Source organism: Parasteatoda tepidariorum, chromosome 4 (assembly GCF_982258835.1).
Source record: "Parasteatoda tepidariorum strain Cologne lab strain chromosome 4, Ptep-v5.0, whole genome shotgun sequence".
NCBI classification, from domain to species: Eukaryota; Metazoa; Arthropoda; class Arachnida; order Araneae; family Theridiidae; genus Parasteatoda; species Parasteatoda tepidariorum.
The window spans coordinates 63,870,140-63,926,205 of NC_141758.1; the positions used below are offsets into that span (position 1 = coordinate 63,870,140).

At 31.7% G+C, this 56,066-nt stretch overlaps 1 protein-coding gene across 1 annotated transcript; it reads right to left on the minus strand.

The window, feature by feature from the left end:
* Window positions 1-3,654: 3,654 nt before the first annotated feature.
* Window positions 3,655-40,805, minus strand: LOC107438629 (acid-sensing ion channel 4-A-like). Its single transcript, XM_087161242.1, has 13 exons — window positions 40,653-40,805; window positions 39,449-39,721; window positions 34,684-34,804; window positions 32,288-32,421; window positions 31,230-31,354; window positions 28,431-28,591; window positions 21,284-21,382; window positions 18,358-18,463; window positions 17,715-17,784; window positions 13,731-13,779; window positions 13,593-13,621; window positions 10,060-10,132; window positions 3,655-4,458 (listed from the first exon to the last, which is right to left on the minus strand). The coding sequence occupies exons 1-13, from the start codon at window positions 40,676-40,678 to the stop codon at window positions 4,273-4,275; spliced, it is 1,452 nt and encodes a 483-aa protein (XP_087017368.1). The 5' UTR covers window positions 40,679-40,805; the 3' UTR covers window positions 3,655-4,272.
* Between the last annotated feature and the right edge of the window lie 15,261 nt (window positions 40,806-56,066).

Below are 56,066 nucleotides of genomic sequence, written 5' to 3' on the forward strand. Positions count from 1 at the left end.
TACTCCATTTTTTTGCCACTTTCCACAATTACGCGCGTTGTTTTTCACATTGTACTCCCTATATATATAGGATTACATTTCCGGTGAGTATTACATTTGATGAAGCATTTATTGACGAGTATTCTCATGTCTAGTCAATCTAATTTTTCTTTCACGTCTAGGCAGCAGCCATGTTTCCTTTGAAAAGTGTCTGAGTCTGACAAAGCGGGATACTTATGAGTTGGATAAAACGGGATAGAGTTTTTTTATATCCCGTTTTATCCACCTATTTATTTGTTGGCCTAATACTTTTACTATATTATTATTACTATATTGAAAGAAAGGTAAAAAAGGCTCATACAAACACATTGACCACTGGATTGGCAGCAGTGAAAAAGTTGGATAGATAAGAGACAGTATTCAATGCTGAACAAACAAAAAAAACGCGTGAGCATGTATTGGTTCTAGAAGAGAGATTATTTGGTATAATTCTAACGGGCATACGAATGCTAGCATTTGAGTTAGCTGAGAGAAACAATATTAAGCATAATTTAACCACAGGGTAAAAAATGGCCTTCTCCCCACATACAACTCATCGCCTTCAGTCCCTGGATATCAGTTTCATGGCTCCACTGAGCGCGTATTATGAACAAGAAGTTCGAAAGTGGCTGTTCAACCATCCAGGTAGGTGCGTTATAATTTACGAGGTTACAAAACTGTTTAACGCAGCCCACTCACGGGCAGCCGTTGCAGAAACTACCATTAAAGGGTTTAGTAAAACTGGTATAAGTCCTTACAATCCTGACGTCTTCCCAGATCACCTGTTTGCATTGTCTGTCACCACTGATTTAACAGCAAGAACTTCCAGGCATTGATCATCAGGCTGATGTGTGCAGTTTTGGAGTTATTACTCTCTTGTTATCGACCTAAGCTACCCTTTTCCATCATTCCAAAGTGTACCCCAAGTGTACCAATGTACCTCAAGTAAAAGGACCGCTCCCAGAAAAACTGACTGATAAGAGAAAAAAGAAAACTGTAGTAATTACATCATCTCCATTTAAAAGTAAATTATAAATGGAAGAAAAAAAAAGGATGATTAAACTACAAGAATGAACCAAGAGAATTGAAGAAGGGACTACTAAGAAATCCATCTTAAGGGCACCAGACACTTCCCGACAGTGAAAATTATGGAATAAGTGTTCATGGTTGAAAACTCATAAAATCTTTAAAAACTTATGTAGCATCAGAATTTTGGTGTACTTAATTATAAAACAACAGTTTATATAAAAATGTTAGAAGCATTAAAATCCCATAAATACAATTTTTAGAAATTTTGCTTTACAGTTTTCTGTCAATTAATTATGTTTTTAGCTAGTTTTACACAAAAAATTTTAAACATTGTAAACCCTATCCCGTTTTGTCCGACCCAGGTATGCTAAAACGGGATATGTAAGAGTTTGAAAAATGATTTTTTTTTCTATTTCACAGTCATTAAAATTAGTTTAAAATATGTTTTTTCTGTGCTTTAATAAGTGATGTAGCTATAAAAAAAATAATGTGTAGTTTTCTTTAACAGATGTTCTGTAGTAAATAAAAACAACAATGGTATCCCGTTTTGTCCAACTTTCCCCTATATATATACACTATCTGGCCATTAATGACCGGACACCCCTCATTTCGAATACATGAGGTGCTAGTATCAAGTCAGTAGAGCGTAGGGCCGCCAAGCGCCCGAATCACAGATTTAACCCTTCTAGGAAGGCTATCCACTAGGTGTTGGTACACGGCGGCAGGTATTGCCCGCCATTCCTCCTGTAACATAGCGAAGAGTTTAGTGGTGGTTTTGGGGCGTTGTGGTCTGGCCCTCAACCGGCTCTCCAGCTCATCCCAGAGATGCTCAATCGGATTGATGTCGGGACTTTGGGATGGCCAGTCAAGCTCTTGCACCCATTTCATCAAACCAGTCCGTGATGGCATGTGCTTTATGAATAGCTGCGTTATCGTGTTGAAACGCAAACGGGCCATTACCGAACTGTTGCCACATTGTGGGAAGCGCCGAATTGTCCAGGATGTCTCTATACCCTTCTGCGTTCAGGGTTCCACGCACTAACACCAAGGGTCCAAGGCCAAACCATGAGAAACAGGACCACACCATAATTTCTCCACCGCCGAGCTTCACAGTGGGGACAATGCACTCCGGTAGGTACCGTTCTCCGGGCATTCGCCAGGTCCACCCCCGTCCATCAGAAAGCCACAACATGTAGCGTGACTCATCACTCCACATAACGCTTTTCCATTGTTGTACTGTCCACTGGCGACGTGCTCTGCACCATTTGAAATCGGTGGCGGGCGTTTGATGAAAGATGTTAGGCTTATGTGCTGCTGCTCGTCCATGAAATTCTTGTGCAATCAGCTCCTGACGAATGGTACGTGTACTGGCAATACTGCCAGATGCAGCCCGGAAGTTGGTAGCGACAGTGTCCAACGAAATTTGTCGGTTTGCCTTCACTACACGTCGAAGAGATGATCGATCCCTGTCGGGCATTATTTTGGGCTTGCCGGGTCGGGACTACGGTTTTATCACTCCCTCTCGTTCCCATTTCAACACGACGTCATCAACTGTTGACCGTGGTATCTGAAACTTGTCGGAGATGGCCCGTATAGAATGACCAAATCGGTGGAAGCCTTTGATCATGCACCTTTCCGCCTCATTCAGCTCTCGCCGTCCACTCATTTTCACTATTAATGCTCGTATGACCGTCGCCTGCTTACGAATGGTCTTTCCCCCACCACAGGTTCCGTATTTATTCCGCCAGGACGATTCCACCTGCTGTTCAAGGGGTGTCCGGTCATTAATGGCTAGATAGTGTATATATATATATATATATATATATATATATATATATATATATATATATATATATATATATATATATATATATATATATATATATATATATATATATATATATATATATATATATATATAATAAATAAATAAATACAAGAAATCTTTTTCATCTTTTGTTTTCATATTTTGTAATCTGGCAATCTTTCTGCGAAAACATTTTTAAATCATTTTTGAAAAATATCCGTCCATGTAAGTTGTTATGATTTTGCTACTAGCTTTATAGTCCCCCCTTTTTAATGTTTTTTCTTTTTCTTTTATTTTATTATCTGTTTTTACATGTTATTTTTACTTTTTATGATCTATTTTTATGTAGTTATTTTATAAAAATTTTTTGAGTGCTCCTCACACTATTGTATTAATATAATTTGCTTTGGCTTTATTGATACAATATCAGAAAGCACTCTGTTTTGCGGATATAATCGTGTGGGCTGAAGAAAAGATTTTCTCTTTTTTTTTTCGGCTTTTTTTTCGGTTTTTTAATTAAAATTTCTTTTTTTTTTTTTTTTTTTTTTTTAAATAATATGTTGTTTGTTATTTTTTTACTTATTATTTCCCACCCCCTTTTTTTCATATGTCTATAATTTTTCTTTGTTTTATTCCTCATTTTGAACTTATGCTAATGAGCTCCGTTGTGCTAATGAGTTTTTCCTAAAGAAAAACATCCTGAAAAATGCAACAAATAAAAAAAAAAATTTTTAATGTTCAATCCTGCTTGCTTTGCTAGATTTTTTACTGGCTCTTAAGACAAAAAGAATAAACGAAAATCATTCAGTATAATTTTATTTATATTTTATTTCAACACATGTTACACATTAACGATCAAAGCTGCATTTAGAGGCACATATTACATCGGCACTACCTGAAATGAGGTGCATTTTGAACAGTTTCTACAGCAAAATTCTAGAATACTTCTTGAAAGTCTTTATATCTATTATTTTATTTTTAGTGTATCTTAAAACTCCACGTGCTTAGATTTTATGATGATTGATTTTACTCCACGTGCTTGATATATTTATTAAAAAATTACATGCGCGTAAATTTCTTGCTTGCTTTTTCTTCTTCGAAAAATATTTCTGTTGTTAAATTAAAATTTTGCCGTAAATTATTTATGAAGTCAAATAATGGTGTTTTCAATACAAAGGTAAACAAAAATAAATCTCGATCTCCTTACCTTCACGGCTTCCAATTTTCAGCTGCTTACTGCAGCCTATTATGCTAGGAGATATTTTCAAAGAAATAATTTTTATTTTGATACAATAAATAAATAATAATTTTTGAGTTCAAATCTGCTGTATTTCATAAGATATTAAAAGAAGTATAAGAGTGAACACTAAGCTACAATGTAGAAATAAAAAAATTCGTCCTTAAATTTCATTCTAAATTTATGTGTTTCGGTGTTTAACGCATATTTTTCTCATTCGCGTTGTCTTACTTCTTGATTCTGTGTAATTCCTTAACGGATACATCAACACTTGAAAAATTAACTCAAACAAGTTAAATATGCCCATCAGAGAAATTCCAAGCCACATTCCGATGTATCCACCAATGTAACTGAATATTTCAATACTCTGCAAAATAAAAAAATATTCAAATTAGAGGAATGCTCAGTAAATGCGGGGATCATTCAAAAAGTAAGTGTCCCATAGCTTATAAGGAGAAACAAAACATACTCAAGTGAAACAATTTATCGAAGGTAAACGACAATATTTCAGTTACTTCTCAACATAAAAACACCGGAATTATAACAGTTGCTATACTGTTGGATAAGTTTTTAGAGTCAAGTTTCGCAGAACGGAGCCAAAGTGTAACAACTGTGTTCGTCTGAGGGACAGTGATACAAGGACATGGATTTTTTCATAGAGTAATAAATAGGAGGAGACGGCATGCCCGTAAACTCGTGAAGCCTTAACCGCAACCGCGGCGCCATATTGGTACAACCAAAACAAATCGAACTTCCATAGATATAACCCAGCGAACTTCGTTGAACTAGAGCTGTACGTGTTTAAACATTTTTCAAACTGAGTAATAGATTTTATTTTAGCAATTAGTCTATTGCTGAAAATGATATTAAACCAAATAGAAATTTAAATAATACAGTCTGAAAAGATCAATTTTTCAAATATAGTTGCATGCTTTATATATTAATAAACAGGTTATAATAATTAATTCATATGTTTAAAAAAATTGAAAAGAAACAGTTTTTTTTTACTAAGTGATACACTAACAAATTTAAACAGTTTTATTTTCTGACTTTAAAAAAGTAAGCTGAAACTTTTTATAAAAGAATTTTTTAAATTTATTTATCTAAAAATGAAATCATTTTCTTTATCATTATCTTTCTTCATTTATTTGAAAAAAATGGGACAAGTACCTGATACTCTTTATAATTATACGTAATTTTAATTTCACTTTCTTTTCATCTTATTATAAAAACATGGAAGACCATTAAATATGTATTTCAGTTTTTTATTAAAGTCAAAAGTCAGATGAAATGTTAGTTTTTACTGATTATAAATATGTACAGATTATAATTTTATAATATATATATATATATATATATATATATATATATATATATATATATATATATATATATATATATATATATATATATATATATATATATATATATATATATATATATATATATATATATATATATATATATATATATATATATATATATATATATATATATATATATTAATAAATATAGTAAATAAATGTGTGTAAAAACAAAAAGATTAATAAACTTGTTCCTTTTATATTACTGCATTTATATTTTACAATGCTTGAGTTAAAAATTGTGAAACATTATGTACTTAACACTAAAGAAGATTCATACATATATTAGTGATAACGCGCTATTTAAACTTAACATAAAATGCATATAACAAAATTAAAATAACTTTTTGGATATATTTCTATTTTAAAGCTTATACAACACTTTTTAATAAATAAAAATATTTACACAGTAAAACTTAAAGCTTATGAGCACTAAATGAAAAAAAAAACAATTTCCCCCGGTTTTTTTTAATAAAATCCAGGCGGGTTGGGTTTTTTCAAACCCTGCTGAAAAGCAGCAAGTAATTATATATTTACTCTTTGTATTTTCAAAGTATTGACATTTAAATCTAGTACTTTCCAGGATTTCTATGTGCCTTAAAAAGGCTTTAGTATTCATTTTATCTTATAAAGTTCCTTAAAAGCCTTAAAATTTGTTTCATCTGAGCCTCCACCTTCCTCTACTAACGTTTCAATTGCTGCGTCAAAGCTATTATTTATTATAGAGCATTCATTATAGATAATAATGCCTGGGCATTTATTATAGAGCATTTATTTGCTCATACACTTCATGTATTTTGTGAATGAGATAGAGCATTTCATGAGTGGAGTTTAAACCTCAATTGGAAAATAAATATTCCTATATATTAAATACTCTGGGTATTTACTTAAAAAATAAATACACAGTTAATTTACGTTGCTATTTGTAAATTACAATTTTGTACACTTCATATGATCAAGTGCTTTGCAAAAAAAAAAAAAAAACAAGAAATTAAACTTCTATGCTTAGCAATAAAAGTATATTATGGACTAGTTTCATTACCCAAGTGTTTCCTCAAATGGCTTAATGTTGATTATTGCTGTTCTTTTAGCAAAAACCAATATTTTTCCCTTTAAATATTCTAACTTTAAAGAAAAGTGCGTTTCATATTATTTTGCTTATATTCAAAATAGTGTGGTTTTAATGTGATATTCTTTGAATAAATTTTTATTGGAAAGCTGCCCCCTTAAATAACAATAATATATTACTTTTAATGCCTAGATAAAATATAAAGGAACCTAAGTTCCCGAAAACTGCTGTAAAGTTCTTTTTTTAATTCAGTTGTAAAATCTTAAAACGTTATCTTTAACGTTTTGTTGTTAATACAAACTATTGTTTGTAACTTTTGTTTGTAACGTAACGTTTTGTTGTTAATACAAACTATCTTAAAACGTTATTTTTTGGGAAGAAGAAAAGAAACTAATGTTGAAAAATTGAATGAAAAAAGGTGTTATGTATTAACAACAAAACTATTTCAATCTCGCTTTCGAAATTTTCCAATCATAAGAGAAAAGATCAAAAACAACCTATCTCTTCCTCTTGAAACCTGAGCGGCTGCGCGAAGTTTCTGGTTATACCAACATGGCCGCCGCTACTTGACAGTTACTTCACTCGCTCCAATAGGGAAGGGGAGGAATGCCCACTCCTTCTTATTTATAACTCTATGGATTTTTTAGGCGCAAGAGCAAGTAGAAGGTTCAGAAAAAGTGGATGGTCAAGCAACTTCCAGATCTACTGCTGAAGTAGATTTTTTTGCGTGCATACAGCGTTGTCGTGGAGCAACCCAACATTAGCACATAAAAATCCCATGCCTCTCACTTTTCATAGTTCATTGCAAGTTATTTTGTTTTCCTAAATAAAATTTAACATTAACTACAGCATTCCTTGGTGTAAGAACAGGTGGGTCCCGCAATGGACCGATATTTCAGACACGGTTCCCATAGAACACCGATGTCAAGCATCACTGCTTGCGGTCAGTGTGCAGGTGGGTGACTACTTGGATCAGTCTACTAAAAGACAGAGGGTGGGCGGCATTGGTTCTCGTTAAACTGTTCTACCGCTCGACTTCGCATAGTTCGTCGGGCTACCGAAGCAAAATTGTGACTGTATGTATTCGGATCATCCGCAGGGATGCTTCCTAGATCGTCGTCAATTGCCCATTGTGTAGCTCTAGTGCGACATAACTAAGCTACAACAACAGCAAGAACAGGTACAAGGTTCTGGAATATTGGTTGATCAGACACCTTCCAGTTCTAATCATGTGGCATATATTGTTGTATGTATATGGCGTTGTCGTGAAGTAACATAAAATCAGCTCAGAAGAATCCCAGATCTCTCATTCTTTGTGGCTCATTGCAAAGAATTTCGCGTTTCTAAATAAAGTTCAACATTCACTGCAACATTCATTGTTAGGTATCTCCTTTTGTCTAAACTAGAATGCCATGCACATCAATTTTCCTGCAGGTATAACGTTCCAAAATTTAATTTTAAAAAAAGACCCTTAGTGATGCCAATGCATCGACTGATGCTTGCTTTTTAAAAAGAGAGTGAGTAACCAGCGTAGTATCAACATGCAAATAGCTGATTTACGCTGGCTCCATTCCCTGGATGTAGACTTCTATGACTGAGGTACATAAACTTATCCGCTGTATAAGAAGTTTTACAAATATGGTAGTCCTTAGGTTAAATAGAATCTGAAATACTGCCGTATAATACCGTATTTTTTGCTATAAATCCTTCAAGATAAGCATTTTTTTTTTCATTTTGTTCATAGCAAACTTACTTTTTAAATGACTCTCGTCATGAACGAAAACGGTATTGGTAATTGACAGCTAAATAGGTGTAAAATAAATGCAACATAATTAAATAATTTAAATTTTGCAATTTAATTATTTATTTAGTTCTCAATTTTACGAACATTTATTATCTTATATTCTTTAGAAACATAATATATTTACTTTGAACGAATAATACGATGCGAATTCGCTATGACCTAAATAAAGCGTTATGTTGAGATTTGCCTCCATTCTGGTTGTATCACATTATCATGTGATTAAGTATGAAATATGTTTCAACATAGATGTTATTGATATCTCCGTTAAATTTCGAAATTTCAATTACGAAATTTCTGACAGGGTATTGATTCAAAATACTGTTTAAGTTTTACAAACATGTGTGCGTTATTTCAAATATATTCGACGCCCATCATGATAAAAGCTAAATGAATGTTTAAAAAGTGTCATTATAGATGCAGGAAAGGGTTAGTATGTAAAACCATTTTCTGTCTCTTAGGATGAATATCTCTGTAAAACCTGAATTTTTTGTCAAAAATATTTTTTAAAAAGGTCAACTAAAACTTTAGAAATTACAAAGATGTGATCCATGCATATGGGATACTTTTGCACAAATTTAAAACTGCAATTTGTAATAACAGTTTACGCGATATACGACATGAGGTAAGAGGGCTAAATTTAGTATCATTAGAAAATATTTTCTTTCGCGCATATTTTTATGTTTTTTACCTGAAACATAAGTTTAAATATATTTAACATTTTTCCTATCTTTTGGGACATACTGTATATTAGAAATATATTATCAAGCCTGCGTGCATGCAAAATGTAACATCTCGACTTAAGTTAAAAAAATTTAAAAAAAAAAAAAGTTTTATCTAGTTTTCTTATCAATATACGCGTTTAGGCAATTATGATTCAAGTTTTTCCTATTTTGTTAATTTCAGCATGTGTAGATGATGTTAAAAATGACAAAAAATATGTTAAGGGAAAAATCATATTTCAAAATATTACGGTGTTTTTTTTTTTCTTTAACACAAGGAAAAAATCATTTTTGACTCTATCTCATATACATGATCTATCAGTTTTGTTTCTCATATCAAATATCGTCATATCCTCATCATATTAACTATAACTAGTGGGCTGCGCCCCCTTCTCTCTAACTCTCGCCAACCCCCGAAAATTGCTACGCAATCTTATATGGTTTGCTTCGCAAACCAAGCTTGCTTCGCTCGCTACTAACTTAGGTACATTGCAAATGCACTAAATTCCAAGAATTCAAAACAATCATACAAATCCATGTAATAACTTTTGTTTTAAAAAAAATTACATCTTTTTAGTAAATACTAAGTCATTAAAATAAATTTGAATTCAAATAAAGACTCATTGACTGAGACTCATTTTTCAATGAATAACTAATAACAATAATAAAACAAATAAATTCGTGATTTAAATCAAAATTCGTCAAATAAATTCGTCATATATAAATTCGTGAAAAAAGCGCTTTCGACAAAATACTAAAATAGATATCTATCGACAAAGACTACTCACTTCTACCTAGCTTAATAGTATGAGATTTGCCGCAAGTGAATTGTTATTTCAGTTTCCGTTTTTAAAAGCGCTATATGTTGAGCCACCTCAACTAGATTTGGCATGTGACATTTTTAGCGGCAATCATTGGTCGATTTTCTAGCGTTGCCATTCGAGGAGTTGTAATGAGGCTTTTTTTTGTCGCCGTGTAAGAGAAATATATATATAGATAAGCAATATCTTACATCATACTTGGGTCGATAAGTGTATTCAGTCACTTCCATTCCCTCCATTTCAATCAAAATCATTGTAAACTGACTGGAACAAAAAAAAAACAATTATTTAAAGGAAATTTTATGAGATATTGCAATTCTAATTTTTGAAAAATTAGTTTACATACGTATTTAACTGTTCGGATTGTTCCGAAAATTGTTCCTTTTGAGCTCATTAACTATGTGTAAAGTTTAAGTCGAAGAGAACGATAATAAGCAGTGCAGACTTGAAGCACAATTCGGCACGATTTTTTTGGTAATAGGGGAAGATGGACCGCCTAAGGGAACTTGGTTTAAAAAATAGTAAACTGGAGCAATTTTATATTGCAAACATATAGTGGGAACATTGTTCTTACATATCTCTTACAGAAAATAAATAAATAATGAAGTTCAATAATAATAACTTAACATAAACAAAAAGAGAACATTGTCCCATCTTGCGCGGGCTACCCGGGCAAGATGGGACACATAATTATATTTCGAAAATCTCAGAAATTAATGTCAGAATAAAAGAATAATCGACAGAAAAACGTTCCTAAAAATCACAGTTACTGCATAAGAAGCGGCCAAAACCGGAATAAGCACTGCACGCTTCATGAGCCCATTCTAAGCAATCTGAATATAGTCTGTCAATTAATTAATTATAAATTATTTTTAAAAAATTTTTAAATAATTTGTTATGTTATATGTGCTAGTTCATATTTTTTTTTTGTTAATGTTACCTTATTTTTTATGCTTTTTGCCAAATCCAGAGAGTTTAATTTTTATATTACACTTTTATTCTACTCTGGATGTCCCATCTTGCCCGGATAGTACATTTTTGAAAAAAAATTATCTGCAAATTTGTTTAAACAAATAAATTTTAATTATGCTTGTACAATAATAACACTAAAATGCCGCAAATTTGAAAAATGTATTGCAATGTATTAAACAAATAATAATAGCATACAAACCTGGAAAAATATTTTAACAAGTTAAAAGAAAAACAAAACAATGCTTGTATTTCGGTAACACCTTGTGAGCTGACGAAAAAACTTGTGCGTATTGAAAACAACAATATTTTCTTATCCAAAACGCACTTTAGATTTTGCTACCGTGATACGCATAAAAGAAAAAGCGATGTCCCGTCTTGCCCGGGTGTCCCGTTTCGCCCGATCTAGATTTAGAACAAAATCAAGAGCTGAGCATTATCGGCTAAACTTTACATTTACAAAATCACCAACTCATATAAACATTAATACTTCTATATGATTGACGTTGCTTGAAATTAGTGTGAATATTTCATTCAAAATGTTATTTTTGGGAAATGAGGATACAATTAGCGATTATCTCCCACACCGGGAAAAGTAAATTGTTTTTATTCTCCACAAACAATTACAAACCTGCCAAACCCGTCTTCACGGTATTAGTCCAATCTCTATTAGTCCTTTCATTATCAGTCCAGCGCTATTAGTTTAATGTAAGAACATTTTATGCCACAATCAAATACAACGCATTATTTTGCCAGGTTGAATTAGAGTTACTTCCATCTATCTTAGACATTTATGAAATGTGTGTAAAATTCTCTAATTGGTCGACAGCCAAAATTTACCGAAACAAAACGAAAGAAACTTTTTCATATAAACTTAACATGGAGTGATCATAGACTTATGGGAGTGATCGACAAGGTATTTTCCTCTAGCGGAATTTCATAATGTCGGGAACAATATTCTTTTCCTTTGCTTTTAAAATTATTCAAACTGTTTAAAGTATCTTTTATAGCAAATACAATGTAAAGCAAGTATTTATTTTGTGAGTTAATTAGATTTTAAAAATTATGATAGCTCTACTTGTTACTTTTATCAAGTTATTTATGTTATTATACGCCGAATAAATCGATAGTTTTTTTAGTAAAGGTTAGTTTTCTCCCTCTAAGAAATTACTCCTTGGAGAAAATTTTTCAAACTAAAAATAAATTATGTTTCTATATTCAAAGTGGTTAATTTGTACCTTAATTTGTTATACTTTGGCGTTGCATCTTGTCTTTTAGCTGGTAAAAGCATTTTTACTATTAGACATTTTCTATTACACACTAAACTATTACTAATTAAACTAGTACTAACGCAAGTAATGCACAGATTCACCTTCTCTATGGCTCAAGCAAGTAATGCGCTCTACGCCGTACGCTTTAAGACTTGCGCAAATAATAAGCTCTGCGCTCACCCAAGTAATGCGAACTAAATTTTTGTTTTAGGTCTAATAGAAATAAAATTATTTCCCTTTTTTGTGCAAAATTTTATCTTATTTCATTAAAACTCTTAATATAAGTTGCTAAAAATTGCTTTTCGCACAAAGTAAAGTTTTCACTTTTTTTCGCATTAAGTGCGATTATTATATAATTTTAATATGGTCAAGTGAATGAGCTCGTTAAAATATGCATGCAAATTGGTAGAAAATACTTGCAAGCCTTATTATGAGTCACTTAAAAAAATTGATAAAATTAAAGATCTATAAAATAAGTAATTACGTAACAATGGGCATTACATCACTGACCTGATCCTGTAGATTGGAACTTATTATAAATATGCTGTTTCTGATGCGTTTATCGAAACTGTAAGGCATAAGCTGTTGCCATTTTCTGTTTGATTTTAAGTAATTTAAATGAAGTTAAACGCAGGGAAGGGGGCCTAGCAGGTCTCTCGGTCTTCTTGGAACGCGTTTAATGTTCTAATATACCCTGAACGGGTGGAGTTGCAAAGCTATATTATGTAATATGTCACAGTAAAAAAGACGAAAAATAAGGCCCCATTGAAGCCATATTTAGAAAGTAAAAAAACGGAACTCTTGGAATAGGGTGTATCTATTCTTCAAAAGTATATTTTTGTGTGATTTTCTAACCTAAAATATTCCTTACAGAAATTTAAGGTATTTTTAAGGTTGTTTAAAGGTTAATTTAAGGTTTATTTGATGTTAATTTTAAAAACAACCATAAAAGATCAACCTCCAAATTTTTATAACCAAGGTGTATGAAGTTGTTTTATTCTTACTTGAGGTTATTTTGAGGTTGATGGAAAACTACTTTAAAGCAACCCAGTTTAAGGAAATTGTTTTTGAGGTGTACGGATTATTTTTTCTACACTGTAAGCAAATATGTTTATTTGAGGTGTGAATAATTTCACCCCATCTAAACTAAATTACTTCTGAGTTATACATGATGTTGATTTTGTGAGGTGTAAATAAGGTTGAAATTGAGGTTTATTAATGAGGTTATGTTTGGTGCAAAACATAATCTCTCTTTCTACCTGCAGTGTATTTTTTTACGTCTGTTAACCTCAAAACAACCTCAAAAGCACCTTTTTTTTGTAAGGGACCATCTGTGCTAATTAGTTAGTTCACTTAAATTTATCTTTCCGAACAATAAGTATTTCCTATTATCCAATCTATAGATATGTTTAAAATTATTTAAGTTTTTTCATTGTTATCATTCATTTACGTGCTTAATCTAAATATGTAATTTAAATACTTACAAAGCAGGCTTCTTGGTACTACATCCAAGCTGAAACAAAAATATATAAGTATATAATATTTTATCAAGCACATTTTATCAATTATGTTTTCATTTTTTGAAAAGTAATATGAATGTGTAAAGTAGTTTTAGAGTTTACCACTTGTATCGAAACGCCTGAATCTCTTGTTACTTCATAAGATTCCTCACTGAAAATGAACAAAAACCTTGTCAATAATAGACGAATACTGTAATTTTGATTCAGTAGAACAAGCATATCTGAATTGTTAAAGTGTGATTGAAGCTGTTGTCATACTCAAGACCTTTACTCTATAGATCAGGAGAAAATTTTCATCACAAATTCTGTTTTATGTCCATTGGTATTTTAAAGTTTAGAGAAAGTAAATTCTGGTAAGCCTAGATCAAGTCATAAAGTTTTTCAAATGCTATAAAAATATTTTTAAAATATCAAAATGCAACCAAATTATTCGAGAACTTTCCCTCAGTGTAATTCTAAGTAATCCTCACATAATTTGTTTGCACTTTAATATTTTGAAATTTTTGTTTACATCAACTATTCAAATTAAACTTAGCAAAGTTTACTCTAGTTTTACATGAATTCAATTTCTTTATACTTTAAACCCTAAATTACTAATTTAAATCCTAAATTCTAAATTACTGAAGTTGAAAAAGAATTTGCCGTGAAGGATATCTCACATGGTATCAGGGCTAAAGAGAATAGAAGGGCTAGTTCATTCCGCTCTTAGAGCTGAAGCTACGATTTCTCTCCTCATGACGTCACTGTATGCACAGATCTCGGAGATCGCTAGTAAAGATATTATGATAACTTTGCATCGTTCTCTCTCTAAAAATAAGTTAGACTTTTTCTGGCTATTAGATTTCAAACTTTACATAACTAACACATTATTTCCGTTCATAAACATAATCCAAAAAAATGGCCATTATATTAAAAAAATACCATTTCAAACTTATAAAAATGTTTTACTAGTTGGCGAAAATGACACTATCACTTTTTTATAAACATAATCTTTGATAACTATAAGTTGGGTTAAATTTAGAATCCTGATTTTAAAATATGCCGCTAATAGCAATTTGTTCATGCTTAATCATTAGGAAACATCAACCTTAAACGCTAATTACTGAAACAAAATAATAATTTAGGTTCATAATGATATTTGAAATTTTAGAATTGCTTATAGATATTTAAATTTAAGATTATATCATTTATAGATATTTAATTTTAAGAGAATATAATTGAAAAAAATCTTAAATATTTAGAATAACTACATTAAGAAATATATTATGAAATTAGGAGAATTTTAACTGTATACTATATATTTTATTTATACTTTTTATTTACGCTTTAATTTTCTTTGACTTTATCCATTTTTTATTTTTTCGCCTGCCTTTCTTTTTGAAGTAACGAGGCGGTTTCTATTTAGATGGCGAATTTTTATAAAAGTTCTTAACGATAGAATAAACGTATTGCTGTTTTATATTAACTGTGTAATTTTGTTTGCAATTAGTTGAATCCATTCTTTACATAGTTGTTCATTTACTTTAGGGAACACGTGGGAGATTATATTTTTTCCCTTTGTGTTTCTATCAGAATTTTTGCAAATTGCAATCGCGCAAACTGGCATTTCATTAATAGTTTTAAATTTTTTTAAATTCACTGCAATAAACTGAGGAAAATCATTTTATAAAACAATAAATGTCTTGGAATATGTCACAAAAAGGAATGCTCCAATATTAGTTAGAGCTAGTTAGACCGAAAGCTCCGTTCTTGAAGTAAAAGTGCAAGCTTCATGCCACAGAGACGTCACTGGAGAAAATCGGAGGTTTGGCGCGGCGAGAGCTACTTCAAAGGAGTGAGCCAGCCCTTCTATTCTCTTTAGCTATGACATGGTATATAGCTTCCTCTTAAAGATCGTTCAACCTGTACTAAAACAAAACAAGAACGGGTAAATTTTCTTTCACTTTTTTACATATGCAAGTGTTTAAATGTGAACTAATAAAACTTTTCAATTTAATTTTTGTTTTAAGTAAACTTTTATTTTTAATGGAAAATTTTGTTTAGCACTTTCCTATTTGTATTTTTTTGGTGGAATATTTTCATTCAAATGAAAATTCATATAAAATATGGACAGGGAAATTGGGAATCTGATTGTTACAATGTTCAGGGGATGGAGTGTTTGCATTCCAATGAGATGAAAAGAGTTCGAATCAAATCGATGGCTGGTCGATACGAATTCCACTTCCGGCTTGCACCGACCACAGTGCTGAGATAAAATATTCTCAGTGGTAGACGGATCATAGGTTAGAGACCCCTTGCCATCAGGCTAACTGTGGGAGTTTTACGTGGTTTTCCTCTCCATGTAGCGCAAATGCTTATTAGTTCCATTAAAAAATCCTTCACGAAGGCAAAATTTCTGAAAATATTTGATCCTGAACTTCCCTTGACTTCTGAATTGGGTTCAAAATTACAAGACTACGAAGGTCGGCTGTTCATGTATGGTTATAAAAAAAACTTATTTTATTTATAAATGTGTCATATAACTAGTAGAACAAGTCTGCTACATTTTACCACTCAGATTCTCAATTTTTTATGCATATTATAGTTGAATTTTTGCTTCAATATATAAGTTCCAACCTAAAATACAATCAGCAAAGTGTTAGAGAATTATTTTCTTTCAAAAGTTGCTCCTCATTTTTTTCCTTTTACGATTTATAAAAAAATGACCAACTATAAACATTGAAACTTTTATTTAATGCTACTTTCTTCCATTTTCATTTATTCGTTCGATCTAAACGATAAATACGCAAATACCTTACTGCGATTAATTTGAGATATGATGGGCCACCCCGAATAACTTTTGATCTAAAGATCGGATCGCCACGCTCTAGGACTCAATTTTAAGAACTCAAGTAGCGACTTGAAATATGCTGACTAATAAGTTCAGACGATATTATTCAAAAAGTCAGAAATTTAAAATTCGATTTCTCCCGAATTTGCTCAAGTTTTGCATTTTTCCATGCAAAATCATGTTCTTTAAGCAAATGCAAACAATTGTGCAACTTACCGTTCAAAATTTTTTCGACCATTATTAAGTAAAATAATAAAATAATAAAAAAAACATGTGCTAAAAGTTATTTTTTGCTTGGAATAATTTATTTTATAAACGAATTTTATAACCGTGATCGCAAATTTTTCAATTCACTTAAAATGTTCTTGAGATAAAACGAAATACGCAAAAAGTAAAATTGACATTAGGGGTTCAAACTTTGGAGTACTCTCCTGACCAAACTATTGGGATTATATTTCCAGATTGTGGCTATTCCTATATTTTGTGGGTCAGAAATCCGAATTCATCGGAAAAAATCCTGTTTATACGTAAAAAGTACCTTTTTGTTTCTTATTTCATAATTTAAAATATTGTCTGCACTTATTAATTAATATATTTGAGGTCACTCCTTCGAACTATTAAGATTGAGGCTTAGAACGCGAAGATCCGATCATTAAATCAAAAATTATTCAGCGTGGTCCATTTAATTTATTTTTTTCGCATGGTACTTAGAATCTATAAAATAAGTTAAAAATGCAACAACAAAAAAATTTTAAAAAAAAAAATTTAAAAAAAAAAACAAATTAATAATAATAATAATAATTTTTAAAGAGAAGGAGAGAAATTATTAACAAATAAAATGTTCTAAAAAATATTAAAAAATTTTAAAAAGTTTGAAAAATAAGAAAAAAAACTAAAAATTAAAAAGCCCGAAAGCAAATAAGGAAAAGATGTAATCTCGTCATCAACCTCCACTGATAATAATGATTCAGGATTTTAAATCTTTTTCTCATGGCGTTACTGACAAGCTCTCATTTGAAAATATTTGAAAGTGAAAACGTAGCTTAATTTAGGATTTGAAAACCCTGAGTGTCCCAAACAGACTCCGTCCTATCCAAAAAAATACTCTAATACGCTACAATTATACTATAATAACGCAAATGTACGGAACTTTACCATTTAGCTTTAAAAGCAGGTCTTGTCTATAAAAATATACGGTAAATGAACGTTAAATTACATATTTATGACAGTTTAAATTTTGTTTAAATTCTACTTACTAGCAAGCAGGTCTACAATTTTTCATTTTACAATCATTAATTTTTCTTGCCATTTCTGAGGTTACTATCTCTAAAAAAGATATTAGTTTAGAATTAATCCACACATAGAAAAAAATTTATTGACACTTAAGATTGCTAAAGAAAACTCTTATAAGAGCAATTTGTACTATGCTGGAAATTTTTTCAGGTCAATGGGTTCATAGATCTAGTCTGATTTCGTCAGGTCAGTTGAGGATAAGCAGCAACAACAATATATATGAAACTGAAAACAATGCTTTACATATTTACAAGTTCATGCATAAATTAATATGAATTGCTTAGATATCTGCAATTATATAATGTTCATAGCTCTATATTAAAGATTAACATTATAGATTTATATTCTGTTAATGAACTTATTTTAAAATTTTCTGAAACCACTATCTGATTTTTTAAACAAAAGCGCAGCAAATATATTTCTGTCTTCTTCCAATTTCCTTTAATTGATTTTTAAAGTCGTCAGTAATTTTTAAAATGCCCAGTAATTTTAATTGTTTGGAATATGATATCTTAAATTCTGCTCATAATATTCCAAACAATTTTACACATAATTTCTTGAGTGAAATTCGCATTTTCTCAATCTATCAAATAAAAGCAAACTCACTACTAGCGTCACATCTTCTTTCATTTCCAGATAACATGCTATACATTTGACATATACATCCATATTCATTCAAGCTGATGCTTTTTTGACATTCTTGAATGCATTCCTGCATAAAATATTTTAAACATACAATTACTCGAATTAAATTATAGTAATAAAAGTTTTTCTATATGATATCACAAAACTGAAGTGCTAACAATTTTTTACAATTTCAGAATTTAATCATGGACATTTAGGCTTCTTTTATTTATTAGCATAATTATCGCTAGATATAATGTATTTACTTATGTATAGCTTAGAATACATTAATTTAAATTTACTAAGAGACAAGCTGAATGCCTATAGTCTGTTTGGAATAAAAAGGAAAATAAATCATTAATAAACTACCACTACCTATATGTTCAAAAAACCGAGAGGCACATACTAACATAATATAAAATGTTACCTTTCTCTGAGACTATACGTTATTAGACTAATTAAAACGCGTTTTTAGAAATTCTACTCAAAAAAATAAAAATTAACTACACTTCGTATTTTTTTGGCACCGAAAGTGGTGTTGCTGAACATTGAAAGTAGTCAACGCATAATAATTTATATTTACCACAATCAGGCAATTTTTCGACGATTTTCAATTTTAGTAAAATTTTTTTATTTCAATTATCATTGACTTTAAATTATTATGCTCACAAAGACACATTCCGAAATCGTAACTATAAACAGAATAAACTTGTGGTTTCGGATAGTTTTTTAACTAACTTTGTGACGTCTGGTCGCATACATTTTGATTGAGCTTGCCTGCCTGATATATTGAATTAAAAAAATAAATAATCAGTGATATATGAGTTTTGAAAACGGTTTTGTAAAACTTGTTTTTGATGAAATAGAGCTATAAGCTAGCAAATAACATTCATGTTATCTTTAAAACAATTAATGAAACGGAATCACTAACAGTTTAACTTGGAACACTGCGCAATGCAAAACCATTGCAAGGAAATCGTTTTCATGATCCCTTTTAAAGAAAATTATTAAAAAAATCGATTATTAAGATCGCAGTCTTAAATTACCTATAGAGGATTCAGAATTCTTGCAGTAACTGTTCTATAGTTAAAAAAGAGACACACAGACATACTCACACACTTTTCCTATTAATATTATACACAAGGATATTCAAGTCATGGAGAAAACAAGCCAATTTAGTGGAGTTTTTTCAGCGAAACAGTAAAATAGATCAAAATTCGGGGAGCACTCTTTCATTGTACAACTTGTAAATTGTAAAAATTATTCATTCTAGAATAATGTTCTATTTAGTAAGAATTTTAACATTATTTTGCCACACACAAAATAAATGTGATATTAACCGAAGATTTTTGAAGAATATCTTCGAGGAAGAAAGAATCACTGAAAAAGAAGAATCTCTTAACAAGAAGAGTCTCTTAAGAGAAGAATCTCTTAACAAGGATCAGATGTCGTACAGAAATTGTTATAATTTCTGTATACTTGTATATTTGTTGACATAATTAATTTGCTTTTTTAACCGTACTCTACAAGTTTATGTTAAATCTAACCACCCCACCTATTAAGAAGACTTGTTACAAATTCTGATTTCAGTTTTTTTTATTAAATGACTATTTTAAACGTACGCTACAAGCTTCCAAAATTTTATTGATTAGTTACAGAGTGACAATTCTTCAACTGTATGAAATAAAACGTAAAATATTTAAAAACTGCTGAGTGCGAAAGTTTTATTCAACCTGTAAATGTCACTAAGATATGTTATTTTATGACCGTCATTGAAAAGCTGACCCAATTTTTATGAGTTACTACCAATTCTCAACTACGTAGTCATGTAATTTTGAATTCAATCCAGAAGACAAGGGAACTCCAGGATCAAGCATAGGGAGAAAATCGCCTTAGTGGAGAACTTATTGATGGAACTAACCCGCATTTGCGCTGCATGAAGAGGAAAAAAACGCAAACCTCCCACGGTTAGCCTGATGGTAAAGGGGCTCTAACCCATGATCTATCTACCACTGAAGGTATTTTAAATCAGCTGTGGTGGGTGCTAGCAGGGTGCGTAATAGGTATCGACCAACCATCCCTGGAATTTGAACCTGAGTCAACTCAGTAGGAGGCGAGTGCTCTATTCCCTGAGACGCCACTGCTCTCACTTAAGATATTCGAATTTAGGTTATGATATGTTCCATGTGCCTCATCATAGCCATCATTGGCTATGATGTAGCGCAGACGAATAGCAAAATTCTGCATGCTGTTGATGCTGTCGATGGCCTCCTGAATGACAGTTTTTAACTCAGCAATGTTTTTGTGGTTATTTCTGCACACATTGCTTTTAATATAGCCCCACAAAAATGAGTATCATGTGCTCAGATCAGGAGAATATGGCAGCCAAGTGAAACATTCCATGGGTCTTCCGCAACCCAGAGCCAGAATGCGGTCCCCAAAGTACTCCTGCAGGACATTTTCACTTGCAAATGGCTGACAACAACAAGTTGCGTGCACGTCCGCATACTAGTTCCCGTCTCACCTAACAACCAATCACGAAGTTTGAACTTCATCACACAAAACGTTTAAGAGTTATGATGGTTTCATTTCATATAGTTCAATAATTGTCACCCAGCATCAATTGCGTTTGTACTTATCTGTTATTTATGTCTTCATGACAAAAGATGTTTAGAGTGGATAATAAATGTACGGAAATATAAACTGGAATGCTTTGAATTTTTTTGGCGTCATTCTGCGATGTAAAACACTAAACTTAAGGGAAACATTTAATTTCTGAAGTTCTTTCCCAGTGAAAATTTTTTAGATATTATTTTTTAGATTATTGTTGGAAAAAGGTGGATATTGAATTTTCAGTATAATAAGAAAGGACATATATTTTCATATTGACTTAACGTCTGTTACTTGCCTTTTTATTTGTTGGTCCAAAACTTCCTCTAGATTTCCATTGTTGTAAATAATCTATGCAGTTCGTGTCATATGGATGAGGAAGAAGTTTTTTTATAACCTGAAAATTAAATTTTAAAACGATATATTCAAACACGAAAAATCCTAAATTATTAACATCAATATAATTTAACGAAAATGGGCAGATGCAAAGTCTCCAAAGATTGATTTATTTCACACAAGAAATCGTATCATTTTACTAAGAAAGTTAGTTCTTTTGAATCTTTCTTGGTTGAATCTTTCTTGAGGCATTTTTTATATCTAAATATGTCACTTGTTAACAGTGTTTACAATACACTATGCGGAGATGAAGTTGATATTTTATGTTATTTCATTTAATCAAATGTATGGAATATTTGTAGCTATTATTACAGGTTTAAGAGACCCTTTTTTATTAATAATTTTTTGTTTGACTATCTTTATATCGGACTTTATAAAAAAAACTTTATCCTTAGAAAAAACAATTAGAGCATGATTTTTAGTTAAAATATCAAAGATTTTTTTTAAAATTGCAAATAACGTTAAACAAAGTGTGTTTTGCGCAGCTCTTAATCATAGTATTTCGGAAAATGCCTTCTTTTAAGAAAGGGATATACGGCAAGTACGGCTTCCATCAGCATTTCCAGCCATATATTTTGAATAACATTTTTTAATTTGCTCAAATTTGTGACTTTATAATTATTGAATTGGGAGAGCATATACAAAAGGTCAAAGGGTCTCAGTTCGGGGGAATTGGAAGGCCACTCCTCCTTCGACAAAAAGTCAAATAAATATTTGCTGCACCTCTCCAGAACCACACGTCTGGTATGAAAAGGAGTATCATCTTGTTGGAAGCTGAAATATTCCACCCCATACATACTCTGGATACTTGGGAATATTTCCAAAACCTCAGTTTTACAATATTGGAAATTGTTTTTTTGCTCCCTTTGCAACGAAAACTAACGGAAGTTTGCCTCTTGATGAAATAGCTCTCCAAATCGTCCCAGGCGAAGAATTTTAATAAAGCATAACATAATGCTGGCCCTCAGATATGTTTTCTAAGAGATATAAACGATATTTTATTATTTTTGGGAGAGAGACTTTGTTGTAAAACAAATAGGTTCTCGTCTGAAGAGACAAACTCATCCTTAGCGAGCCCTGCAAGAATTTTTTCCATCCTCTGCTTCTTTTTCAGCTTAGCTGACTCTGAAAGTCTATGAATCTTGCTCTTTCTAAAAGCTTTGCACCCTAGGCTCTATCTCAGAATGCTTAACATTGATTCTTTCAATATTTTGAGCTCTCAGGCTAGCTTTCTAGTAGACTTTCGTCCGTTTCGTCGTATCTTTTCCCTGATCCTTATCAATGTATCTTTTGACCTTGTTCTGAGAGAATTTCTTTTGTCATCGACTAAGGACATCTCATTAAACCTTCTGATAATTCTGTAAATTAAATCTCTCTTCAGCCCCAGGATTTTCAAGTCTCTGAAAATTTTGTCCAGCTGCTCTGCTTTGATGAATTTATTCATCACAATTTCTCTAACTTTATTCATTCGTAGTAAGTTTAAAAAAAAACGTATAAGCTTGCAGTAGCATACATGTTTTTCTATCTAACATATAAGGAAGCTTACATTTGGACGGAATCTTACACTAAATTGTCTGAAAAGAATTGGAACTACAGTAATACTTAAGAATTTTTAAACGTGTTTTAAAAGTTATATAAGAACATTCTGGTCACGTCGTGTATATATATATATACACATAGTATTACCGCTTGTATATATATATATATATATATATATATATATATATATATATATATATATATATATATATATATATATATATATATATATATATATATATATATATATATATATATATATATATATATATATATATATATATATATATATATATATATATATATATATATATATATATATATATATATATATACAAGGTCCGGCTATTAATTTCCAGGACTGACGTAACTGTAGGAGAACGAAAAGCCGGAAGATGGCGCTAATGATTGCAGATTGAAGAGTGCTTTCTTGCGCATGTGCAGTGCATTCGGCGCCATACTGAAGTAAGTGGTTCTCGTAGAAAGGCGCATTAAAACGGAGCTCTTAAATTCCTGTTGTCGAAGTGAAAACGGAGCAAGAATAAACATTAAATGTTGCTTCAAATTGGGCAAGACAGCTTCGGAAACCTACAAATTGTTAAAACAAGTTTACGGCGAGGAAGCATTATGTCGCTCAAGAACTTTTGAATGGTTTAAAAGCTTTCGGGACTGCGCGAAAGCTTGGAAGATGATCCACACACAGGTTGGCCGCAGTCGTTACGCACGCCCGAAGCAATTGAAAAAGTTCGCTTCCACACATTGCGCTGCCTGTGAGGCTATTCTTAACCCAGCATGGTGTCGTTAAGATGCAGCATCCACCATACTCTCCAGACCTAGCACCCGCAGACTGTTTCCTAAGCTGAAAAATTCGCTGACAAGATTTCAAGATGTCGAAGCCATCAAGAAGACTGTAACGTCACTATTAAAGAGCATTCCGAAAGAGGACTTTAAAACTTCTTTCCGAAATTTGTACAGCCGAGCACAGACGTGCATTACGGCTGATGGGGATTACTTCGAATAATATTAAATGGCTATGCGTTTAATTTTATTTTCTTCTGAGTTATTCCATGAGTCCTGGAAATTAATAACCGGACCTTGTATATATATATATATATATATATATATATATATATATATATATATATATATATATATATATATATATATATATATATATATATATATATATATATATATATATATATATATATATATATATATATATATATATATGAAAGGGTAGCAGTCATGGTGAGTGTGTTAGGCCGCACAGATAGTAGTTGGAAGGCAAAAAATATTTTATTAGCTTCACATTGTATATTTAAGACATTTTCTAGCAAAGGCATTTTCACCAATTCACACTCAAACACTGTGTGCTTAAGTTTTTATCTTAGGGAAAGTAGCAAAGGAATTTCCCTCTATTTTGTTATATTTGAGGGGAAAAGGGAAGTCCCAAGGATTAGTATTGGTTTATGAAAGAGATCGCGCGTTTCCCACACAAAGCAAGGGAAATATGTCCTGCTCTTAATTAAATGCATAGTTGAGTCAAAAATAGATTTAAGAACAGGATGTGGCTTTTAAAAGTGTGAGAAAGTATTTCAAATAGAATAATTAATTAGGAATAAAGTAGGAGTTGTTTTATAGCAAAGAAACTAACATAAAAAGATTAATAGAAGCTTTTAATGTTACATCCCCCCTCGCCGAAAAATTTTATCTTACATCAATAAATTTTAAAAATTATCCCTTTGCAAAACTTTCCTAATGATGACACAATTAAAAAAATTAATACTAATATTTGTAATATCAACAAGATATAAAGTAACATGAATTATAAAAAAAAACACATTTGCACACTATGTAAAAAAAAGTTTCATACAGAGTTAGAAGAAGAAAAAAAAATTTGAAGTAGCGCTACTATCGAAATGAAGTGTTAGATCTCCATTTTCAAAAATTTTTCGTGATTAAGTTTTTCCAGTCCTTCTTTATAATCACAGTAAATAAAGTTATTCCTCATACTAACACAATTAAAATAAACTTTTCACTTAAGACAAGAAAATCTATAAAAATTTCCTAAAAGATGTAAATATTCATATTCAATAACAAGAAAGATACAAAAATATGAAAATGCAAGTGATATGAGATATAAAAATACAAATTGACACTTTTTATCAAAAAAATTTTCAATATAAAATGTAAAAAAATTTTGACACAATGGTCTTTAATCTGAAGTTTAAGACTTCAGTATTTTTATTTCAATGAGAGAATAAAAAGTTTAACACTTGGTCTTTAATCTGAAGTTTAAGACTTCAGTGTTATTAGGGGAAATTGTTTTGTTGGATTAGGGGTTGTATTCCCCAAAAGGAGGAAAACAGTCCCTATTCTCAACAATAATGTGCTGGAAGATCCTAGATTCAACAAGGTGCATAAATATTTATTTTTTGGTTTTCACCAGAGACAAAACTACCATCGCCTCATATCCTACTAGATTTGGGTAAACGTTGAACTTGAAGAAAATTTAAAAGTCGGATCTTCCAGAAAAAAGGGGACCACATGTTCCATTGAACCATGTGAATTAATGTCATATTTGGTATTTATAATTTTATTTTAACAAAGAAAAATTATTGAATTTAATATAAAGTATAGTCAATTCCATTTAAGTAATTACATGTTTTTTATTCGTGACATAATTTCAGTTTGTGAGGTGGGTGGTACCTTCGCAATTTTGATATATGAACTATTTCTGTATTTTCTTTATTATGACTATTCTTCTTATTTATTTTATAATTAACATCAGAAATTTTTTCAAGAATTATATATGGACCGGAAAAAGTTGGGGTAAGTTTCCTAGTATTGGGATATTTAAAATCTTCATACATTACAGTATCATTAGGGGAAAATTCAATATGAGTAAATCTTGCATCATAATAAATTTTATTTTTCTCATGATATTGTTTAGTTCTTTCAACTGCAATTTTTCTTGCTTCTTCTACTGGTGGAGATAAATTTCTTCGGATAAAGGATGATTAAATGAACTGTGCCAAACATTAAAAAAGCTGGTGGGAATTTAGTTACTGAATGTGGAGTTAAATTGTATTCTTCGGTTACTTCTTTTAATAATTTAGGCCAAGGAACTTTTTTAGAAGAATCATTAATTTTGCATTTTAATCGTGTTACAATGGTTTGTCCTAAAAGTTCAACTTTTCCATTAGTTTCGGGTCTATGGGCTGTAGTTAACAATTGTTTGATTTTGCTATGTTTAAGAAATTTTTTAAAGTGGGAAGAAGTAAACGCGGCATTTCTATCACTCAAAATACTTTTAGGGGTTTGAATTTGAAAAATTTGTTGCAAAAAATTTACATAGGTTTCCGTAGTTATTGATTTCGAAGCAAAAGACTACATATATCGAGTGTGATGATCAATTACTAAAGTTAAATATTTTTTGGTAGAATTATAATAATTAAAACCACCTACACTATCGATTGCAATTATTTCAAAAGGTTTGTCAACTGGGGGCATTTCCTGTAGTAATCCAAATCTTTTTTGTCTAGGTTTTTTATTAATTTGACACGTATGACAATGTTTGTTAAAATTTAAAATGTCCAAAGTAATATTTTCCCAATAGTAAACAGGAGTAAGCAAATTAATAGTTTTTTGAATTCCCGGATGGCCAAATTTTTTATGAGTAATTTCAAGTAATTTATGCCTTAAAGAAAATGGAACAACAATTTTGGTAAAACCCTTTTTACATAAACACAAAACATTATCTATTTTACTAAAATTTCCAGTTAAATTATCATTTTGTTGGGCTTCGCGAATTTCATCCAATTGCAAAAGATGAGAAAAATGGCTTACATTATTTAAATCAACATTTGTTTTTAAAATACTATTGTTTTCAATATTGTCAGGAATATCTCGGGATAGCATGTCAGCTTCAAAGTTCAAGGTGCCTTTTGTGTATTTTATATCATAATCATACATACTTAATAGTAAAGACCAGCGGAACAACCTACCCTTCAGATTTTTTACATTTTTTAGCCAAACTAAAGCCGCATGATCTGTATGTATGGTAAATTTATTTCCAAATAAATAGTGATAAAATTTGTTTAATGCATCAACAATAGCAAGACATTCCAGTTCTGTGATAGCATAATTTTTCTCATAGTCTCTAAGAGAACGAGAATGAAATGCTATTGGATGTAAGACACCTGAAACATCTGGCTGTTTCAAAATTGCTCCAACACCACTTTGACTTGCATCAACAAAAATATGGCATGGTAATTTAGGATTAAATATTTTCAAAATAGGTTTACAAACTAAAGCATTTTTTAAAATTTCGAATGCTTCTTGACATTTGGGAGTCCTACACCAGGGTGTATTTTTCTTCAAGAGATTATTTAAAGGTGCTCTAATTTTAGCATAATTGTTTATAAATTTATTATACACATTTATTGAACCTAAAAATTGTTGAAGAGATTTAACATTAGTTGGAGGTTTCAAGTTTTTAATTGCTTCAATGTTGTTGTTATCAGGAGTTACTACACCATGACATATTTCATAACCCAAAAATTGAATTTTAGTTTGCAAAGAAGAACATTTAGAAGCTTTTAATTTTAAATTTTCAAATCTACATATTTCAAAAATTTCCTTTAGATGATTTAAATGTTCTTCAAAACTATTAGAATAAATTATGATATCATCAAAATAATTAGCTGCAAATGAAACCTTATGTTTAGTGAGTATTCTACGTATTGTTCTTTGAAAAATACTAGGGGCGTTCTTCCACCTAAATGGCAATTTTAACCATTCGTATAACCCACTATTGGTGACAAAAGCAAGTTTTTCAGTGTCCTCAGGGTTGATTGGAATTTGCCAATAACCACTTACCATATCTAGCCTACTAAAATAAACACTATCGCCTAATTTATCTATAAGAGTTTCTATAAGAGGTAATGGTTCTGCATCCGATTTAGTGATTTGATTTAATTTTCTAAAGTCTATACACAATCTACTTTTTTTATTTTCATCTTTTTTATAAACTAAAGTTACTGGAGCAGAATAAGGAGAAGAGCTTTCTTTAATTATATTATGCTTTAACAATTCCTCAATTTGTTTATCTATTTCCTCTTGTTGTTTTGGGGAAGTTTTGTATGCTCGTAAGGATACTGGTAAGTCTGATGTTAATCTTACCCTTTGAGGTTCAATTCTTATTGTCTCTACATCATATTTATCTTTAGCAAAAATATCTGAAAAATCTTCTAAAATTTCCTGAAGTTGGGAATTTTTTTCATCATCTTGAATTTGCACAATTCCGTCAACATGATTATGACAATGTTGTACACCATTGCCACATTCAGTCTCGTGAACACTTGAAAATTCAAGATTATTTTCAGTTTTGCTATTTAAATCTTTATTTTTAAGTCTACTTTTTGTTTTATTTTTCTATTATATTATTCTATTCATATTTATCATATTTTTTCTATTCATATATATATGAAAGAAAATTACATTACCTTTTTCAAGCGGAGCGTCTCATGTGCACCATCTTGTACAGAGAAACCTTCGTAAAAAGGATTGACAATTTGTCGTGGATCATGAATTGCCATTTGGGCATATACAGGACTCAGAAAGTCTGGAGTCTCGACACTATTCGGCACATACATCATGACGTATTCTTAAAGTATTAATACATTTTTATATTTCACACATTTGCAAAGATTTCTATTTTAGTACCTTAATGAATATTTGTGTAAACTTTAGTTTGTAAGCTAACTATGTTTTATTCGGCATTGTAATACTTTAGTTATGTTTTATTCCTAATTTTTTTATTGAAAATAGGAGTTATCTTTTTTTTTAAAAAAATCCCTTTTTAAGTATTAATTTTAACCATTTTTATTACTAATTCTTCACCCTATATTTTCCAAAGAAATTTGCGAAAGCATATAATTATTTCAGTTCCAATATTTCAGTTCCAATATTTCAGTTCCATTATTTCAGTTCCAAATTACAAATAAATCACTTTCAACTGTTTCTGGCAAGTCGATCTTCATTTTAATCTTTATACTTAAATAATATTAAATGTTGAGTGATGCTATATTTGGCCACTCTTAGAACCACATATATTTCGCAAGTAAGACCTATTTTGAAATACGATTACCCAATTTACTTCTGCGCGTCTGAAACGAACCTTCAGAAATTGAAACGTGTACTACGAGGTGCCGCTCGAATTATTTTAGGATTTAGAAACAGCTGCCCTTCCACTATAGCCCTGTATAATTTAGTTTGTAGTTATTTACCCTTTGGCCAGACGGTCAAGCTATGTAAAATTAGCGTGGCATTCAACGTGTAAAAGATGTAGAAAATCATTTTTTTAAAAAGTAGCTATTTAATGTTTTTTAGTTAATTTATTAATGGTTGAAAACATTTCCAATTGGAAGGTAAATAAATTTTACACCAATTTAATCTACATAATTTCAAATAACAACATTTACATAGCTTTAAATCGGCAAGAGGTCGAATAGTTCCAGAGAAATGACTTACAACCACTATATATATATTAGAAGAAGAGCCAATCTATATAAGTACTTCAATAGGATCTACAGCTACGGTCCACAATATCGCACTTCTCTGTATTTGCACACTTAGCAAAACAATCGAAGACTAAAGAAATACGGCCCCTTTAGCTTGGCAGAAACTCAAAACCTAATCTCTCGTAAGGTTGAACTTGTATCTTTGAGATCTTGTATTGATCCCTCAGAGGGACTGCCAAGAGTTTTCGTTCACTTTGATTTGAATTCCTCTGCAAACAAGCAAACTCGCCTTGAAGACCATCTAAGACAGATGGCTCTGGAAATCATTTGTTGTATTCCTAAAAATGCTGTGCAGGTCTCTTCTGATGGTAGTCATATCGAAGATCGTACTGGAAGCGGTATTTACACTAGAACACCTCTCTTTGAGACTCACACTTAACCAACTCAAATCTGTCGTTAAGAATGAGCTTATTGCGATCAATGTATGGCTGGATGCCATATTGTCTTATGAAAGTGGTTCTAGTGACTTATGAATTTTATCGGATAGCCCTTGCTCTCTGCAACATCTAAATGGCTGGCTCTCTGCAAGTGATGAAGCCAGAGTTTCTATTCTACACAAGGTAAGAACAATCTCTAAGAATCCCGATGACCGCCTTCAAGGAATCCCCATTATAGATTTAAAAAAATTTTGAAAATTATATTTCGGATAAGCCGACCAGGTGGCCGAGTGATTAGCGTGCCTGACTTCGAGCCGGTGGCTGCGGGTTCGAATCCCGCTCAGGGCATGGATTTTTCTTTCTTTCTCTCTCTCTCTCTCTCTCTGTGTGTGTGTGTGTGTGTGTGTGTGTGTGTGTGTGTGTGTGTGTGTGTGTGTGTGTGTGTGTGTGCGTGTGTGTGCGTGTGCGCGTGTGCGTGTGCGTGTGCGTGTGTGTGTGTGTGTGTGTGTGTGTGTGTGTGTGTGTGTGTGTGTGTGTGTGTGTGTGTGTGTGTGTGTGTGTTCTATGTCCTTTCTTCTGTGTGATTGTGTGAATGTAACCCGCCCTATAAACGGGTTTGTGGTTGTATGACGTGGGCGACGCTACTCCACCACCGTGGCTCAGACATAGGTGCTCACTGGGTAACGATAAGAGAGTAGCAATTCAGGCATTTCTGAGGACAATGGGAAATACACCCAAGTGCCCTCCATTAACCAAAAAAAAAATTTTTTGGATAAAATTATGTCAGAAAAAACAGGTTTTATAATTAAAGGCAGAAACATTTTGGTTCTCTTAAATAGAACTGAAGCAATTGCAAAATGAAATTTGCTCTGTGAAGAGACATTTGCACTAACTGGAATGAAAAATGAAATTCGTCCCGACTAAACAGTTCGAACCATATTTTCAAGATCACTCGTAAAAATATGTGCTGTTGAGAGAAATCTTGCATGCTTATCTTCTTTCTGAACTCTAATATATCATCTGACCTAAATAATTAAGAATTTAGAGTTTATTCTCTCCAATCATCGAGATTTTATGCATCTTAGTGTGTAAAAATCCGATCATTTAACCAAAAGTTGCTGAGTTGCTGTGTCATTATAATTTTGAGCACTATATTGTACCGGAAAAAAATTTTACACATGGAATTAACATAACTATATCAAGATTTTTATGTCGAAATTGCTTAGTGCAGAAGATAAAGATATAAAACCTCGATAACTTTTGATCCTATGATCGGATTTTTAAAGGCGCTTTTTCATGCATTTAATGCAATACAACACAATTACTATATCTGACACTTATTTACGTGCATCTCCATTGTTGTTTATAGGCACTACATCGGCTTTCCCAATTAACGAATTCACAGTCCAACATAAGCTTATAGTTGGCGCATCGACGGCAGGGCGATTAATTGTTTGGCTTAAGTATTTCCTAAATCAAAAAAAAATTATTTAATTATTTTATTAGGAAATCATTCAAGCAAATTTTTAAATGCATACATAAACATAGCCCTAACACAATAATAGCTTTGGTGATTCGGGAAAAAACATATGTAGTTTTTTTTTTCTCTTAAATCATACATGTAGTAATATATGGCTTAAGGCAGTGTTTCCCAAAGTGTGGTACGCGTGCCCCCAGGGGTACGGGAACAGTTTAGCTGAGGTACGCGTTCTTATGTGAAATATCTTGCAGCAAGCGAAAATTTTATTTAAAAACAAAGCTAGCCATGAAAATTTAGAATTGCATATTTTTCTATTGGCTATTTTTTGCAGAGTTAACAGTTAATAATTAGTGGTGTTAACGGCCAGTTGTAATTTTTAACTTTTGTGCAATTTGTTTATAGTAAAAAATACATTCATTTTTTTTATTATTGGTACACAGCGTTACGAAAAATTTAGAAAGGGTACACAAAAGTCATAAGTTTGGGAAACACTGGCTTAAGGGAATAAAGTACATCTTGTTACATGAAAAAACTTATGAAAAAAAAGTTTTCTTCTTTTTCTTTGCATTCTACCTAATTAGCTGCTTCCCACAGAATTCCTAAGTAATTCCTAAGTCCCCCATAAAAAAATTTGACTCTAATAATTGTAGATTTACAAAATGCCCTGTAAATGTATAAGTTTTTAGAATGCACATGGAGTTTCAAAGCAATATCTTGGAAGGAAGGAGATAAAAATGTCATCTAAATCTGACAAATTGCAAGAAATGTAAACGGGGCTAACAACATCAAAACCTGTTTAATTGTTGAAGTTCAGATCATAGTTTCAAAGTCATTATCAGTTACACATCCAAGTTAAATCGGATTATATACTGGTTTTTACATTTAAAAAAAAGTTTTCATTAAAGTTAAACGAATGCACATACTTGCAATCAAAATATTTCGATTTGTTATTGGTGAAATGAGCAAGACATTCTATAATGCTATTTTCTTGCAGGAACATTTCGCATTCCTTATATTCCAAAAGACTTATTTCTTTATAAACTTCTCGATCTGGAAACTAAGAGAGAAAAGAATGAATACTTTAAATTAATAATCTTTTTATTACAAAAAATTTTGTTTTTAGACAGAAATTTAAATATTTCGGTTCAAATCTTTTATTAATTATTGGATAACGTTAGGAACTTGAAGGAGGGGCTCTACAGTGTGCAATGAAAATATCAGGATATCGAAAAATAATATAATTTAATTTAATATCATATATTTTTAACAAATACAGTTAAAATAATAATTGTACTGGTGTTTTAAAAATTGCAAAAAAATTATTTACTTCAAATAAAATTAATGAAAAGGATGTCAATGCATCGCTTTTTTTTCATTCTATTTTGCGTTTAGCTAAAGTTTCGTTTCGTCATCTTCTTTTTCCGATATATGTCCAAATATTGAAACCTTTATTAAAAAGGGGTCCAAAGGGTTCTTTGCAAACAATTTTTTGAAACATTATATATGTTATTTTATGACCGGTTTTAATTGACACCCAGTATGAACCGATATTCAAAGTTGATGCCAAAAATAATAAAGCCCACTCTAAATAACAAACACATTTTCTAACTTGGTATGTCATATATTTTGCTTAGAGTTTATTATTCAAAATTTTGTATCTAATGCTTCACCAGGCACAAGATTATTTGACTTCGAAAAAAGCTATTAAGTTAAAACTTTGATTTGACTATAGCATATTTCTTAAATTTATGCTGGCACTTTAATATTGGTATTATGTTTTAGTCAAAGTATGTATTTATGTATAAATTTGCATATTTTTGGGGCAAAATTACTTAATTTTCTTATAAAAATCTAAGAAAAATAAGTTTTTAATTTTTATTTAAAAAATACATATCGTTGTTTTTTTTTTTTTTTTTTTTTTGGTTTTTTGAGCTTGTATGGTTTTGAAAAGAACATTTTTGACTACCGATTAAAGTTGTTTCATGTCACTAACATGATTTTCATAACTAGTCATTAACATGATAGAATGACTTTTCTCGTGTACGAAAGACATCTTAGTATCTTTTTTTTTCTTTCTTAACTCTAAGAAATTCAATGATACAGTTCGTTTTGAGATTTAACAAAAGTCATTGCACTTAAATAATCTCTGTGTGTAGATTAAACTCCTGTACGAAATTCAGAATCCTAAGTTGAATTTTAGTTACGTTACCGAAAGTCAGAAAAATAGCTCAAGGAGGCTTTCTCGATGAAATCGAACTACGTTAATGCGAAATAGAATTTTAAAAAAAAGTCCTATGTTAAAAATTCGGTTTCATCGAGAGAGCCTCCGAGACAAAGACGAAACAAAACTTTAGCTAAACGTAAAATAGAATGAAAAAAATAGCGATGCATTGACATTGTTGACATTAATTTTATTTGAAGTAAATACATTTTTTACAATTTTAAAACACCTGTTCGATTATTATTTCAACTGTATTGTTAAAATATATGATATTAAATTAAATTATATGATTTTTCGATATCCTGATATTTTCATGTGCCCCTCCTTCAAGTTCGCCACGATATCTAATAATTAATAAAAGATTTAAACGAAAATCTCTTCGACTTGTGCTCAAAGAGTTCGAAGTACCGTCGAATACCACACTTTTTAGATTCCAATTTAAACATCGTTTGTACTAATTTTAAGACCGATTCCGAAGGGTATACAATTTAACTATCTATCCAGTTTTTCAAAATTCGCAGATTTAAATTCAAATTTCTTGTAGTTTTTTTCCCTGCAATCATTTGTAAATAAGTCACGTGTTATCTTTTTAAATAGGATTGCCATAATGATGGTTATCCTGCTCTCTTGTCTTCAAACTTAATAAAGCATTTCTATATAACGGATCCCACCACTGCCACCGATCAAAAAATATTAATAAGCTGAGTGCCTGATGAAAATGTACTGAAGAGAAAGTTTTCATAAAAAAAAACCTTTATTTGAAACATCTCAACCACACAAAAAGCAAAGCAGAAAGAGATAGCAATAGCCGAAAAGGGTTTGTATACACATTAAAATACAAAAGCCAATCTCAACAAACAAACAAACTAACTCTACGGTGTTCCAAAAATTATTTCATTCTTTTTATTGTTTTTTTCTTCTTGATCTCATTGTTTATCTCGTAGTACAGTTTTTCAATTCATGCTTGTATTAACTAGATATTTTAAGGACTCTACAGTACATTTGTAAAAATCATTCGTTCTAACAAAATATTTCCATGACTTAATATAGCCCTTTCTGACATTCACATTCATGCACAAAATATAAATATTTACTTACATAATTAGGTTTCAATTCATTTACTTCCTCATAAAGCCATCCATCTGAAACAATCTCTTTGGGTGATTCGTGACATCTGTCACGGAACACTTCCGTTTCGCATATTTTAGTCGCACTTAACCTAAAAATTATTCTATATTGAAAAACTTTTTTCTTCGAAATTTACAGTCAGCTGAAAAATTATCATTGTGGTCACACATTTACTAAAAACGGTGGCAGTAAAATCGAAAGATATTTAAACTAAACTCAGCGGTACGACAGCTGATAAAGGCCTACAGTGCCCATCTCAGTTTTCCTGATCTTGGGCTCTGGGGGTTCCAGGTTTTTGTCCCCAAGCATGCTTGGTACTCGTTTTATCAACCCAATGAAGGGATGAAAGGCAGAACCATCTTTACCCGGTCCAAGGATCGAACCCAGGACCTGTAGCACGAAACCATGAACCTCTCCCACTCAGCCACTGGTTTCGAAAGTTATTTACATCTCAAAGCCAATCATTCATATATATATATATATATATATATATACACTGGTTATCATAAATTAAGGAAAAATCACAAAAATAGCGATAACTCTTTCAAAAGTAAGCCAAACCGTGCAAAATTTGCATATGTTGTCCACTAAGAGTAGCTGAGTAAAATTGCAATATGCAAATTAGTGGCGCTGCACTCGGCTTACGTCATCTGCCTGGAGCATAAAAGTCCAAGTTTGAGAGAAAGCACACAAATTTTACTGTGATTGCGACATTGAAAATCTGAGATAGCCAATTCGTAATAATGACCTCTAGGCATCATTTGCCTGAAGAACTACGATGGAGAGCCATCGGGAGACTAGAGGCAGGGCAGAGTCAATCAGAAGTGGCCAGATGGCTAAATGTGAGTCCATCTGTGGTTCATAGACTTTGGAGGCAATTTCAAACCACAGATTCGGCATCTAGGAGGTTCAGTCAAGGACGGCCAACTGTTACGACCAGTGCCGATGACCGATATTTGACATTAAATGCACGCAGGAATAGAACCGCTACTCCGACACATCTTAGATCCTCTCTTGCTGCAGCCACCGGAAGGTTGGTGTCAACGTCAACTGTGCGCAGAAGGCTCCACGAAGGTGGTCTGTATGCGAGACGACCAGCCATTTGCGTGCCGCTCACATCACGCCATAGGAGAGACCGTTTGCAGTGGGCCCGACAACATGTCCACTGGACGTCAGATCAATGGAGGCCTGTTCTCTTTACGGATGAGTCCAGGTTTAGTCTAGAAAGTGACAGTAGACGTTATTTGATATGGAGAGAACCTGGGACCCGTTATCATCCATCAAACATCCGTGAAAGAGATGCATACGGAAGAGGCAGTGTCTGTGTTTGGGGAGGCATATCCTTAGGAGGGCGCACATACCTCCATGTCTTTCCAAGGGGAACCGTGAATGCTCAGGTTTATCGAGACAACATCCTTGATGCTTATGTGCGCCCATATGCCGGGGCAATTGGTGATTGCTTCCTGTTACAGGACGATAATGCAAGACCACACAGAGCTCGCATTGTTGATGATTATCTTCAACAGGAAACAATTACTCGCATGGAGTGGCCAGCTCGATCCCCGGACTTGAATCCTATCGAGCACGTTTGGGATGCTCTAGGGAGGCGTGTATCTGCCATCAATCCGCCCCCTCAGACCCTTGCCACGCTTGCAACTGCTTTACAAGAGCAATGGCTCTCACTTCCTATTGAACTGATAGACCGCATAATTGAAAGCATCACACATCGCTGTTTGTGCTGTATTGCTTCTAGAGGCAATCATATTCCATATTAAAGGTACTTTTTCTATTGCAAACCGATACTTCCAATTTGTTTATTTTATACATGTGCTAATTTCTATACTACTATTAATGTCTGATAATTTCTTTTTATGTTGTTTAATACCTTACTATGTGTTGTATATTGTGGGTAAGTTTCATAAAATTCCATGTGTAATTTCTTGAGTTATCGCGATTTTTGTGAATTTTCCTTAATTTATGATAACCAGTGTATATATATATATATATATATATATATATATATATATATATATATATATATAAAACTGCAATAGCTTTCGAATGAATGAGAATTTTTAAAAAAACACTCTAGGTAATTTTATAGTACAAAATCGTCCTATCAGCACTTCGAATTTAAACTCAATTGTCGCAATACAGAAGGATTAGATTTTCCAACGAGGTTTGTCTTAAACAAATGTTTTACAGTTCTCAAACTCGAAATCAAACTGTAAATTGCTTTTGTTCTATGGATAGTTGAACAATTTCCTACATACCTCTTAAATTCCATGCTTGTTAAAGTCTTAAAATATTTGTATGACAAAATAAAATATAACGTAAAGCAGAAAAGTGCAAGAAAATTCGGAAAAAAAGCTGTTAAATTCAAAAATCTTTCGAGAAAGTTACAATTTCGAATAAACTTTCGAAATACATAAACAAATGCAGCTCTTTCAGCATGCCAAATTTCAACTTTGTAATTGTATTAATTCGACCCGTTGAGCGGCTCATATGATATTTTTTCTTCTTAAAAGTTTAATAGTTAATAATTCTCAAACTAACGATTGAATGTTTAATTTTTTTTTTATTTCTTCGTAAACCATGTCAGTTTTTATATACAGTCAAAGAATGAAATTGATGTACACGAATTTAGAAAAGGACATAATTTCGAAAAGACATAAAGTAACTTTTAAAATAATATGTAAAATAATAAACCAAAATGGAAAAGCGCTAAAAACGGCTGAAACTAAAGTTGTCCTATTTTAATAATTTAAAAAGTTTGAAACACAAATGGTAAAAACGAAGAATTTTAAAGATTTATATGTTAGCAAAACAGCACTTCATCGGGAGATGAAGTACTGTTTTGCTGACAACACACAGGAGTCTTTATGTCGTCTGTGTTAATACCAAACACTGACTGTGACCCGAGGCCCCATAACAGCCCATCTTTAAACAGCTGACCTATTTTTGAGTTTGTGACTACCCATATTCAACTCCGTAGCCTTGAGATTTTGAATCCGATACAAAAGACAAGGGAACTGCTAGATCGAGTATTGGGAAAAATTTGCATTTGTGGAGGATTTTTTGATGGAACTAACCCGCCCTTGCACCTCATGGAGAGGAAAACCCTGAAGAAAGCTTCTCAAGGTTAGGTCGACAAGAAGGGGACTCTAACCCATAAACTGACCATTGACGATATTTTACGTCAGCACTGTGGTCGGTGCGAGTCGGATGTGGAATTCGTATCAACGATGGGATTCTAACTCGGGTCACTGCATTGGGAGGCGAGCGCTGTGTTCCCTAAGACACCACGGATGAGGAAAAATAATTGTCGAAATAACGAAATATATCTCCAAGCTTGTTGGACTGGGGTCACTGCATTGAGAGGTGAGCGCTGTGTTCCCTAAGACACCACGGATGAGGAAAAATAATTGTCGAAATAACGAAATATATCTCCAAGCTTGTTGGACTGGGGTCACTGCATTGGGAGGCGAGCGCTGTGTTCCCTAAGACACCACGGATGAGGAAAAATAATTGTCGAAATAACGAAATATATCTCCAAGCTTGTTGGACTGGGGTCACTGCATTGAGAGGCGAGCGCTGTGTTCCCTAAGACACCACGGATGAGGAAAAATAATTGTCGAAATAACGAAATATATCTCCAAGCTTGTTGGACTGGGGTCACTGCATTGGGAGGCGAGCGCTGTGTTCCCTAAGACACCACGGATGAGGAAAAATAATTGTCGAAATAACGAAATATATCTCCAAACTTGTTGGACTGGGGTCACTGCATTGGGAGGCGAGCGCTGTGTTCCCTAAGACACCACGGATGAGGAAAAATAATTGTCGAAATAACGAAATATATCTCCAAGCTTGTTGGACTGGGGTCACTGCATTGAGAGGCGAGCGCTGTGTTCCCTAAGACACCACGGATGAGGAAAAATAATTGTCGAAATAACGAAATATATCTCCAAGCTTGTTGGACTGGGGTCACTGCATTGGGAGGCGAGCGCTGTGTTCCCTAAGACACCACGGATGAGGAAAAATAATTGTCGAAATAACGAAATATATCTCCAAGCTTGTTGGACTGGGGTCACTGCATTGAGAGGCGAGCGCTGTGTTCCCTAAGACACCACGGATGAGGAAAAATAATTGTCGAAATAACGAAATATATCTCCAAGCTTGTTGGACTGGGGTCACTGCATTGAGAGGCGAGCGCTGTGTTCCCTAAGACACCACGGATGAGGAAAAATAATTGTCGAAATAACGAAATATATCTCCAAGCTTGTTGGACTGGGGTCACTGCATTGGGAGGCGAGCGCTGTGTTCCCTAAGACACCACGGATGAGGAAAAATAATTGTCGAAATAACGAAATATATCTCCAAGCTTGTTGGACTGGGGTCACTGCATTGGGAGGCGAGCGCTGTGTTCCCTAAGACACCACGGATGAGGAAAAATAATTGTCGAAATAACGAAATATATCTCCAAGCTTGTTGGACTGGGGTCACTGCATTGGGAGGCGAGCGCTGTGTTCCCTAAGACACCACGGATGAGGAAAAATAATTGTCAAAATAACGAAATATATCTCAAAGGTTGTTGAAACATCTAAATCAGATTTTTATATTTAAACGTGTGAATCAGAACAAATGCTAACATTTTTGAATAAATAATGAGTTGAGATAAATTTTAACACTGTTTAATATAACGGCAAGAAATGGAAATGAACAATTTTAGTATTACCCGTTGTAGTTGCATATAGTGAATGCTGGTAGTTCTGTATCAGGATCATTTGTCACTTTCAGGTCAACAACAGTTTCATGCCTCCAGTAAATGTCCATAAACTTCAGTGACTGGTATATGAAACCGCTCAAGCTCACTATAAACACAACACTACGTATTACTTTCTTCGAAAAGGTACCAGCAGTACATATCTCTGGAACTCCGGTAATCAAGGAACCCTTAAGAACATGGAGAAAGAAGTTAGCGAATTGACTTTTCTCCTTTACCTTCATTCTGAAAGAAAACAGTTAAAAAGTTGTAGTACTAAAGGATCAGAAGGACAAAAAAAGAAAACAAAATGTTCTTATGACTTAATTGAACCACACAAATAAATATTTCACAAATTTCCCCAAACTGTGCTGAATTACAACACAATGCTTGAAGAAACCTCATAGCTTACTCGAAACCGTGGAGATTTGCACCAAAAACGCAGCCTTAAGCGATTTAAAAATTTAGCTTATCTTATAAGCCCTTCGATCTTATTGCTTACACGTAAACTATATTTATTTTTTTCCATAAACGCTTTCTTAAACAAGTTGAAAATTCTGTTTATCTTAATATTTTCCAAACCCCTCCTTTTTGATTGCTCGTAAATTATCGTGTTTAACATCAAATGCTCTATTGAACAATGTGAAATTTTGAACTTATAGTTATTAATTAGTTTATCGTTATTGTTAGCTCATCGTTTATTTATTAGTTATATAGCCCCAAGCAATTCATTTTTATTGCTTACTTGAAAAATGTGATATTTTTTAAAATCAAAAAGGGTCTCTTGGACAATTTGAAAGTTCAGCTTGTCTTTATATTGTCCAGGTCTTTTAAAAAAAACTGTTTCACCAAAAAACCTGACTTGAACAATTTGAAAATTCAGCTTCACATTTTGTGAAAGCTCTTAAATCTTTATATTTATTCGGTAGTTAAGGTGTATTTCACCGACAAAAAAGCTTCTTGGATGGTTTGAAAAATTAGTTTATCACTATATAACTATGTTAGTTCAATTTTATTACTAACTCTGAAATTGTGACGTTTAACCTCAAAAACGCACTCATTACGGAAAATTAAAAATATAACTTTTTCTAATATTATCCCAATATAATAGAGAATAATTAAATAATTTGAAGTTTGAAATGATATTGAGAAAGTAATATTATTTGAACTAACTTACTTCCCTTGTTCTCCATTACCGCACATCTTCGCAAAATTTTCAGTGAATAATACACATAAATATAATATAGATGTGAAGATTCAAACTTTTGTTATCAAAAGTAAAAATGAAAAACAAATCAGAAATTTAGTAGCTAAGGCAAATAAATATAATACTGCTGAATAATAAAACCGAGATGAACAAATAGCATTGGTTGACGATCCATTTTTACACATTAAACTTTTTTGTAAATGAAAATCGAATAACTTAACATATGAATTGAATAGGATTCAATCTTCTCAAAGAAACGGAATTTAGAATTTAATTTATGAACCCCAATAATGCTGCTCTTTGAAATGAATAATCTCTGTCAACAATATAATACTAAATTGATCTTACTCACGAAGGCAATGAATACAACAATAACTCCCGCTTTTATATTATACAAGTCTGTTTTTTGCTACTTTTGCTTTTGTCTCTTATCTGTTTACGACATGGGTGACTAACACGCAGCACGCTAAGTTTTTTTTCTTTTTTTTTTTAATTTCAAAAAAATTTATTTAAGAACTTTTTAAAACTTCTTTCGTGAAAAATAACTATAACTTCTCAAGTGATATTCCATTTTAGAAATTTGTACCTCAATGTAATTTTTTAAACTGTTTTTTGGTACAAGTACTTGATTTCGTTAGCATTTACAAGAACTGAAAGTTTTTTTCCACGACGAACTTTCAAAAAATAATATTTCCAACAAGGTTGCGTTAAACGTTTAACGCTATATTTTTATTAGCCGGGAAATCACGTGGTAGGATCCAGTTTTCCCTCATTCATTTCCGTATTGTTTTGGTTCTCACTAGCATAAAAATAATAAAATTATTGGTTTTCTATGAATATTTTTTTAGTTTGATTTGATACACATATAATTTAATAGGGTAGTATTTTATTTTCAAATTTAGTGGATAACAATCGTAAAAAATGAGTGAAAAATGTCCCACAGACAATGTGACGGATTTAAGGTTATGTCAAGGTACGTCTCTTGTGAATATCAATTTATTGTTAGGTTTTCTCTTCTGAAATTACATTATGACGCATTCACATACATTATTAATACAAATACATTTTCCAGGGCGAGACGATGAAGCAACCACAAGAACTTCCATTGGTTCAAGAGGTCCACGAGGGAAAAATGCACAATATTACCGTGATTACAGAGCACGGAAGCGAGCGGAGCAGGAAAAAGAGTCGTTGAATAGAACTATTGATCCTTCTACGACTTCTACGATTAACGTCGCAGGTTGCGAAGTTTAACTTCTTCCGCGCGGAGGGACTCCACGCACTATTTTTTTCCCCCGAAAGTAGCCCTTTTCTTCAAAAGATAGGTTACTGTATGTGTACGACAATAAAATACAACAATTAAAATTTTGCAAAGGTCATTTACATTTTAAATTTAGTTATTAATTAAATATGTTACATATCTACTAAAAACATTAAGAAATTGGATGAAACATTTTAAGTTAAATGAAATATTTATGACCTATCATATAAATGCACCCCTAGTTCAAGCATCCTTTTAAATTCCTAGGAATGACTTTTGTCTCGCTATTGAACAGGAAATAAATTAGAGGTGGATAAAAAATATTTTGTAACTTTGATGAGGGTCTGGACTAATTGTCTTAATTTTGCTTAAATACATCATAGTTTCGTTAAATTGTATAACATATTCTTAGTCTAAACAATTTTGTAGTTTGTAACAAATAATAGCAATGCTTTTGAATCTATCTATATTGGCAATAGTATCAAACTATACGCATGGCGTCTATAAAGTATCAAAACATCCGATTGTTAAGAGTGGCCGAAGACTTGTTATCGAGTTTGATATCATTGAATAAATCGAGTTGTGATCGAGTCTAGTATCATTGAATTAGATTTTTTTATTCGAGATGTATTTGTTGTGATATCTGACAATTTCCATACTTTTTGAACACCCTCGGTACTCCAAAATAAGACATGTGGAATAACAAGTTTCCATAAAAAAAATCAGTACCTCTTTTTGTACAGGGTCGGGGGTTGATCATTCTCTGGTTCAGGTCAAAATTATGATCTGCGGATTGATGAAAGGTGTGTAAACGAGGCCTCCTTTTAAAACGGGTTGTGATGTATAGGTGTGATAAAATCGTAATCTTAGCCATTGGTAGAGTCATTGGAAAACAAAAAGGGGACTACTCTTTCTTAAATTTGCTTGGTTCTACCAAAATAAGCGCCTAATTTGCTGGTATAGGCAAATGTCATTTGAAACAATAACGACGATGTCAAAAAGAGGAATTGTAATAATTATATTTGTAATGTTGAAAACAACACAATGATCACATCAATGATAAGTACAGTTTATACCATTATTTTTTAATTCAGCACAAAAACAAAATACTATATTTTTTAAAATTATGGAACATAAAATCGTTCAAATTAGCTGTAACCTAAACATGGTGCTAAGTTAAACCACATTATTTAACGAAATAACCTTTCTTATACACGATACGATGGTTTATTTAATAATGGTTCAATTTAACATTTCAGTAAGGTTGCTGGTAGTCAGTATTACTGTTCAGTGCTGAATGAATTTTTCGGAAATTATATTTTTTAGTAATAACCATTATTAAAATTAAATTGCTAAGTCTAAAACGATGAGCCACTAGGCATGCCTTATTCATCGCAGCAATGATTTCTCTCATTATTATCGAAGGAAAAAAACATCAAATTATATTTTTAATAGAAGAAATGAAATTCATGACAAAATGCACCTGGTAACTTTAAAGTGAAGGAGGGATAGATAATGAATAGAAGATTTATAGCAAAAACTAATTTAAAAATTTATGGGTGATTCTCACGAAATATGACAATTTACAGTTTCTTGCTCCAAGATCTAATACTATAATCCTAAAAGAACATTTTTTTTAAATTTTAATAAATAGCATTGATGTAAGTATTTTAAAATGACCTTGTACTAGCATTGACTGTTTTGTATATTAAAAAAATTTAATTGAATTCAAAGTGTCATTTTCCTGGTATGTCACAAATAATATTTTCTATAATAACTAGCTTCAAAACTTCCCATAAGTTTTTCAATATCTAATTTTTTTTATCTCAACTGTTGCAAGCATTTCTAGAATGTATGCAGAGGGTATTATTTACAAAAACTTTGTTGAAAATAATTTTTTCTGACAATAATTTGTTTGTCACAAGACAATCTGTCATTTTCCTGGCTACTTTTATTTAGTGATTTATAACCAAAATAAATAGAGCCAGCAATCAATATCTTATGTTAATAGATTGATTAGAATACCATCCTATCTGAACAAGTCTAATTGCCTGAATAAAGAGCCAACTTTCTGGTTCAAAACTTATTTCAAAAATTTTTTCAAGGTGAGTAGGTTTTTATGTTGTCATTTTCCTGTCTTCTTTAAATCATTAATAACATTAACTACATAGATTTACCTGAATTATTTCAAGAAATCCTGTTGTTTTTTGCGGAAAGTAAACATCTTAGGCCGAAATGTTAAATCGAAGTAAAGTTAAGTGCTATATAATGGCACATTCTCATTATCCTGGCTGTCATTTTCCTGGCTTATGAATACCGGGACATTGAAACAATTACAAGGAAATTTTTAAACAGTTGAATGTAAAGAGAGAAAGCAAATATTAACCTAATACCAAGTTTATGTATGATTATAATATGGTTGGATGTAATCAAAGTTATTTATTTGTTTAATGATTGATTATTATACGCAATTTTATTCTGTACATATCAGCAACAAAAACATTTTTGATTCTTTCTACAGTGGATTAACGAATTAATTTAGGCAATTCATGGTCCATCTAACGCAAAGGCTTAAGTTGCGTTACTTACTATTAGCTTAAAATAAGTGTTTTTTTTAAACTTCTAAGCTAATATGTCATTTTCCTGCCATTCAAAATTTGGTGAATTTCTATTTTATATTTTTTCTTGAGCAAATGTCAATAAACTACACTGCTGTCTGCAACATATTAATAAATGTAACTAAATAAATATACAAAAAAGAAAGATTACTTTGAAAACTTAAAATTTGAAGAAATTTTTTGTTCCGAATTGTCATGTTTCCAAAGAATCACCCTTATAATAATGAAAAGAAAAAATATGACTATATTTTGTCCCTAACAACGAGAAAATATATGCCAGTAATGAATTAAATGAACTAAATAAGTCATATATTCTGTTTGTCCGCCATAAGAAAACAATGGGAGTTAATATAGCACAATAGTACAAGTTCCTCAGTTAAAATAGGGGTAACGTATAATCTGAAACAGATCAAGATTCTACACAATGGCATGGCCATGTCACAATAAATTCTATTAAAGTCAGCCATCTTCTTGAGATGGACTGGCAGTTATCAGGTTACACTATTAAAACGAAAAATACAATGCTTTTTCAGATTTAAAAAAAAAAATTAGTTTCTAAACTGTCTATTTAATCGCAATGCAAGGTCTGTCTATGCATTTACGAGTTACGGTGGCATGCGTTTGATAGTTATGGTTATATGCATTAAAATTTTACGATGGCATGCATTCAGAAGTTATGGTTACTTGCATTGAAAGATCGCGATGCCATGCATTTAGAAGTTATGCTAATACGCATTAAAAGGTTAAGATGCCATGCATTCAGAGGTCATGGTTATATGCACTAAAAGATTACGATGCTATGCAATAAAAGATAAAGTTAGAGATATCGCGAGATATGATTACAAATTTCTCTATCTCTGTTAATTGCTTTCTTTCTGATAAGATTCTGCCTTACAGAGAGAAGGAATATAAAAATCAATATTGTGCTCAATAGGCCAATATTGTTGTCGATGTCTCGTAACTTGTTGAATAATTAATGAGTTAATTGTTTCTAAAAACTATTCAAATTTTGTATGAAAAATACCAGCTGTATTAAAGCGCATTGCATTTTATTAACTTCGATTATTACTCTAAATTTATTCATTTCATTTGCGTTTTAATGGCACAACAGTAGGATGGTTATTTGGTTTCACTCAATTAATAATTAAACAATTGCTTTTGAATTGTATTAATGCAATGCAATAAACTGGAGCATCTTTAGAAATTCGTGCATTACTACATTCAATTGTCTTTTTAAATCGATTGATAAGTCACGGATCTCACTACAAAATTTATATAGGCAGTCTTTTTTTTCTGCTGACAACAGAAAGAAAACAATTAGGAAAGTGTTTAGAAGTTAAATTTACATTCGTATTTATTTCTGTAAGACATTAGGGCAAGCCTATATACAACTTATACTTCGCAAAAATACCGATTCTGATAAATCAAGAAATGGGAAAACGGTATGTTAAAGTATTAACTATGTTTTTCTAATATACTTTATTCAAATACAAGTTTTTAAAATAATCTTTGCATTTCTGAAACATTTAAAATGAAGGATGAATGTTTTAAACTACTTTCGAAATGTTATTGAAAAATTAAACTTATCTTTGATATTATCCGATGCAATTCCTTAGATTGATCCAACCAAAACAGAGTTTGTTTCATCAGCTCTTTTATTTGTTGCTGAAAAATTACAAATGTCTGCAGTTTATGTTCTAAAACTGTATGTATAGTTGTAACTGTATGTTATGTTCAAAAACAATATAGTTGGTACATTTAATATTCTTTGGGCTTATGTACTACACTAAAAGTAAATCAAGTAATATTTTAAATGTATTTTCTTAAAACTATATATTTCCCTATTTCATGAAATTATTATTGAATCTTTGGAATCTTGAAAATCCAAATGCCAAAAAAAGGAAACGATGGTTTGAAAAATCTGTAAATAAAGTTGAAAAGAAAGTAAGATGTAACTATTGCTGAGTTCTGCTTAGGTAGTTAAGTATTTTATACACACTAACTACATAAATTAGTTACTATCTGCGTCAACAGAGGGCGTTGATATGAAAATATGTAAAATTAAATTTTCAAAATAACCATTTTGAACAACAACATGATACAATATGAGGACAAAATTCACGGACGTCTGAGGAAATATTTCGATTATAATGGACTAATATACAGCAAAAAATATTGTGCTAGCTTCAAGTTTGAGTTTTTTCAGTCAGCAGTGTCATCTGTTGGCAAACTTTGTCACGCAATTTTTAAATTTTTTGAGACTATTGTTTTTAGTTCCCCAAGCAAAGCATAGAAAATTCTAATTTTTCCCATTTTTCTCTGATTAGTTTTTAAAATCTGCAGTAATTTTTTGGAATCTCAGTAGAAATATATTGATATTTCCTAAAGCGACTGAATTTGCAATTTGATGTGAATCACATTAAAAAGTTCTTATTTTAACTCATTTAATTAATCATTTAGTTTTTAAGCTCACGGGATATTTTTCTTGAATATTTGTAAAATAATGTTTATAAGAATATAAAATCCAACATTTAATGCGTTCAGGACAATATTTTTAATTAAAATATTAAATTATGTAAATAAGTATAGATATTTACTTGAATTTAAATATAACTTGGTAGATTTTTCTTCTATAGAGCATCTTTCCACCGTAAAAAAAATCACATTTATTCCATTATGGTTCGCACTCGCAAGAATTCAACTATTTATTTAAATGGCCCTGTTCCACAGCAAGGAGCTCTTGAAGCCTACTCCAAATTTTTTCAACTTTTAAGAAATTAATAGTTTAGGGTTAAGGGTTTTAATCTTTTAACGGTTTCAAATTGTGTGTAACAGTTACTGATGTTTTAACTGTTAAATTTTCGATTCAATACATAATTTTAACGTTACGTGATTATTCTGTATTTAATAATAATTATTTTATCAATATTTTGAAGATTTCTTTCAGAAAAACAAGCTACACTAAAAAAGTCCAATTTTTAAAGAATAATAAAATTCAGTTCACTTTTTCCAGTAAACTTAAGGAACATTATATTTTAAATGCACCAAATTCTCAATTGCTAAATGTATATTTTATATGAATTTTTAATTTGATGAATAAGAAACAAAAAATATTGTTAGCGCAGTATTTCGAAAAATTTTGTATTGAAATGAAAAGCTTGTTTTCAAAGCATTTAAATCCTACATTAAATCGTTTATTGTAACAAAAAGACAAGGATTGAATATATCTCTTCGAAAGAAAAAAACCGATTACCTTTCACCCGAACTTTTCAGCTTGTTTTTGAACGGCATTGTCAGAATAGTTTGAAGCTGGCACCAAAAGTTCCGTGCTAGGGAACGAACCCAAATATTTAACTAAAAAACTTGAATATTCAATTCATTTTTAACCACTGCTTTAAGTTTTAAGATATCACTTATCTTACCCAAAAATCATTCTATAAAAAATTATTACTTACAATATTAAATCAGAGCACAACGAGCCCGAAGAGGGCGGATATACACCACCTCCATGCAATCCTGATTTCTGATCAACTTATTAGACTTATATAGACTTAACTTATATAAACTTATATAGAGAGTTCCGAGAAAAAACTCATTAAAATATTTGATTTTTTTTCAGAATTTCGGTGAAGATAAAAAATGACTTGCGATATTCCCTTTATACTGCATTTCAGCATTCGATGATCACCGGAATAATTCAGATCTCAAAAGCTAAATCTGCTGGTCACAAAGTTGTTCTTGCTACTGTGTTCTTAATAAGCATCATAGGCTTTTTGTATCAGTTCTGGGAGTTCATGCAACTCTATTGGCAGTACAATACAGTGGTTGATATTCGTGTATTAAGCTCTAAAGAAACAACCCTACCTTCCGTAACCGTATGCAATTTGATCGGGTAAGTTTGAATGTGTGCTTTTATGCATTATTACATGTGTATTATTATATGGGTACTATTTAATGTGCATTTTAAAATTTATATAGAAAACTGTATTTATAAATGACCACGGAATATACACCGAAGAGCCATTACATTATGACCACCGTCCATCTATAACAATGGGCTCGCCCAGGTTTTCATGGTTTCTCGCCCAGGAACAATGTTTTCATGGGGCACATTAGGACCCATAATCCTCATAGAACAATCCCTGACGTCTGTAAGCTACTTGAACATAGTTGCAGACCAGGTTCACCCATTCATGGCAACAGTTTTTCCTGCGGGGGATGGTGTTTACCAACAGGATAATGCACCATGTTATAAGGGTCGAATAGTCGAGGAACATTCCAGTGACTTTCAAGTCATGTCTTTGCCCCCCAAATTCTCCTGACCTTAATCCAATAGAGCATTTGTAGTCCTACTTGGAAAACCAAATTCGTTCTGCCACGCTACCCCCTCGCAATGTGAGGGAATTGCAGGACCAGTTGGTGAGCGCTTGGTGGTACCAGATACCTCAGACTACCCATCAGCACCTTGTGTGATCAATGCCAAAGGCGGGTGCTAGCAGGTTTGAAGGCTAAAGGTAATCCTACATGTTATTAGCAGGGGGGTCATAATGTAATGGCTCTTCGGTGTACATCACTGTTTGAATCTAAATAGAAATAATTTATTTCAACACGGATTTCAATAAATACACGCTAAGTTGAATAATAAGATATCAATTTTCTGAAGGTACTAAAGCCTACCCCCTCTGCCCTAAATGCCATCTACACCGGGCTTCCGCCGAACATATCCTGGACTGTCTTGGTCTTCGCTGGGAAGATATCTACTCCTTCAAGTCAACGGGTTCATAGATCTGGTCTGACGAAGTCAGACCAGAGAATAAGCAATGACAATTGAGAATAAGCAACAGCAACATAAGATATCAGCGTTGCATAATAAGGGCATCATAATTGTGACAGCAAGGGTACTAAAAATATTATTATTTCTAGAGCACATTTTCCAAAGAGACTTTTAGCGGCTTAATTATTGCCCCCTCACTGTTGAAGATTGCATACTTTGTACAGAGACTGTTTAAAGCTACATAGAAAAGCAAACAAGAGATATTGTTAGACTCAAGAATAAATATCAACAAAAAAACAACCCTTCCCAAATCAGGAGATTCGGAAATAAAAGAATCTGTTGCTGTGATAACCAATACAACAGAAGTAAGAAGAAAAAGTGCACATGAATCAATACATGATCAATAAATTAAACTATTTTATCCAATAATTGAAGAAATTTAAAAAGCCTTATTTAATTTACTCCAAATAATTTACAAAGGATAAATTAAATTTCAATAAATCTATCCTTTCTTAATATCTTAATATCAAAAAATTGTATCAAAGCGTTTTACTTTTAGCACGATTTCTGTTTCTCAATAAAGCTATAAATTACGTGGTGCTGAATTTGGAGAGCAATTTATCACTAAACTCTTATTACAATTATTTACTAAACACCTATGGAACTCTTATTTACTAAAAACTCACTAATAAAACACTCAAGTGCAGTTAGGTATTTTACCATGATGAAAGAGGAACCAAACCGCCTACTTTGTGTTCCTTCACTACGTACAAAACAAATAAACAGACCACCTTGAATAACTTTTGATCCAATGAACGGATCTTCACATTCTAGGAATCAATCATAATGGTTTGAGAGGATGACCTCAAACATGCCAATTAATTAATGCAGATGATATTTTAAGTCTCAAAACTAGATTCAGAAACGTTCTTTCTCTGAATAAACTTGCCTTTTTTTCCGATGGGTTCAGATTTCTGAGCCTCAAAATATAAGGGATAGCAGCAATCCGGGAAATATTGTCCCAATCGTTTGGTCAGGAGAGAAATTCGAAATTTGGACACCTTAATGCAAATTTAACCTCTTGCATATTTCGCTTACTATCTCGAGTTGAACTTTTTTTTGAACATAATTTTAAAATTTGATTATCTAAACATTTACAAAATCCGAGTGAAATCGGCCGAATAGTTCCTGGGAAATCAAATCTTTAAAAAGTCGTATATTTGCAATTCGACTTCTCAAGACCTATTCCATCTATTTCAAATAAATTTTGAATTTTCCTTTCTTTAAAATGATGTAAAAATTGTGTGCCTGACAATTCAAATGCTTTTCGAATATTATTAAATAAAACAATAAAAATTAATAAATGTTGGCTAAAAGTTTTTTTTTGGATGGATTTTTTTATTTTGCATTTTGCTTTGGATAAACAAATTTTATAGTAGTAGGTAAAAAATTTCAATTCGCATAAGAAGTTCTCGCTATATGAGGAAATACACAGAAAGTAAAATTAGTATTGAGGGTCCAAACTTTGGATGGACCTCCTGATCAAATTATGGGGACCATATTTCCGCTATTGTGGCTACCCCTTATATCTTGGTGTTCAGAAAACTTATTAGAAAAAACGACATGCTAATTCGGAGAAAGTACAATTTGTGTCGAATTTCTTAACTTAGAATATCGTCTGCATTATTGAGGTCACTCCCTCGTCCCTTGAAGATCCAGTAATTATAACCATAACCATTCATTAAGTCCTGCATAACCTCTAACACTAATAAAAAAAATTCCATGAGCATTTTTTAATTTTCATTTTTACAATTTCAGACAAAACTTTACATTAACGCGTTAATCTTGAAATGCGTAATCAGTGATAGGCATGGTAAATCTGACTTCAGCTCCTTCTCTTTGGAAGCTGTCGGAAAATAGTCACACCTATTCAAACTTTGAATAGCAACATTTCGTTGAGCACTGCCTGCCTCGGCGCATCACTTAACCTCAAGGCAAAGAATATATAATGTGAGTATATATTCTTTATATATTTATATACACTTATATATTCTTTGCTCAAGGTATCACTCACTCATCGCAACACAATGGGCCTGTAATTAGGGAGCTTGTTGTGGAGTCGTAAGAGGCCATTCTCATTGGAGATTTTTTTTCGCAAGCGATATTGGAGAGTTCATCATGGGTAAATAGCTTCCACCAATCTGGATCTTATTCTCAAGTAAAAAAGAAACAGTGAGAATAGTCCTTATAAGTCTCAGTTTAAACCTGAAAACTCTCAAATTTCACTAATAGCCGCTAACCCAAAACGTCTAGACTGTTCAACGCTGGATGTAAAATTGATTGATACATTGAATCAGGTTATTGTATTTATTACTTTAAATGGATGTAAAAACATGGATGTCTGCAAAACGCACTCATTCTCCGTACTTTTTGATCACCTCTCAAATGTAATTTTAGCTTACTTGGAAGTAAGATATGTAGAGATGCTAAGGTTTTGTACCCAAGAATGACCGATGACTACCTCTGCAAACCTATAAAAGATTTGAATATTATGGGAAATAAGGTGTGTGATTGTCTACCAGAACGCTATTGTGTTGAAGGCGTATTAAAAGATATGGAGGCAAGTAAAAGTTTTTAATTGCTCATTGAGAATAAAAGTTTAAATACATATTGCACTATGCAAGTCTGCAATTTAAAAGAAAACTCATTTTCTGGTGTCCAGCTTGTTTTTGATCCCATACCAGTGAAACAGTAAAACTACTATGATTGGTTAATTTTTTTTTCTTTTGATAAAGTTCTATTGCATTCTAATTTTCTCGTTAAAAGGATTTGTAGCTCAAGTTCAAGTGCAATGTAAATGCAAAAAGTTCTACCCAGCAAAATTCTTCCTGCCTAAACACATTTTGCAGAAAAATCATTTTAAAGCAATAGGAAGATGTGGTTACGGAATCGATCATCATTTTTATTATCATTTTTTTCATGAAAATTAATATGGTATAATATGTAAGTGCAAGTTGCAAACTTTAGGTTTACCACTGGCAATGGTTGTCACCCGAAGGGCTAGCACCGTTTCTGCACAGTTTCCTCTCCTGCAGTCTCTGTTATCGAAGACGGGTAACATGGATGGTAAACACATTTTCCTTTGCTGAGCTTCAACCAAACGTTCCTTTGTTGATTCAGATTTTGTGAGGTTATTTAAAGTAAATATCAGTAGATTTGAAGTTACAATAAGTTAAATCAAACATCAAGAATGCATAATACAAAATAATATTTTTAAAAACCACGTTTTTGTAGTAGAGAATAATAATTAAAAAAATTTTGAAAAACAAAAAACGTGGGGAGCATGAAATACACTCTAGTAATGTTATATTAGTGTGTGTATGTGTGCTCTTGAGAATATGTGTATGTATATCTGTAATTGTATCTGAATGTGGATGCGGAATATGTTTGTGTATATGCTTATGTGGATGTATATGTGGCTGTGCATGTGTAGGAGTAAGAAAATGTGTATATGTACTGTTATGCATTTCATGCACCCCACGTTTTTCGTTTTCCAATTTTTTTTTTTTAATTATTATTCTCCACTACAAAAACGTGGTTTTTAAAAATATTATTTTGTATTTTGAATTTTTTTATTTTAAATAAAAAAAAATTTAATTTCTAATTTTTATTTTATATTTTTTAAAACTTATTACTCTTCAATTATTATTCTTCACTACAAGAAACGTGGTTTTTAAAAATATATATTTTCATTTAGATTATTTTTCTTAGTCAGGAGTAGTCAAGACTACTACAAGACCACTACTAAAATAATAGAACTTTCATTCTAAATTAGGGATACAAAAATCTTTTAGTTTTATGCTGATGACAACCAAAAAAATCTGGAAATGAATGAGGAAAAACTGGATCCTATCACGTGATTTTTCAGCCAATAAAAATACTCCGACAATAAAAATCTTTTCACCTGACATGTAATACTAATTTGAAATAATGGAATCGACAACAAAAGACAATCTCGAATTTTTTTTTTTAATTTTTTTTTGCTTTGTATGTCTTTTTTCTCTTCATTTTCATGCATTGTCATCCAATTCTGAACTATGTGCCAAATTTGAAGTTTGTAGCTAGTCGGGAAGTTAGTTTAAAATCGATTACAAAATTCCACCCGGACAGACATACACGAAGGCAAGTTTATATAAACGTGGTAAAATAATTATAAAATGATCGTTACTTCATAAGCAGTTTTTCAATCAACAATTTGTGATTTAAAAACTTTCGAATAACCAAAAGTAATAGATATTTTCACTTATTGGCATACTTTTCTTCATGCGTAAAAGATTTTCTCAAAATTAAAATAGCATTTAAGAGATAAGAAATTAAATAAATGACTTAAGGTAAGATATAATAGATCAATATGATAGGACACTAAGCATGATTAGGGTAGGATATGAATTTCATTTCCTTACACTAGTTTAGAAAATAATATAACAAGCCGCTTCAAAAATAACTCCTTTACTTGTGGCGAGATAGCGTTACTCGCTTTCTACAAATGATAAGGCACATCAAAACTACAAGTGAAATTGACGTAATTATGTTTGTAAACTATATTGGTTTAGGTCATACTCGATTGCACTCAAATCTCAGTTAATAGTTAAATGATAAATAACATTCTGCGATAAAGGATGGAAAATACATATATTTCAAACCTATGAAAAGTAAAAAAAAGGTAACCAGAAAATGTAAAACAATTGAACTTTATATCCAATAAATATATTTCTGCTTAGAAAAAAATTATGCTCTAATTCTCAACTTAAATTTCCTATAACAACGAAATAAAACTAACCATTTACTATTTTTATTATTTTTACTTTGATTTAAAGTTTAAATTTTGAAACTGATTTAAAATTTTTTTGCTCCACAGATCTAATTATTTATTTTTTTAAAAATACTAATTGTTCAGGCTCATTTTTATATATATTTTTGGAGATGAATACAGTATACAAATAAAATAAAATAATTTTTAAAAAATTATCTAATAGTTCTGCATGAAAAAGTGGAAAATAGTAAAATATTACTGATACATTCACAGTTAATTATGTTCATTTTATATAAGATTTAACTTAAAATGTGTTGCAACAATTTTCATGAAATTTTTAAAGAAAGTCAGATGAAAATTCAGAGGTATAATCAATGTTATTTTTATTCAAAAATCATCGAATTTCATGTTTTCTTTAAGAAATGGAAAAGGTTTCTAAGGAAAAACTCATTGTTATAATCTGTCCAGAAACTAGGTGTCCTAAGATATTGTACCGGGGTATAACACTCAGTTCAAATCAATAAAAAATAATAACTAAAATATAAATAATATATAAATTGGATTTATAAATCTTTAAACAAAAAGTTTCGATTTATAAATTTACATTTGCGTGCAGTTTTCGTAAATATAGATCAGGGATTTCCAACTTATATGAGGCCGGGGGCCTCAATTAAAAACACCAGTCAAATGGCGGGTCTCAACTTTACCAAAATTTTATATAGGACTCTTTTATGTTTGAAGGAACATTAAATATTACTGTCAGCTTTTTATCAAGTTGTTCGAAACAAAAATATTGAATTACAAATTTAAATAAGAAATAGATTTGTACCTGAGAAATACATTTTCTTACACCATTGGTGTTTAAAATTTCACAGAAACAAAGAAATTAAGTTGTTTTTAAACGAAGAAAAGTACTTATAACACTTAAAGATTTTTTACGAAATTTGTCAGCAGAAAATGTCATCAAATATATTTTACTTCGTGGGTCACAAAAAAAGGCTTCGCAGGCTGGGTGTGGCCCTCGGGTGGCCAGTTGGTAATCACTGATATAGTTATATTGATACATTTGAAAAAAAAACGCATTTTTATAGCTATTTTATTTTGTCTGTTTTTTTTCTTTTAAATCTTGAAAAAAATCTATATATATATATATTTCTCCTACACGGCGATGAAAAAAAGTCTCATTACAACTCCCGAGTGGCAACGCTGGAAAATCGACCAATGATTGCCGCTAAAAATGCCACATGCCAAATCTAGCTGAGGTGGCTCAACATATAGCGCTTTTAAAAACGGAAACTGAAATAACCAGAGAGAGCATTCTCACCAAATGTGATCTCTTCCGAAATTCACCCTATCAGCTGCCGCAATCTCATACTATTAAGCTAGGCAGAAGTGAGTAGTCTTTGTCGATAGATCTCTATTTTAGTATTTTGTCGAAAGCTCTTTTTTTCACGAGTTTATTTGACGATTTTTGATTTATATCACGAATTTATTTGTTTTATTATTGTTATTAGTTATTCATTGAAAAATGAGTCTCAGTCGTGCTGTTACGCTTTTGAAGTATAATCAAAAGAAGCGTGCTCGAAGATTGGAAGAGAGCATTGATGACAGCTATGAAAGACGTAGTGGTGAAAGAATGCGTAGACGACGTGCTGTCATTCAAGATTTAACTGTTGATGTTGTCGAACACAACATCGGTTCCATGACCGAAATTTGTAGTTTTTGTGCTGCTCACTTCTTGGCAGAAGAAAAAAATTCCTCTGGGAAATATAACAAATGCTGCCATGATGGAAAAGTCAAGTTGGAAAATTTAACTATTTACTAAAAAGATGTTTTTTTTTTAAAAAAAAAAGTTGTTATATGGATTTGAATGATTGTTCTGAATTCTTAGAATTTTATGCATTTGCAATGTACCTAA

Coding starts and splice junctions, on each gene's coding strand:
- LOC107438629 (XM_087161242.1), bottom strand. CDS start 40,678: ATGTGCGGTAATGGAGAACAAGGGAA. Junction 32,422..34,683: donor ATGAATTGAAACCTAATTAT/GTAAGTAAATAT, acceptor TTTCTCTCTTAG/TTTCCAGATCGAGAAGTTTA. Junction 17,785..18,357: donor AAGAAGATGTGACGCTAGTA/GTGAGTTTGCTT, acceptor TATCTTTTTTAG/AGATAGTAACCTCAGAAATG.